We start from the raw sequence: 70,267 nt of genomic DNA, 5'->3' as shown, positions 1-70,267 counted from the left end.
GACATTTTTATAGGACTGTTTGACTGTAGAGGTGAAGGTGGGAGTGGGACAGTTTAAAAGGGAAATGGAGGAGGGAAAGGAAAAGCAGCGAGGAGGCTGTTGCAGTTGTCTAGTTAGGACGTGATGGTAACTGTTGACTGGGAGGTGGCTGTGGAGGTAGAGAGAGAGATCTGAGATATATTTTGACTTATAAATAATAAGATTCAATGAAGAATTGGGTGGGTAGAAAGGAAAATGGTGGTGAGGTAAAGGAAGGAATCAACAACTCCCAGGTTTCTGGGTGGAGAGTTGTGCTGTTTACTGAGAAGGGGAAGGCTGGAGAGGAACATTTTAAATTTTTTCTCTACAGGATGCTAGTGGTAGAGAGAATATAGAGTTCCACTTGAGGAATGTTAAGTTTGAGATGCCCATGAGATATTATAATATATTCAACTCTCTGTATAGGTTTCACATCCATGGATTCAACCAACTGTGGATCAAAAATAAACAAACAAACAAACAAACAAACAAACAAATAAATAAATAAATCCTGTAAAGTTCCAAAAAGAAAACCTGAATTTGTCACATGCTGAGCACTTTGCTGAATCCATGTGAATGAAGTAATATGTAGACATACCCTGTGGTAGCCTCTACACAAATACTATATCATTTTACATAAAGGACTTGAGCATCATTGGATTTTGGTATCTGCGGGGTCCTGGAACCAATCTCTAGTGGTTAATGAGGAACGACTACAGTTAACATTTATTGAGTGCTTAACATGCATTGTTCTGAGTGTTTTATACACATTAACTTATATCCATTGTATCCATTAATTCATTTAATCCTCATAATGGCTGTGAAAGGGTTCATGTATTATTTATGATCCCTCCTTTATAGCTGAGAAAAATGAGTCACAGAGATGTTAATTAATTGCTTAGGATCACACAGCTTGGAAGCTACAGGGCCAGGATCCAATCCCAAGTGATTGGGCTCTTGGGGCCCTGTGTTCACTGCTGCCCTCCACTACCTCTGGGGTATCCAAGGACAAAGCTGGACGCTTGAAAAGGGAGCTTGGAGAGGTGCAAGAGCCAGAGGATGTTTAAGCTGTGGAAATGGACAAGACAATCAAAGGGGACAACAGTGCATTAGAGGAAGAGGGCCCAGGAGAGAGGATCTTTGGAGTTAAGTAGAGGAGGACCCAGGAAGGGAGACAGAAGAGTAGGCATACAGAGAGGAGGAAGGCTAGGTAAGAGTAGTGCCACACCTTTGTGTAAGTTAAGTATAAATAAGTGATGTTCCTGAAGAAGAGGGAGCAGTCAATGATGTCAAAAATTGCTGCAAGTTGTGAATAAGCTCCAGACAGAAAAGTGACCATTGGCCATAGCAACGTGGAAGCCACTGGGAACCTTGCCAGGAGCAGCTTGAAGTCCTGAAGGAATGGGGGCAGGAGCAGACTAGCGTGGCTGATTGGTGTGTGGGCAGGGAAGAAGCAAAATTGGAGGTGAGATGACTCGAGAAGGTGAGCAGAGAAATGGAGTGTCATCTGTTTGGAGACGTGAAGTTAAGGAAACTTTTTTTTAAAGAACAGAAATACCTGAATATGTTTGTATGTCAATGTGAAGGGCACAGTAGTGAGGAGGTGGTTTATAGTGTGAGTGTAAGAAAGTATTTTTGAGTTATATTTTTCTGTCAGTACAAATGTACCTTTTCTTTTTTGACTTTTTAGTATGAAAAATTTTAAACGTATATAAGAAGAGATAGAATGGGAACCGCCATGTATCTACCACCTAGCTTCAACGATTATCAACTCAAGGACAATTTTTAAAAATTAAATTCATTAGGGTGACATTGGTTAATACATTATATAAGTTTCAAGTGTACGATTCTATAATACATCATCTATATACTGCACTGTGTGTTCACCATCCAAAGTCTAGTCTCCTTTCGTCACCATATTTTTAACCCTCTTTGCCCTCTTCATTGTCCCTCCATCTTCCTTCCCCTCTGGTAAACACCATACTGTTGTCTGTGAGTTTCTATGTTTTTTGTTTGTTTGTTACTTTTGGTTTTATATCCCACATATGAATGAAATCATATGGTTCTTGTTCTTTTCTGTCTGAGTTATTTTGCTTAGAATAATACTTTTAAGATCCATCCATGTTTTCACAAATTGCAGTATTTCATCTTTTCTTATGACTGAGTAGTATTTCATTGTATATATGTACCACAGCTTCTTTATCCAATCTATTGAAGGACAGTTAGGTTGTTTCCATGTCTTGGCTACCATGAATAATGCTAGCTGCCATAAACCTAGGAGTACACATATCTTTACAAATACATTTTTCGAAATTTTTAGGTAGCTACCCAAAAGAGGGCTTTCTTGGTCATATGATAGCTCTATTCTTAATTTTTTTGAGGATCCTCCATACTGTTTTCCATAGTGGTTGTACCAGTTTATATTCCCAACAGGATGAGGGTTTCTTTTTCTCCACATCCTCTCCAGTTTTTGTTATTTCTTGTCTTATAATAATAGCCATTCTATCAGGGGTGAGGTGGTATCTCATTTTGGTTTTGTTTTGCATTTCCCTTATAGCTAGTGAAGTTGAGCATCTTTTCATATATCTGTTGCCTTTGTATGTCTTCTTGGGTAAAGTGTCTGTTCAGGTTCTCTGCTCATTTTTTTTAACTGGATTATTTGTTTTTCGGTTAAGTTGTATGAGTTCTTTATATATTTTGGATATTAGCCCCTTATTGGAGATATTGTTAGCAAATATCTTCTCCCATTGGGTTGGTTGCCTTTTTGTTTTGTTGATGGTTTCTTTTGCTGTGCAAAGCTTTTTAGTTTGATTTAGTTCTATTTATTATTATTATTATTATTATTAGTAGTAGTAGTAGTAGTAGTAGTAGTAGTAGTAGTAGTAGTAGTAGTAGTAGTATTTTACTTCCCTTGCCTTTGGGATCAGCCTCAGAAAAGCCTTACTGAGACCAAGGTCTATAAGTTCTGTATCTATGGTATTTTTTTCCCTATTTGTTTTATTGTTTCAGAACTTACATATAAGTCTTTAATCCATTTTGAGTTAATTTTTGTGTATGGTGTCAAATAGAAGTCTTGTTTTATGCTTTTGCATGTGACTTTCCAATTTTCCCAACACCACTTATCAAACAGCCTTTCCCTTCTCCATTGTGTGTTTTTGGCTCCTTTATCAAAAATTGGTGACCACATATGAGGGGCTTATTTCTTAGCTCTCAGTTTCACTTTGTTGGTCTGTGTGTCTTTTTTTTTTTTTTTTCTGATCTCACACAATTTTAATTACTGTAGCTTTGTAGTATATTTTGAAGTCATGGATATGATACTTCTGACTTTGTTCTTTTTTTTTCTCAGTATTGCTTTAGCTGTTTGGGATCTTTTGTGGTTCCATACAAATTTGATAATTTTTGCTCTATTTCTTTGAAAAATGCCATTGGGATTCTGATGTGGATTGCATTAAATCTGTATATTGCTTTAAGTAATAGGACCATTTTAAATATATTGAATCTTTCAATCCATGAGCATCGAATTTCTTTCCATTTCTTTGTGTCTTCTTCAATTTCTTTCAAAAATGTCTTATAGTTTTCAGTGTATAGGTCCATCACTTCCTTCGTTGAATTTATTCCTAGGTATTTTGCCTTTTATGGTTACAATTGCAAATAGAATTGTTTTCTTCATTTCTTTTTCTGATATTGTATTGTAAATATATGAGAATACAATGGAGTTTTGTACATTGATTTTATATCCTGCAACTTTACTGAATTTGTTTGTTTCTAATAGTCTTTTGGTGGACTCTTTGGGGTTTTCTGTATATAGAATCCTGTCATCTGAAAAAAGTGACAATTTTGCTTCTCTATTCCCAATTTAGATGCCCCTTATTTCTTTCTCTTGCTTGCTCTGGCTTAGACTTCTAGTACTATGTTGAATAACAATGATGAGAGTGGGCATAGTTGTCTTGTTCCTAATCTTAGAGGAAAAGCTTTCAGTTTTTCACTATTGAATATGATATTAACTGAAAGTTTGTCCTATATGCCCTTTACTACATTAAGGGTATTTTCTTTCTATACTCATTTTATTAAAATGTTTTAATCATAAATAGATGCTATATCTTGTCAGTTGCTTTTGCTGCATCAATTGATATGATCATATGAATTATATCCTTGATTTTCTTAAAGTGGTGTATCATATTGATTGATTTGCATATGTTAAACCATCCTTGTGTCTCTGGATTGAACTCCACTCGATCATGATGTATTATCTTTTAAATGTATTGTTGTATTCAATTTGCTAGTATTTTGTTTAGAATTTTTGCATCTATAGTCATCAGAAATATTGGCTTATAATTTTCTTTTTTTGTGTTGTCTTTTCCAGGTTTTCATATCAGGGTACAGTGGCTATACCATTTTATATTCCCACTAGTAATTCACCAGGTTTCAAATTTCTCCACATCCTTGCCAACAGTTGTTATTTTCTGTTTTTGTTTTTTTGTTTTTTTTTTGACAGTAGCTGTTTTAATGGGTATGAAGTGGAATCTCATTGTGGTTTTTATTTTCATTTCCATCATGATTAGTAATGTTGAGCATCTTTTCAGGACATTTGTATATATTCTTTAGAGAAACATCTATTTGAGTCATTTGCCCATTTTTGCATCAGTGTGTGTGTGTGTGTGTGTGTGTGTTGAGTTTTAGGAATTCCCCATCTATTCTTGATATTAACCGTTTATCAGATATATGATTTACAAATATATTCTAAAACCATTTTGTGGGTTGCCTTTTCATTCTTTCATAGTGTCCTTTGATGCACAAAATTTAAATTTTCGCGAAGGCCAATTTGTCTGACTTTTCTTTTGTTTCTTGTGCTGTTAGTGTCATATCCAAGAAATTGTTGCCAAGTCCAATGTCATGAAGTTTTTGCTTTGTTTTCTTCTAAGAGTTTTATCATTTTAGCTCTTATGTTTAGGTCTTTGATCTAGTTCGAGTTAATTTTTGTATATGGTGTTAGGCAAGAACCCAACTTCATTGTTTTGCATGTGGCTATCCAGTTTCCTCAACATTATTTGTTGAAATGACGGCCCTTTCCTCATTGTGTGTTTGTGGCATCTTTGCTGAAAACCATTTGACTGTATGTGACCATATATGAGAGTTTAATTCTGGATTCTCTATTCTATTTCTTTGGTCTATTTGTCTGTCTTTATGCTAATACCACACTGTTTTGAATAGTATAGCTTTGTAGTATGTTTTGAAATCTAGAAGTGTGGGTCCTCCAACTTTGTTGTTCTTTTAGATTATTTGGGTCTTTTGAGATTCCATATGAATTTCAGGATGAATTTTTCTTTTTCTACAAAACATTACATTAGTTTTTGATAGGAGTTTCATTCAATCTGTAGATTACTTGGGTAGTATGACTATCTTAACAATTTTAAATCTTCCAATCCATTTATTTGTGTTTTCTTTAATTTCTCTCAGTAATGTTTTGTAGTTTTCAGAGTACAGATCTTTCACCTCCTTGTTTAGATTTCTTCCCAAGTATTTTATCCATTTCAATGCTCTTGTAAATGGAATTGTTTTCTTAAGTTCTTTTTTATTTAATTTTGAAATTTTAACTAATTATTTATTTTATTTTATTTTTTTACACAAGGCAACCCTTGATTGACCTCACATATTGCAAGGACCATGTCAGCTTATAATCCCTTATTTTTTTAATTTACGCTTACAGCACCTGGCCTTCCTAGGTGGTCTCCCATCCAAGTACTAACCAGGCCCAGCTGCTTAGCTTCCGAGACCAGACAGGATAGGGCTTGTTCAGGGTAGCATGGCCTTAGACTTAAGTTCTTTTTAAATTGTTCGTTATTTTATAATTTTTATGCAATCAAATCTGATCATCTTTGCTTTGACTCTCTTGAGTTTGTGTCTTGTTTAGGGAAGTTTTCATCATTTCAAACTTATGAAATATTTTTCTGTATTGTCTTATAGTTCTTTTATAGTTATGGTTTTTTTTTTCTTCTTTTTTTTTGTTAGACCTTTAATCTATCTAGATTCCTAATGAATTGCCAATTCCCTAGTAATAACTGCAACTTGGATAGAAGGGAAGATAGAAAGACAAGGATAGTGAAAGGTGCAGAGGCTGGAACACAGGTTATGCTTAGGGGAACAGCTCTGGCTCCAGCGTTGGGTCTGGAAGGAGGCAAGGAAGGGCCTGGAATACCAGGCAGAGAAATTTGGATTGAGTTGTAACCCATGTCCCTACTCAATTTTTTCAACCTTTTCTCTTATTCTATGTACAAATTTTCTACTTCAACTAGGTCAGCCTTCTGGTCACACCCATTTGTATTATTTTTGTGTCTGCCTCCTTGTCATTGCCCAATCAGTGACTCCTGCCTGGAAAGCCTCCTCTTCTTATCTCTGCCCATTCAAGACCCAGTTCAGGGAATCCACCACAAAGGTTTCTCAGACTGTTATAGATATTTGTGACCTCTGAATGCTTCTAGAACGAACATGATATTCCTTGATTGCACATAAGACACGGTCATTTTATTCTCCAAATTGCACCATGGGCATGGGCCTTGTCTCTCCTTTATTGAACATCAGCTCTGTGCTGGATATTCTGTTAGACTGGGGACATCCAAAGGTGAACAGGTTACATAGCGCCCCTCCCCCAAAGAGCTAATGGTCTAAGGGCAGGAGAAAGACAAGTTAAGAGGTGATTCTGGTGCAGACTGATGAATGCCATGGTGTAGTCCTGGATGTACAAGACTCTATGGGAACGGGCTGGGTATTAGGGAAGCTTCCTTCAGCTGCGACATGAAGTGACTTCTAAGTTTGCCAAGTGGGTGTGGTGAAGGTAAGAAAACTGCTCCAAGAAGAGAGAACGACTTGTGCTGAGGGTCCGGAGAATGCAAGGGTTTTGATGAAATGAAGGATGTCTAGTGGGGTTGGGCTTTGGTGGCAGCGGGGCAATATGGAGAATGCAAGCAAAAACTGAGAAACAAGCATGTCTCTACTCTTGCAGGGCCTCTTAAAGCATGCCATGGAGTCTAGGTGGGATTCTAAGAGACATTTGGGAGTAGGGGACTGGAAGGATTTTAAGTAGGGGAGTGACATGGTCAGGTTCAGGCCTGTGTCACTCCAATAGTCACTAGGCTATTCTGAGGCGAATGGCTTGGAAAGGGGCATAGATGCATTGGGGCTGTGGGAGGGGAGCCTGAAGCCAGGAGATCCTCTCAAGGCTATTGCAGAGAGATGGTGGTGGCCTGGTTGGAATCATGGCAGTGCAAGTGGGGAAGAAGAGAGGTAGACACAGAAATACCAACAAGGTTGACAGGTGAGGAGCTGGTAATTAATCAGAGGTGGCAGGGCCTGAATCCCAGTCTCATCAGCTTATGAGTCTTGGTGGCTTCACTGCATAATGCCTGTCTTGCAGGGTTCTTATGGGGATCAAACAGAACAGAGACAGTGTCACATCTCTTACAGATGTGAGAGGTGGCCAGTGACTTGTCCAAGTTCCCTCAGCCAGCACCAGAGCCAGTGCTCTCACTCTCTACCTGCTCTGCACAGCATACGTATCTTGGCCCACATGGCCTTTAATGGAGCCCTGGAAGGGGAGGAAGAAGGAAGGTACTGTCTGTTCTTCCAAACCTACCGCAGACCTTGAGGGAGCCGCAATAAATACTGTGTTTGTTTGATAAAGCGCTTAGCGCTTGGCTTTTGGTTTCCATAGCAGGAAGAGCTGGAACAGGTGTGGCAAGACGGGGGAGGGCTGCATCCCACAACCTGGCAGGAGGCTTCAGGACTGTGGATTTTGAAGAAATCCTGGGACCTTCTCCCGACCCAACCATCCCTCTCATGTTCCCAGGCTCCTGCCTGGCTGAATACACCAAAATATCAACAATATTTATATTAATTAAGGTCCTACCATGTGCTGGGTGCTTTTCATATACACCTATATCTTCATTCCGCAAGCTGGTGCTGGCCTGCAGTTGGTGCTGCAGAGAGAAACTCAGCATAGTGCCCCTGACCTTGGGAGATGTCCTTCGGGTGGGGAAATCTGACAAGAAATGAAACAACATAATGTAGTATGTGCTGTAATGGAGTGAGAATAGGCTGTATGGGAACCCAGAGGATAACTCAGATAATCCTCAACACAGCCCAATGCTATTTTCATACCCATTTTGTAGATGAGGAAACTGAGGATTGGAAAAGTGAACTGCCCTGTTTTCCTGGTCAGTTTGGTTCTGACTAATTTTCTTCTGCAGGGGGTGATAAGAATCATCTGGTCCAACCCCCTTGTTGAAACAATGGGGAAACAGACCTGGAAGGGGATGGAATTGCTCAGAGTAGCACAGGAAAAGGAACAGATCTAGAAACCAGTTGACTCCCAGTGCAGTTTTCCTTGACACCAAATATCTTTCTTTTCTCCAGCTGTCTGAGGATTTCCTGAGACCCCCTCATGTGGAACCCTCCGTGGCTCATGGTCTATATGTTGAAAGTTCTACCACCCCTGTTTAGACCCTAAACTCCAGAAAGGATAAGAAGAGGTTGTTAGGGCAGACCTTGAAGCCAAGTAAGGGTGTGTGTGCCTGTTAGGGGATTGCAGGATAGAGCAGGAGATATCATTACCTGCCCCCTCCTCCCCCCAAGAGGCCCCAGCCGAGTCTGGGCTTGGAAGAGACCAGAGAGCTAGGGGATGGTCCAAGGCCCAGAGCCCTTCCCACTTCACCAGAGGACTGGGTCTGGCTTGGAGGTGCTGGGGTAGGCCAGCTGGCTCTGGGCCTCAGATTGCAGCTAGCTCTGCCTGTCCAGCCTGCTCTCTTGAAGTTGGTGGTAAATGAGTAATCTTCCTCCTGCCTGCAGGGCTCTCTGGGACAAAGAAGCCACTTGGTACCCCTCTGTTCTGGCTTGGCCCAGTCTAGCACCCTGGCTTCTCTGGCCAGAAACTATAGGGGTAAAGCCATATGCACCCCCTTGGCCCTCTGTCCACCCCACAAATCCCATCCCAGGCAGTTCTAGAAAACATTTCTCCTCTCAATTCCCTCCCGTGACCTCACCTACTGCTAAGCCTCCTCCTTCTCTGACCCTTCCTCTCACTGAGCCTCCTTCCCTTCCCCTGAGTCCCCTCCCTTTCACTGGGTCTCCTCCCCTCACTGACCTTACCCCCTGTGCTCCCTTCACCAGACTGAGGCCCCTCCCCACTGAGCCCCTCTGCCTTTTCTGAGCCCATATCCCTCTCTGAGCCCATACTCCCTCTCTAGCTCTTCCTAGAACCCATCTTCATCAATCATTCCCCTCACCTTCATATGCAGTCACTCTCCCTGTTTCCTTCCCTGCAGGCTAGAAGAGTTGGAGAAAGTGGAATGGCAATCCCAAATTCTTTCCTAAATCTCACAGAGAATGACCTAAAGCTAGGGTATTCTTACTACTCATAGTAATCTACTTCCTCTTTGGATGGTCATACAAGGTGACATACAGGGTTCCTTAACTGGAAGAGAATTTTTGGGGAGCTAAATGGAACATTCTACTAAAAAATCTGGTTGCCACTGGAACCTTTTGCTTTAGCTTTGCTTTAGGCAAAGAAGTTTGAGATACAATAACTTTGAAATAATTTCAAGTCTCTCTCATCCCAAATACCTGTCCCATGACCCCCACTCCCTGTCAAGTTGCTAAGCAAACCTCTTGGATGCAGGGTCTACATGTTCTATTTCTGCTTCTCATCTTGCACTCACTTTTCTGTCCACTGTGTCTGCCCCCACACCTCTTGCTAAGGCCACCAGTGACTACACTGCTTTTAATCCCACAGCTACCCCTCAGGCCTCATCTTGCCTGACCATTTCTGTAGCCTTGGACACCGTGGCCAGTGCCCGCCTTCCTGAAACTCTTTTTTTCTCTTTGGTTTCTAGACTGACCTCATCTACTTCCCTGGTTTCGTTTTACCACTCCTGACTTCCAGATTTCCGTACATACCCGACCACTTCGTGGACATCTCTGCCTAGAGGTCCCATAGGCTTGCCAAGCTCTGTACACTCAAAACTGAGCCCATCATCTTCCCCCAGCAACCTGGTCTCCTATTTTGGTAAATGGCACCATTATCCAATCAGTGGCCTAGCGTGAAAAATTGGTGTTCTCCTAGTTCTTTCCTCTCTTTCACCCCACATATCCAAATGATTCCCAAGTCCTGCTCATCTTGCTTAAAAGCCCCCATCAGGCCCTGCTTCCAGCCCTGCTGTCCCTGCCTTATTTCTGGCTTGCATCATCTCACACTCGGATGATTATATAATTTCTTAGATGGTCTTGCACCTTCATCAGCCTCCTTGAATCCCAGCTGCGAAGGGGCTGCTGGAGAGGTTATTTTATAATATAACTCTGACCAGGTAATCCCTTCTATGACCCCTATAACACTAGAGAAAGGTTCAAAGTCTGTCATTCTACCCGCAAGACTCTTCATGACTGGGCCCCTGGGCCTCATCACCACTTCCTCTCTCACCTTGTTATCCATCCAGTAATGTTGAATCTCTTTCCTGGCCCTGGGCACAGGCCCCCTTTCCTACTGCCTGAACCTCCTGCACCTTCTCCAAGACACCAGTGCTTCCAAACCTTGTTTACCTCTAGCACTAGCGTGTCATCAGAGGGTTCTGAGTCCTCCCTCTTTCCCTCCCTCGAGGGTCCTAGGAAGAAAATGAGGCCTCCCTCTCATCTCTCCTCTAGGTGAGAAGATTCTGCCCAGCTTTACTTTTGGTAAAAAACAATAGTCCTCTTTGTTCTTTTCCAAATATGAAATCATAGCATTGAATGTGCTCTTTCACTGGCACAGGGAAGATTCAGGTGTGCAGTTGCCCTGTAGAAATCCGATGCTCCAAGCACAAACCCAAAGGGCACACAGCCTGGAGAAGAGAGTCCCTGACACCCCCCCTCACCACACACACACACACACACACACACACACACACACACTCTCTCTCTCTCTCTCTCTCTCTCTCTCTCTCTCTCTCTCTCTCTCTCTCTCTCTCTCTCTCCATGACTCTCTGGGCCACAACATGCTGGAAGTGCCCACTCCTGACTCTCTAGATTGGGCCTTAATCTTCTGAATCCCCAGTGAATATACCAAATGACCACACCTAGAGAACACTTAGCTGAGTTTACAGCTCCTCTTTCTCGGCTACCCAACTTCTGTCCCTCTATGCTTCATCCCTAGCATAATCCAGCCAAGGCCAACACTTTTGGGGAGGGGGAGACTTGGCGGCGCTCAGGACAAAGAGGCGCCGGCAACTGCAAAATGAAAGGCTTTTATTGAAGAATGTCAAGTGGCTTTTTTCAAGGCTGCAGGTCCCTTGCCCAACGCGGGCTTTGGGGCCGCGGCCCGAGGGGGAGGGCAAGTAGGCGGCCACCCTACCCCAAGTTCCAGAGGAGGTTTTATAGTCTATGCGGGCTGGTTCCCGGCCAGGGTCCGCTGTCCTTCTCCCTGCCCGCGAAGGGGTGGCAGCTGGGGAAGGGGTTACCAGGCTGGCCCTTCCTAGTCCAGTGCGAGGGCTGCCTGACATCTGGGGCATGCTGGTCTCCGATGCAAGGCGGCACGCTGGACTAGTGGGCCCTTCTGCACGTAGGGGTGGTGGGGTCCACGCGCTGTTGCGGCTCAGACATAGTCCTTGCGGTCGTAGGCTGTGCCGGTGCCCGAGCCGGGCCCAGCAGAGCGCGGAGCGGAGTAAAGGATCTTGGCGGGCGCATATTTCTTCTGCGGCGGGCACGAGCAGCAGAGCAGCGCGCCCCCCAGCAGCTGCAGCGCCGCAGCCGCCCAGCCTACGTACAGGCCGGCACCTATCTCGCGCTTCTGGGCATCTGGCACCAGCGGGTTGTAGAAGTCCTGGACGATGGTGTTGGCCGACCAGGACACCGGCACGAGGGTGAGCAAGGCGGCCAGCAGGAAGAGCACGCCCGCTACGATGGTGATCTTGGCCTTAGCAGTTTCGTCCTGCACGCAGTTGGTGCACTGGGCGCCCACGAGTGCCACGAGGAGCCCAAAGGCAGCCAGCAGGATGGCAACGATGATGAGGGCACGGGCCGCCTGCAGGTCCTGCGGCAGCGCCAGCAGCGAATCGTACATCTTGCATTGCATCTGGCCAGTGCTCTGCACCACACAGTTCATCCACAGGCCTTCCCAGGTGGTCTGTGCCGTGATGATACTGCTGCCAATGAAGGCCGTCACACGCCACATGGGCAGCGAGCAGCACAGGATAGTGCCCAGCCAGCCCAGCACCGCCAGCGAGGTGCCCGCGATCTCCAGACCCATGGACATGGCTGCCGCGCCAAAGCCGGCTCTGCCGGGCGCCTCTGGGTGCGCGGAGGATGAGGGGCCGCGGCCGCTGGGCCTGGGCGGGAGCTGTGGCGCGCGGACGGATGGACGCCGGGACCGAAAAATGGACGCACCGCGCTTCCTAACGGCTCAGCTCTGTCAGCTCGCGCGGCAGCTGCGTCTGCACCTGCCTGTGGCTTTGTGGGCGGGCGGCGGGGACTGAGCTAGCCCTGGGTTGGGGCCGGTTGGTCTTAGATCCGTACTCAGCGCTCCCGCAGGGGCGGGAGGGGCGGAGCCGCGTTCTCCCTGGCCTGGGGACAGTGACGTGGCCCCTCTTCCCACCTTTACCGAGCGCCCTGGAAGGAAGAAGTCCGCCAGGCGTGGCGCACAGCACAGGGGTGGGGTGGGGATGCTGAACGAGGGCGGGGCCTGGGTCAAGTCACCAACCCCTCGCTACTAGTCCACCACGGTTCAGAAACTAATTCCCCGGGGCCGGTGGGGGATGGGGGTGCCAGTCGCAATCTGTTCGATGGTCCTCGCAACCCCTGCATTTCCGGCACTTTTGGCACGGGAGGCGTGGGGAAAGGGACACTACCAGCTGTTGGGTATCGGGGGTAACAGGAAGAATCAGGGTGGGCGTGGCCGGGGTTGTTTGCTAGGCGACTGCCCCAGGACCTGCACACCTGCTCCTCAGTCCCTCGGCTTCTCAGGCAACACTTACTGCGCTGGATCCTGGCCTGATTCAGGCTCATGGGATTGTCAGCCTGGGAGGTCTGGCCTCTGCAGCCAGGGACCACCCGCAAAGGCACCAAGAAGATGCCCCTGACCCGGTGATGAACTCAAATTCTCCTCTAGGCCCGCTGCAGCTTCCTCAGCAATTATCCCTCGCAGTGACTCTGTGTCCTTTTAGCTGAGCTGCTTTCCCATCCCAGAAGTCTCCCTCCTCCTTCTGAGTACCTTCCTCTCAGAGCCCTGTTTTCCCTCCTTCTGGGCCCTGAGTCAGTGATGGGATCTACCTTAATGAAATGGCGGTGAAAGAGATTTGACCCAGGCAAAAGTCAGAGACGTTCTCTGCTCCCACACCTGGGCTATCCCTTACCCGGCTTAGAGACCTTCAGGGTTGGTCTTGGAGGTTCTGCCTGTTCTGTTCGGAACCCCCCTCCTCTACCTCCTTTCTTTGTCTCCCTCTAGGGCTTGGATCTCTTGGCTATTCCTCCAGTATGCATGTGCCCCCACCTCATGTCCCCTGTGTTTGCATAATGGGACACTTGCAGATATCCACGTGGCTCACTCCTACCTTTCAGGTTTTTGCTCCCAGCAAAGCCTTCCCTGACTACACTTTAAAATTACAACTACTCACCCCACAGTGCCCTGTCTTCTTTTCCTACTTTACATTCTCCTTAGCATTTAACACCACCTGTCACATTCTATATATTTCTCTTATTTATTTTTAATTTTCTCTCTCTCTGGTCCAGTATGTCATCTCCACTGGGACAGCCAGAATATCTCCAAATGGACAAGGATTTCTGATGATTTTTATTCGCTGCGTTGTCTTCAGTGCCTAGAACAGTGCTGAGTACTCAAGAGAAAGTTGGTTTCACGACTTGAATGAAGGAAGGGCATCACTTTCTTGTGTTCTTGCAACCCTGCCTATCTGGGCCCTCCTCCCAGCACAAATGACTGTTAATGGGACAATACTTTGTTACTTGAATCAGAGGGCTTTGTAATCTAGTGGGAACCAAGGGCGCTTCTAAGCTAGATAAGAGACCTCATAGAGCAGGACCTAGGGGTTTTACTAATTTTTGCCACATGTCTCAGATCACAGGCATGTAGCCTGCGTCCTTTGTCATAAGTATCCAAGCCCTGGGGTGATAGAAGAGTAAGGTAAACAAGGCCGGAGGTCCATGGAAACCATGGTCCTACTTCTTGCAGGGGCAAAGGTCTTGGGTGGGGCTTGTTGGGGCTAGGCTGGGCAGGGCTGGGAGTGCCTGGCCAGAGGGCCCAGCTGGTGCTGGGTGGGGGCTGCTTGAAGGAAGTTTGTGGAGCCCAGGTCCATTTCAGTGGACTGCTGGATGCTAGTTTCCTGATTAGTGGCTTTGGGCTAGAAGGTAGACAGAACCTCTAGGCAGTGAGGCTGGGCTTAGTAAGGGACTGAGGTCAGGTCCTATTGGGAGTGGGCCCCCTGCTAGTTGTGCCTGGGTGGGTTGCTGTGAGCTCTATCTTTTGCTAGCTATGAGGCTGGGGAAAGTCATATCACCTCTCTTAGTTCAGTTTCCACTGTAAAATGAGGAAACTGGTGTCTACATGACCCATCTCACAGGGTCGTGATGAGAATGTAGGTAATGTAAACGTATTGTAAACCAGAAGACAACCAGGGCAGGTCGTGAAAATGTGCAGAGAAATCGTGTGGAGAAAGTGTGAGGTTTAGTTAGACAGACCTGAATTTGAGCCTGTCTCTATTCACCACCAGTCATGTAACTTTAAGCAAGTTCTTTTCCACCTTGAGCCTCAGTTTTCTTACCTGTGCAGAGGGCTTTGTTTTGATTTGCTCAGGTCAGGGAGGTGGGCAGGAAGAGGTGCCTTGCTCCCCAGCCTGAGTGAGGTGGGCCTTCTGGGTAGGGCTGTGAGGAGATGAGAATGGATAGCTTCATGACCAGGGGCCAAACTTCAGGGACTCTGCAAATAGAACTTTGGCTCTGGGCAAAACAGCTCCTATCAGCTTTTTGCTTATATCTACCATGGTTCTTACAACCCTATAATAAAAAGACAAATAATCTAATTAGAAAACTGTGAGAGGATCTGAATAGATATTCAGAATAGGCAAAAGAGATATACAAATAGCCAAAAAGCACATGAAAAAGGGTTCAACACTATTAGTCATTAGGGAAATGCAAAGCAAAACCACAGAGATACCATTTCTCACCCATGAGGATAAGAATCAAAAAGAGAATATGGAGAAATTGGAATCCTCTTATGATGCTGGTGGGAATGTAAAATGTTGCAACTGCTTTTGAAAACAGTCTGGTCTACGGCCATGCCACCCTGAATGTGCCCGATCTCGTCTGATCTCTGAAGCTAACTAAGCAGGGTCAGGCCTGGTTAGTACTTGGAATATTATTTAGCCATAGAAAGGAATAAACTTCTGATACACATAACAACATTGATGAACCTCAAAATATTATGGTTTTGGGCAGCCCTCCCGAGAGAAGATTTCAATACTGAGGCCCAGAGAGAAGAGATGTGACTGAGATCACAGGACTAGTTAGCCTCTGAAGCAATACTGACCCTTTTGACACCTAATCCAAGATCTTTTCAACTACTCCAGACTGCCTTCCATTATTCAGCTGCTGCTGAGCTCTTCAGACACTTTTAAAACAGCAATGTTTGAAATACCTTCAAAATGGCCTCCCACAACACAATCCTCAAAGGGGGAAGCAAGGTTCTGCATCTTAAACCTTCCTTAGTTTCTTAGGTTCCAAAGTTGTTTATTTTGGTTACTAAGCAACCACCTCAATATAATTCCATGTCTACTCATAGAAACTGGGGGTTCAATCAGGGTATCTTCAACTACTTATTAAATTTCTTCCTTTGTAAGTTGAGCTTTGGGAAATTGCACTAAATGGATTTCTTAGTCATTCCTTGAAAAATAAACCTCCAAGTCTATGCAACTCCCTCCCCCACAAAATATTATGGTTAGGGAGAGAGACCAGTTGCAAAGGATGACACATTGTATGATTCCATTTATAAAAACTATACATAGTAGGAAAATCTCAGTTATTTTGGGAGATTTTTTTAGATTCTTCAGGATTTTCTACATAAACAATCATGTTATCTGCAAATAGGGATAGATTTATTACTTCCTTTTGGATCTGTATACCTTCTATTTCCTTTTTTTTTTTTTTTTTGTCTTATTGCATTGGCTAGAAATTCTAGCACTAGTTGAATAAGAGTGATGAGAGCAGCCATCCTCGCTTTGTTCCTGATCTCAGAGCACATTTCACCATTGAGTATAATGTTATCAGTTGAGTATAATGTCACAACTTAAATAATTATGAGATTTTTCTTTTTTAGCTTGTTCATGAGGTGGATCACTTTAATTTATTTTTGAATATTGAGCCAGTCTTGCCTGGAATAAACTCCACTTTGTCATGGTGTATAATTCTTATTTATATATTGTTGAATTCTATTTGCTAATATTTTGTTAAGAATTTCTGAGTTTATATTCATGAGAGATATTGGTCTGAAATTTTCTATTTTTATATTGTATTTGTCTAGTTTCAGTATTAGGGTAATATTAAACCAAATAAATTGAGAAATGTTCCTTCCTCTTCTATTTTCTGGAAGAGATTGTATAAAAATGGTATTAATTCTTGTTTAAAATTTAGTAGATGTGATAGTTAATTTTATGCGTCAACTTAACTCAGCCCAGATAGCAAGTAAATATTATTTCTGGGAATGTCTGTAAGGGTGTTTCTGGAAGAGATTAGTATTTGAATTGGTGATTGAGTAAAAAGATTTCTCACTAATGGGCATCATCCAATTTATTGGTGACCTGAATGGAACTAAAAGACAATGGAAGGGCAAATTGTCCCTCTCCCTTCTTGAGCTGACATCCATCTTTTCCTGCCCTGGGACATTCATGCTCCTGGTTCTCAGACCTTTAGATTCAAACTGAATTATACCACCAGCTTTCCTTTTTCTCTAACTTGCAGAGAGCAGACTGTGGGACTTCCCTGCCTCCATAACCGTGTGAGCCAATTCTTATATCTATATCTATATCTATATCTATATCTATATCTATCATCTATATATCCTATTAGTTCTGTTTTTCTGGAGAACCCTATTTTTGAGTGCATAACTTTGTATAGCAATTTAAGTTGTTCTGGATATTACATTATATGTATATAACTTATCACAATCTATTGGAGTCATCTTCCAACTGTTCCAGTGAAGTATAGAAACCTTACCTCCCTATATGTTTTTTACCCTCTCCCACTTATAATCTGTCTTAAATATTTCCTCTCTGTATATTTGGAATCACATCAGACAGCAATTTTTTAAAGTTATCATTTTTGCTTTAGAAAACTCAAGAGAAGAAAACCTATTGTGTAATATATATTTATATATGTTTATTAATATATATAAATGTATCATTTATATTTTTTAATTAGTTGAGTTTGGCTATTATTTAAGTATAAAAACAATACCTATAGATCTGGGAAAATCAAAATGGAAAAGAACATTAGGAAAATTATAATCCTATCCGTTTAAAAATACCATTTTTGACATCTGGTTGTATAAGTCCCAAGACACTTTTCTAGTTATTTCTATTCAAAAGCGTGATCCCCTAGAATGTAAACTTGAATACCCTAGGGACATTGTCCTACTGCTCTACTACTTTATTTTTAGTACTAGAATACCGTAGTGCCTAGGAGAGAGTAAGCACTCAGTAAGTACTCGTTGAATGAATAAATGAATGAGGTTCTATAGTACTACTGCCTTATAACATATTGTAATTATTTTTTTTAATTAAAAAAGTTTTACTTTTTTGTGGCAAAATGCACATAACATAAAATTTACCGTCTTAGCCATTTTTAAGAGCCTTGTTCAGTAGTATTAAATACATTCAAATTGCGCAATCATCACTGTGCTGGCTGGGAAATTATTGCTTAGCTATCACCATAGGCTATTACCTATGGGAATATAACATTCTAACAATAAACTTTCTGCTTCTGTACCCTTGCTTGCATACTCGACCTGTGTGTTGACAGGTAATGAATAGAAGAAAAATAGACCTTTATGTTTAGATAGAATGAAGAATAGGATTTGAGGCTTAAAAACCCTGTACCTCCACGTTTCAGGGCTGCTTAATTTGGGGTCTGCATACCCTTGGCAGACCCAGCTGGGTGAATAAAGAGTGTGTTCCCTATAACTCACTGAGTTCTGGTGGTCTGTGTGTCTTTTGAAGGCTGGCGGCTACAACATTCGAGGCCCCAGTGAGATCTCAGGGAGTGGACCTGGGATCTAAGACAGGACTGGCCTCCGAAGCGGTTGCTGTCCCTGTTATGAATTCAAAGGGGCGATCAACCTAGGTTGTAGGTGGTGGACTTCTCTGGGTCCACCTACACCTCAGTAATTGTTCTCATCTGAGTGTCTGTTTTGTGTTTTCTGTGCAACTGATGGGGGGAAGCCCAAGTTCACAGAAGACACCCTTGGAGTATCTCCTGCAACATTTCAAAGAAGGGTTTGTAGAGGGAGCTGACTATGGCATAAAGTTTTCTCCAGGCAGACTAAGAACATATATGAAGTTGAGTGACTGTCTTTTGATGTAAACTGGCCTCTAGAGGGTTCTTTTGACAGCGGTTTGAGGAATGTTTGGAAGCTTGTCATGGGAGACCCACGACATCCTGATCAGTTTCCCTACATTGATCAATGGTTAAGCCTTGTTCAGAACCCCCCTCCTTGGCTCCATTGGTGTGCCCTTTCTCTAGGAGCACGAGTCTTAGTTGTGGGCATCCTGAAACATGCAGCAACTGAATCTCCAACACAGCCCAGTCCCTCAGTCCTCCAATCTCCACTGGAGGACAGTGACCTTCCTCCACCCTATAATCCAGGACAATAGAGGCCAGATAGCACCACCTCACCTCCTCGGACGTGGGCAGGTAACCTCTGTAGGCCTCCTGCTCCAGGGAGAGCACCAGCCGATACCACCACTCTGGCCATCCTCCTCTTGCAAGAAGCACCACCCTAGGGGCATCACATAGACAGGCTCTTTATGGTTTATGTGCCTTTCTCAACTAGTGACCTGTACAACGGGAAGGCACAGAATCTGCCTATCTCTGAGAAACCCCAGGCATTAATGAGACTCTTAGAAAGTGTCTTTCAGACTCACTGCCTCACCTGGGATGATTGCCAACAGCTTTTAATTACCCCCTTGACCTCAGAAGAATGCAGATGCACTGGGACTGAAACAGAAAAGATAGCTGTAGGGGCGGGGGCGGGGGAGAGTTGAGGAAGCAGGGTGAACAGATCGAGGAGGAGGAATTTCCCTCTGCTCACCCAGACTGGGGACACAATTCTCAGGCAGGGAGAGTGGCATTAGATCGGTACCACCAGATTCTAATAGGGGGAATTAGGATGGCTGCTTGTCAGCCAACTAACCTTTCTAAGGTAACTGAAGTTATACAGGGAGGAACCTCAGGAATCCCTTGGAGTGTTTCTTGAACAAGGCGTACTGGGTATACACCCCCATTGATCCCGAGGCCCCTGAGAACCAGCAGGTGATTAATATAGCCTTTGCTACTCAGGCAGCCCCTGATATCCAGTGTAAATTACAAACAATTAGAAGGTTTTGCAGGAATGAACCTGTCCCAACTTGTTGAGATAGCCCAGAAGGTGTTCAACAACAGGGAGGCACCGGATAACCACAAACATATGGCTAAAATCCAAAGCTATTGTCATCAACCCAGCCAATCTATTGCCAGACGCAGATCCCAGGACCCCCGTTCATGACTGCATAAATTTCACTGATATTGTGTGTTTCTCACGGCCCGACCTCAAAGACTCCCCTCTGCCTGAGGCCGATGAAGTTCTGTTCACAGACAGGAGCAGCTTCATGCAGGAAGGAAGGAGGTATGCTGGGGCAGGGGTCGTAACTCAAACTGGCACCATCTGGTCACAAGCTCTTCCCCATAGGACTTCTGCTCAAAAGGCAGAACTCATCGCCCTTACTGAGGCACTAAGATGGGGAAAGGATAAGGCAGTCACAATATACACTGACAGCCGATACGCCTTTGCCACTGCACATGTACACTTAGCCATCTACAAGGAAAGAGGGCTTCTGACTTCAGCTGGGAAGGACATTAAAAACAAGGAGGAGATCTTAGCCTTACTTGAAGCCATATAGATGCCTAAGGCTCTTGCTATTGTTCTTTGTAAAGGGCATCAAAAAGGGAATACTCCTGAGGCTGAGGGAAAGCAGCGAGCCAATGCAGAGGCAAGAGCAGCTCCCACAAGGCCAGTGGGGCCCCCACCACATCTACTATCTGTTGTCCCTTACCCAGAACTGCCTCTGTCTCCAACCTATATGGCAGAAGAGAACATATATTTTCCAGACAAGGAAGACACTAGTAACCAGCAAGGATGGTGGATGACCCCGGATGGAAAAATCGGGCTCTCACAGGCCCTTGGACGGACTCTCCTCCACCAGCTACACTAGACCACACACCTAGGGCAGACTAAGATGCTCCAGAAGGGAGAAGAACCACAGAGGGGATTGCCTCACGATGCCCGGCTTGTGCCCAAGTTAATCCAAAGAAGGCGAAGATAGAAGAACCTACGCATAGAGAAAGAGGAACTTATCTGGGGGGCCACTGGGAAGTCGATTTCACTGAAGTAACTCCAAATGTGGGGGGCTTCAAATAGTTACTTGTTTTTATAGATACCTTTTCAGAATAGATAGAGGCCTTCCCTACCAGGAAAGGGACTGCCTTAGTAGTTACTAAGAAACTACTACAAGAAATCCTCCCTCGATTTCGTCTCCCTGGAACTTTAGGGTTGGATAATGGGCCAGCCTTCATAGCAAAGATATCATAACAATTGGCTAGCTACCTAAATTTGCGATGGAAACTCCACTGTGCCTACCAGCCCCAAAGTTCGGGCCAAGTAGAGCGAATGAATTGGACCCTAAAAGAGACATTACTCAATTTAGGGTTAAAAACTGGTGGGACCTGGGTAAAACTTCTCCCCTTTGCTCTTCTCCGAGCCAGGTATACTCCGTATATTAGTGTATTCACCCCATTTGAAATTTTCTTGGGAAAACCCCCACCTTTAGTACCTAGAATGGAAGATGAGAAAAAGGCAGAACTATGTAACCTTGTCTTACTTAAGTCTTTATAGGCCCTTCAAAGTGTACAGAAGGAGATTTGGTCCCAGGTTCGCGCTGCCCACTCAGCCCCAGGGGACGAACTTCCCCATCGGTTTCAGCCTAGGGACTCTGTGTAGATCTGGAAGTTCACTTCCAAGGGACTAGAACCCAAATGGAAAGGACCCTTCACTGTCTACCTGATGACGCCCACTGCAGTTAAAATAGACGGCATCTCATCATGAATTCATTACTCCCACGTGAAGGCAGCATGAGAATGGACAGCTCAGGAAGACAGGGCCTTAAGACTAAGACTCAAGTGTACATAAGTATAACCCTCTGTTTCTTCCTTTTTTCTTCTTTAGCCCAGGCATTTGACCAGCCACAACCAGAACCAGAAGGAACATTAATAACTTTGCTAACGACAATACACAAGGTCTTAAATAAGACCACCTCAGACATAGGACAAGATTGCTGGTTGTGCCTAAACCCAAAACCCCCTTACTATGTCAGGGTAGGAACTCCCCTAAATTTAACTGAGCTCAGCAGGCTAGAACTTCAAGTCGATTCACTAGCAAAAGTAGTCTTCCAAAATAGAAGAGGTTTAGATTTATTATTTTTAGAACAAGACGGATTATGTATGGCTCTAGGTGAAACCTGTTGCTTCTGTGCCAATAACTCTGGAATAATTAGAGAAAGCTTACTACTAGTACAGAGAAATTTAGATGTTAGGGAAAAACAAAAACTAGAATCAAATAACTGTTTCGTAGTATGTTCAGTTGGTCACCATGGCTAACAACTCTTCTATCTGCTGTAGCTGGACCTTTAATCCTCCCCCTCCTCTTGTTAACTTATGGCCCATGTTTCCTCAATTTCTTATTTGCATATATAAGGAAGAGAATTAATTCTATTAAACTTTTAGTATTACAAAATAGAGGCTATGAACAAATTCCAACAGGTAATGAATAGAAGAAAAATAGACCTCTATGTTTAGCCAGAATGAAGAATAGGATTTTGGACTTAAAAACCCTGTACCTCTACATTTCGAGGCTGCTTAATTTGGAGTCTGCATACCCCTGGCAGACCTAGCTGGCTGAATAAAGAGTGTGTTTCTTATAATTCACCGAGTTCTTGTGGTCTGTGTGTCTTTCAGGGGCTGGCGGCTACAACATCACCACCATCCATCTCCAAAACCCTTTTCATCTTGCAAATCTGAAACTCTATACTCATTAACACTAACTCCTAACTCCCTCTCTCCTCCTTCTGTTTCTATGAATGTGACTATTCTAGATGGCTCATATAATGGGATCATACAGTATCCAGTTTTTTGTAACTGGCTTATTTCACTTAGCATAATGTCTTCAAGTTTCATCTGTTGTAGCACATGTCAGGATTTCATTCATTTTTATATGTATATATCACATTTTTGCTTATCTATTCATCTGTTGATGGATACTTGGATTGCTTCCACATTTTAGCTACTGTGCATAATGCTGCTATGAACATGGGTGTACAATATCTCTTTGAGAATTTGCTCTCTCAATTAATTTTGTATATGGCATTAGGTAAGGGTCCAACTTCATTCTCTTGCATATGGATAACCAGTTTTCTCAACATCATTTGTTGAAAAGACTTCCCTTTCCTATTGAGTGTTCTTGGCTCCCCTGTTGAAAGTCATTTTAACATACATGTGAGAATTTATTTCTAGGCTCAGTTTTGTTCCAATGGTCTATTTGTCTGTCTTTATGCCAGTACCATAGTGTTTTGATTACTGTAAGTTTGTAGTAAGTTTTGAAATCAGGAAACGTGAATCCTCCAACTTTGTTCTTTTTCAAGATTGTATTGCCTATTTGTGTATAACCCATAATTTTGCTTACCATTTTTCTTTTTCTTTTCTTATGTTCTATGGATTGTTTTTCTATCATTTCCCTTCTGTTTAGAAAACTTCCTTTAGTTATTCTTTTGGAGTTGGTCTGCTTGTGACAAATTCTCTTAATTTTCCTTCATCTGCAAATGCCTTCATTGTTTTCTTCATTCCTGAAGGATATCTTCACTGACAATGGGATTACAGGTTCTTTTCTTTCAGTACTTGAAAAATATTGTGCCACCACCTTCTGATCTCCACGGTTTCTGATAAGATATTTACTGTCCTTCTAATTGTTTACCCTTACAGGTAAGATGTTATTTTTTTTTTCTGGCTGTTTTTAAGATTTTTCTTCCCCTCGGTCTTTTGTTTTCTGAAGTTTAAGTATGATATTCCTTGGTGTGCAGTTCTTTGGGCTTATTGTGTTTGAGATTTGCTTAGCTTCTTGAATCTGTAGGTTTATGTCTCTTGCCAAGTTTGGAGAGTTTTCAACCATTATTTCTTAAAGTAATTTTCTATCTCGACCCTCTTTTTCCTCTCCATCTGGGGCTCTAAAGACACAAATGTTAGATCTTGTGTTATGGTCTGACAGATGCCTGAGGCTCTGTTCATTTTTTCCTGTTTATTTTCTCTTTTTTTTGTTCAGATTGGGTAATTTCTTTTATTCTATCTTCTAGCTCACTGATTCTTTCCTTTGTCCCTTCCCTTCCATTCTTGAGCCCATCCAGAGTTTTTAAATTGCAATTATTGTACTTCAGTTCTAAACTTTCCATATGACTCTGTATATGTTCTACTTCTTTGCTGACATTTTCTATTTTTCATTTATTTTAAGTGCATTTATAATTACTCCTGTAATCATTTTTATCATGGCTGATTTTAAATGATCTTTGTCAGGGAATTCTAACAACTGTTTCATCTCCATGTTTGCATCTATTGATTGTCTTTTTTCATTCAATTTGAGAACTTCCTGGTTCTTAGTATGATGAATAATTTTTAGTTGAATCTGGGGCATTTTTGTATTATGTTCCAAGATCTTATTTAAACTCTCTGTTTTGTCTACAGCCATGCCACCCTGAACACACCCAATCTCTTCTGATCTCAGAAGCTAAGCAAGGTGGGCCTGGTTAGTGCTTGGATAGGAGACCATTTAGGAAGACCAGGTGCCATAGGCATAAATAATAATAATTATTATAATTATAATTATAAATAATAAACCCTCTGTTTTGACATTGCTGGAGAAGGTTGAGGGCCTTCCTCATATTATCAGGTAGAAGAGGAAGTCCAGGTTCTCCATTTGGCCTTGATCAACACCTGGGGCAGGGGAAGAAGGTGGCTCCTTGTTACTGTTGAACAGGTGTGGGAGTGCCAACTGCCCAAATGGTTTCTGCTGATGGCACAATAGGGGTAGCTTTCTCTGACACCAACCCAGTGGAGAGTGGGTGTGGTGCCTTTTTCTACCTGGCGGGTATAAAGGCTAGACTCCCCATGTTGTCTCTACTGACACTGCAGGGGGCAGGGGTTGTGACACCACCTTGATGGGGGTATGAGGTGCTTTGTTACAGATTCTTGAGGACGGAAGTCTAGGCTCTCTACCTGGCCTTTGCGGTGTGGGCGGGGTAGAACTACAGTTTTTTCTCTGGTATTTGGCTAAAGTGGTGTTGTCTAAAAACTTTCTCTCTTTCTAGACTGGCCCTTTCCTGGTTCCTTGACTAGAGAAAGCAGGATTTTACTGAGCCTTTCTTTTGTCTGTGCCCATTGGTGTCTCTCAATTATCTGCTTCTTCAGTTCTATACCTGGGATATGTGAGGGGAAAAAGAAGACCCAGGGCATTCACCATGTGCCAAGAGGAGTCCGAAGGCAGCCAGCAGGATGGTGATGACGATGAGGGTGCCACACATCCTTGGGTCCAGAGGTCCCTTGGCTGGCCTGCCTTCTTTCCACCTTTCAAATTGTCTTGTTTGTTTTATCTATAAAGCCCAGGGATTTTTGTTGTACCTGGCAGAAAAAATAGGAAAATATATGTCTACTCCATTTTCTTGGAGGTGAAAGTCCCCTGCCTGCTCTCTTTCACTTGGCTCTGTATATGCATTTTTGTTCCCATTTGGTCCCTGTAACCACTTGAGTTTAAAACCCCTGGCTTAACCTTTATAGTTCAATGCTTTGGTTCTGGTTCTGAGACAGAGGAAAAAGAAAAGAAAGAAACCCAAAGGAACCTCAGTTGAGATTGACTGGGGCTGAGGGTACTGCAGGAGGGAGGGGAAGGTGAGATCTCCCGTGGAGTCTTGTATCCTCATCTCACTAAGCCTTCCTTTCAGGAAATGGAAGGTAACAGACTCTGCTGACTTCTAAGTTTATTTAAACCTTGGGAACCTTATCATATCTTCATCCAAACAGCACAAAGTTAAACAAAGCAGCTTTTGAGTTCCAAGGAAAAAAAGTTGATTTAAGATAGTGCTTTATCAGAGGTTACTCAATGCTTAGTGCCTCCTGCCTTATTGCTGACAAGAGGCCACGTTCCCCTGTCAGGGCAGTCCCGTGGCACTATGTGCTTTGACTCTGAGCTCCAACCCAAAGGAGAGTCTTGCTGCTGGAGGAGCTCAGATAGTTTAGTGGACTGATAAACAGCCCTGTGGGCGTCGTCTTCCCTAGCTAGCCTAGTGCCTGCTTGATGGACTCATGACCACAGCAGCCACTATGGCAGGAAAAGAGGCCATGCAAAGCTTTTAGCATCAAGGCTGACCCAAATGCCCACTTGGGTCAGCAAAATAGCCCCAATCCTGAATCTGATATGGCATCTTTCTTCCTTAATGACCAGCCAGGCTACTGTGATCCTACCACTCCAGACTCCTGTTGTGAGATCATTAGCAATTAGTCTATACCTTAATTGATGCTTATTTGGGATTTGAATTTACTTTACTTATATGTATCATGCTTTTGACAGTACCACCATTCATGAACTTACTAATGCTTCATATGCTGTTCTGGTGAATCGTGCAATATTGCTTCTGATCTAAAAGCTGCTTTGCAGAAAGGGAAGTATGGGGTGATGTCCTAGGAGTCCTGCTCTGATCATAATCTCCACCATTTAAAAACATCTGGTAAGGTGGAAGATGTGTATATCCTATGATCCAGCAATTCCACTTCTAGAGCTCCAAAAGTGTCCTACTGATTGACATCTCCCTCTAGCATGTTGGAGAGATCCTGTTGCTACACATCTCTGCCAACACTTGGTAGCATCAGACATTTTATTATTTTTGTCATTCTGTGGGTGTCAAGTGGCATCTCATTATTGTTTTAATTTGCATTTCTCTGATTATTAATGATATCGAACATCTTTCCATCTGTTTATTATTTATTTCAATGTTCTCTTCATGAGCTATTTCTTGATGGCGTTTGCCTGGTTTTCTATTGGGATGTTTGTCCTTTTCTTATTGATTTATAGAATTCCTTTGTATGTTCTAAATATCAATCATTTGTTGATAATATGGGTTGCAAATATTTTCTACCAGACTATGGCTTATCTTTTACCATTTTTATGATATCTAAAATGGTTTCTTTTTTTAAAGCATAAAATACATTCAGTGGAGTCCTTAAAATGCACAAATCTCAGTATACATATGACATTATTATTGAATTGTACACTTGAAACCTATATAATTTTATTAACCAATGTTACCCCAATAAATTTAATAAAATAAAAAAAGGCACAAATCTTAAAGATACAGTATGATGAAATTTTTACATTTGTATTCTCCATGTGACCCAAATCTAGATTCGGAGCATTTTCATAATCCCAGAAGGTATCCTGGTGTCCCTTCCCCATTTCTCTCACCAGAGGTGGCCACCATCTAATGCCTATCTCCATTGATTGCTTTTGCTTGTTTTTCATTTATGCAAATGGTGTCACAGTGTATATTCATCTGTATCTGGCTTCTTAAACTCAACATAATGTGTATGAGGTCCATTTATGTCGTGTGTGCCAGTAGTTTATTCTTTTTTCATTGCTGCATAGTATTTCATTGTGTGACTAAGTCATAATTCCTATTCATTCTTCTCTTGATGGATATTTGGATTGTTTCCAATTGTTTTGCTATTACAAATAAGATGTGATACACATCCTTGCGCTCCAGGTACACATGCCTGAGAGTTTCTCTAGAAGTGGGAATGCTGGGTCATAGGGTATACACAGTACCCACCTTGTCAGGTATTACCAAAGATTTTCTAAAATTATTGTACCAGTGTACATTCCTTCCAGCATGTCAGAGAATTTCTGTTACTATACATCTCTGTCAACACTTGGTAGCGTCAGACTCTTTACTTTTGTTCTTTTGTGGATGTGAAATGGCAACTCATTGTTGTAATTTGCATTTCTCTGATCACTAGTGAAGCTGAACACCTTTCATATATTTATTGGTCATTCCAGTTTTTTTTTCTACAGGAGCCAATTCATAGCTTTTGTCTATCTTTATTAGGTTATCTTCTTCATATAGATTTATTGAAGTTCTTTATATAGTATGATTACTAACCATTTGTTGGCTATATGGGTTGCATATAGATTACTTTTAAACTTTTTAATTGTTTTTATCAAGCCATCTTTGAATGTATCCAAATTTATCAATTATTTTCTCTTTTTCATATATCTTTTATATCTTGTTTAAGAAATGTCTCCCTAGCCCCAAGAAATAGGGATATTTTCCTCTATTTTCTTCAAAAATTTTATAGTTCTTTTTATCTAGATGTTTAGTTTATTTCTAGTATATATATTAGACTTTATGTATATTTAATACATATGTAAATACACCATGCTGATCTCCAAGCTGTACCTGTTTGTGCCTTTTCTGGAATTTGGTAATTAATTAACTCTTATTTTGTTCAATGAGAAACATTAATATGCATTCTACCCGCCCCTCCAATTCCCATACTTTTTTTTTTTTTTACTTTAATTAAACATTGTCAGTTTTTGTTGCTTTCAATAAAAATAATCACATCTAGTACACCTGCTCTATTCAACACAGAGGCCATGATCTGATTGGAGAGACATGGCCTTGCCTTTGGGTAAGCCTTTCTGAGGGAACAGAGGCCCTGCCTTGGGAAGCCTTAGCCTGGGGCAGAAAAGAGTGGAAGAATCACATGTACCAAAAGCTGCCAAACAAATCAGCAGATGCTACATCCTGGGAGCTCCGGCCCTGTACACTGGTGTTGCGTGACACTGACAGAAATGGCCAATGTGGTTGAGTGTTGTTCGTTCCAGGGATTGCTTCGAGAGGCAATTTTGCTGCCAGCTTTTATTACATTGACATCTGTGCTGGGACATCAAGCTTTATGTGTATTCTGAGACCCGGTCAATAGTAGGTAAAATGTTGGGAGCAGGAGGCCTTGAAGGCAAGGCAGGAGCACCTTAGGTTCTTGTGGTGATAAAGTGCCTGACCCTAGGTTAAAACCCAATCTGTGCTTCCCTTCCTCACAGTGAGGCCACTGGACTATGCCCCACTCCTATTTGGCAACCCCTCTACCTCTGCTGCTTGGTCTTCTTCCCTCTCTTTCCCTAAGGAACCTCTTAAACTGACCAACTAAGAAGCAAAGCTGGTTCTGGAGCCAGTGAACACAAAAACCTGTCTTACTGTGCCTGGGAATAGGTCTTTGTGTTCACTGGAATTCTCTTTGTGGTGGGCTTCTTGGGGGACTGTCCTCTGTGATCTGAGCTGGGGAGACTGTGTGCAAGTGCCTGCAAGTGTCTGTGGGTGGTGGGTGTTTATTTCTGGGTGTGGAGGTGCTTGTGTTTGCATTTAGCATATGGATGTGTGTCTGTGTGGGTTTGTGCTTGTGTGAGAGTGTTTGTGTTCTCATTGAGGGTGTCCACAGTTCCAGGTGTGGTCTGTTCCTCCCTGTGGGTGATGGTGGGAGGTGCGAGATGAGAATGGCCAGGGCAGGGTGGAGCTGTTTTCTCTCTAACTGGCCTGATTGGCTGCTTTTGGGTAATTCCCAGGCTCTGAGGTGTCACCGAGCCTGGAAGAGAGGAATGAATCATCCTCCCTCCCTACCAGCTTACAGAAACTTCTTCCCTGTCCCCAGGGCCAGGTTTCACCAGAAGTCATAAAGAAGCCCTGCCCAGACTCCTTTCATTTTCAGTCAGGAGGCTGAAACTGAGCCTTGGGGGCTGCCTCAAAGCTGTGGCAAGGGTGCTGCCTGAGACCATCCCCCCAGGGCTTTCCCTGGTTTAGACTGGTCTGAGTCCTGAGCCCTCTGCCCTGGATGAGGGCTTCCCTCTCTGAGAGTCTCTCTGTCCCCAGAGTCCCCCTTCACTGAGTTCCCTTCCACTCTCTGTGCCTTGTCTCTTCACTAAGCTCTCTTTTTTCCAGGGTGGGAAGGAAATAGGAGGGCGTGGGTGGGATCAGAAGCAGGGGCTTGGTGAGAGGGGCTGTTTCTGAGAGCTAAAGGGGCTCAGGGCAGGGTCTGGGAGATAGCCAGCTTGTTTTCAGCCTGACTGGCTCTCCATTCCGTTATGAACTCGTAGGCCAGGGTTTCACCATCTTCCCAGGCCCAGGTGGAGCTGGCTGTGACTGAGGGGGATACTGGAGTGGGGGAAGAGTAGGAGGTTGCAACTCTGGAATTGCCACTATCCCAGGGGCTCCTAGACAGCTCCTGCCTTGCCTCCTCTTCCTTCTCTCTGAATACCCTCACCTACCAGCCTTTCCGGCGCCCCCCATGGAGGGCCCAGGAGAAGTTCTTTCACTTGTTCCCAGGCAGTCAGCCCTCAGGTCCCAGCCCTTGGTCTAGACACCCCTACCCCCATCCCTCCCAACAGCCCCAAGACTGGGTGCCAGGGCTTTCTTCCAGGTGAATTGGCCGGGGAGCACTTCCCTGCTCTTGGGCCACCCTATTGCACGTGAGCTACCTTGCACAGTCTGCCTTGGATAGCCACTTCCTCGACCTCTGCCTCAGGGCCTCAGCCACACTTGCTGAGCCCTTCGCAGGCCCCCAAGGGACCCCACCACAAGCCTGTCCAGCTGCACGCTTTCTGGGGAGGGTAGACCTCTACCATGCACATGACGTTGGTCAGCTTTTATTTTTCATCATGATGAAACATCTGTGAACCGCATCTATGGGTCACAATTTACACTGAACTTCCATCCCTTCACCGAACTCCAGGTGACGGGTACTTTGGGTTGCCCCATCGCATTTCTGTCAGAACTCCTCACTCCTCCACCCGCCGCCACAGCGCAAGAGTGATTTTCAAAATTCCGGTGAGCGGGCGGGTTACACCTCAAGGGCTGCAGTTCCCAGCAGCAAACACCAGGGGACGACTCCGGCAAGAGTCGCCGTGGGCCAGGAGTCGGGAGGGGTAGATGGACACCCAGCATCTGTCCTCTGTGGTGCGGCGCCACTGCCAGAGGCTCTGTCTCCTTGCTGTGCATCCCTGCTTATGATGGACAAGGGGTTATGGTTGGGGTGGGAGTGGGGGAACCCTGAATTTCCACTACCCTGATATGTCCTGGCATCCTTTACCGCACCCCCACACCATCTCAGGCAGGTCTGACCTGCTCGTGAACGTCCACGGCAGCCCCTAAGCACAGGGCCGGCGGGTTGGTTTCTGAGTTCCTCCCCAGCTCCAGCGAGTTTGGGGCTCAGTAACGTCTTGAAAACAAACTTGAGGAGATCTGAGGCTTATTATGGTGGTCACACACACTGGCTTTGGTTTCGGGCAGTTTTAGATTCAAATCCTGCCTCCACAAGCTGTGTGACCCTGGGGAAATAACTTAAATGCTCCAAGCTTCAATTTCTTCATTGGTAGAATGGGCTGATATTATCGATCACGGTGTCCTGTGGGTGAACAGAGGCTGTGTCAGGCCTGCCTGGCACCTGATAGACATTTGGGAAGTGCTAATTGTTATTATTTTTAAAGCAGCTTTATTGAGATGTAATTCACATGCCATGTGAGTCACCCATTTAAAGTGTGTAATTCAATGGTCTTAGTGCATTCACAGAGTTATGCAACCATTACCACAGTTTTAGAACATTTTCATGTTTCCCTCCATCCCTAAGCCACTAATCCACTTTCTGTCTCGATGAATTTGCCTATTCTAGACATTACATGTAAACAGAATCATACAATATGTGGTCTTTCATGTCTGGCTTTGTCTATTTAGCACAATGTTTTCAAGATTCATCCTATTGTAACCTGTATCTGTGCTTCATTTCTTTTATGGCTTCATTTCTTTTATAGTGTATGGATATAGCACATTTTGTTGATCGATTCATCAACTGATTGCCGCTTGGGTTGCATCCATGTTTTGGCTATTCTAATAGTGCTGCTATGAACATTCAGGTAGTTACTGTTATCAATGCTACTGGCCTTATCCTCCAAGATAACAAGGCCTGAGCTCCCTGGCCTGGCCAGAGCACAGAGAGGGGACAGAGCTTAGAGGGTTCCTTGGTACCAGACTCAACCTAAAGGGAGGCCTGGGGTGGCAGAGTTAGGTGGGACAGGGGAGCCACTTCCACACCAACAGGGAAGCTTAGAATACACGGTGCTGGGTCAGGAGCTGGGGAGAGACCAGGGCATCAGTGATCATGGGTTTGGGGACACAGGAGCCAGGAGAGCCCTTCTATGTGTGTTTCTGGGGAGGGGGTGACCAGTACTCACGTGATCTAGCTGGTTCTGGGGCCCTGGCAGGGACTGGGTGGCTTGCAGGATAGTGGAATGGGCTAGATGAGGAGGCCAGGCCTGAGGAGCTCCCTCCGTGCCCCACTGACTGCCTGTGGGCGGCTGCCATCCCCATACAGGCTCAGCTGTACCTCAGCTTTTCGCCTTGGCCTGCCAGGCCTCACCCACCCTCCACCTCTCACCTTACTCTCCTCTCTCTCTGCCCTTCTAGGCCTCGGGTCCCTACCGCCTCTCCCATGCCTCACCCCCTGTACTCATGTCATTTCTTCACCTAGAAGGTGGATTCCCCCAACACACTCATCTGACTGATCCCTTCTTAATTTTTCTCTCAACTGTTTTTTTTTTTTTGAAAAAATTAAAAACCTACAGAAAAAAGTTACCAGAATAGTGCAATGAACATTTATATACCTTTCACCCAGGTTCACCAACGGTTAACATTTTGCCACATTCGTATACTTTCCCTCCCCTTCCTATACACTTTTTTCTGAACCATTTGAGAGTTACATGAATATAGCATTGCAGCTGACTGCTGGGCACTTCAGCATGCATCTCTTAAGAACAGGACATTCCTCAAAAGAAGTTCTAGAACATGAGCAGGGCTGAGTACTGTGTCCTGCCTGCTGGCAACCTCAAGGCCCCTTCACTGCATAAGCATGAACCAGGAAGGCTCCCCGGGGGAGGGGAAGGTTAGGCTCAGTTAGCTTTATTTCTTTTTTTCTTTCCTTCCTTTTAAAAATACACTTTATTTTTTAGAGCAGTTTTAGATTTACAGAAAAATTGAGAAGATAGTACAGAGAGATCTCATATTGATGTAGGAAAGAGGCATGAGAACTAAATGTTAAATCAAGTTGTTTTCAGAGCCTGCAATGTGCTGCCAGATACCTACAGAACAAAGGAAGATTCCCGCTGGGGTTACTAACAAACTATTTACCTGTACTACAAAGGGAAAACAGAATTTTCAAGTCATACCCTACACACAATAAATCCAACCACCCATTCCCGGTGGACAGACCATAGGAAACCTACAGAACAAAGGCTAGGATTGCTAATATGCCTTTCGCGCTACATTTCTATGCTTTGCATGCTGCATACCCATACCATCAAAGGAAAAAAAGTAAACAAAGTCTTTAAACTTTATTCATAGAAACCAAGAATGATATGTAAATTGAATTCCCCCAACACTCGAGATTCCTCTCCATCCTTCTCAGCTTTTCTCAGCTCTCTGTCTCTGAGAGGAGACCATGCTCAGTCTAAGGGGCATTATTCCTTCTCTAATAGACTTTCTTTATGACTCTAACTCTGATGTGCGCTTGAATTCTTTCCTGAGCACAGTTAAGGACCTCTCAGTGCAGGACTTGAATCCCCACTGAAGGGATTCTTTCTGTCCTGCATCAACACAACCCTCACACCCAATTTTCCTATTGGTAACTTATTAGTATGGCACATTTGCTTCAATTAATGAGCCAATACTGATATATTATTAACTAAAGTCCATACTTTATATTAATTTCCAGGTTTTACCTAATGGCCTTTTTCTGTTCCAGAGCCCCATCCAAAATACCATGGTACGTTTAGTCATTAAGTCTCCTTAGGCTCCTCTTGGCTGTGACAGTCCCTCAGACTTTCCTCGTCTTTAATGACCTTGATGATTTTGGAAAGTCTGGTAGGATATGCTGCAGGATGCCCCTCTACTGGAGTTCATCTGATGTTCTTTTTATGATTAGACTGGGTTTGCGAGGTTTGGGGAGGGAGAGCACAGAGGTAAAGTGCCATTTTCTTCACATTATATCAAAGGTGCATGCTGTCAACAGGATTCATGACTGTTGAAGTTGACTTGGATCACCTGGCTGAAATTGTCAGTTTTCTCCAGTGTAAAGTTACTCTTCTTTCCTCCTCTCCATACTATCTTCTTTGAAGGGAAGTCACTATGCAGCCCACACTTAAGGAGTAGAGTTATGGTACTCCTTCATGAGGGAGGAGTGTCTACATGCATTTTTTGGAACTTTTCTGCATGGGAGATTTGCCTCTTCTCCATTTATTTATTCTTTCAATCATTTATTTATATCAATATCTGGTTTCTTTTCTTATTTTTGTTCAGTAATAATAATAATTCAGTAGCTTGTCACTGATGCGTGTTCTGACACACACAGCTGTTCACACGAACAGAGAAGAAATTGCAGTCCCTGACCTCTAGGAACTCCCAGCCCCGCTGGAGGCAGGGGAGGCCTGAGGCCTCTGCCATATACACACACGGTGTGGCAAGTACTCTGAAGGGGGCTGCCACACTCATTTGGGGGAGCCCAGAGGCATTCCCTGAACAGTTTTGGAGCTGGGGTCTGAAGGATGAAATGGGGTTTGCCATGTGGCAAAGTGATGAATGGGCAGAGGCTTCTGTGTGCAAAGGCCTCAGAGTGTGCAAAGGCTAGTGGGCCTGAGAGGGACACTGTGTGCTCAAAGCTTGGTGAGGCGCCAGTGGCTGGTGGGCGTGGCAGCCAGGCAGGATACCAGGATGTCAGGATATGAATCAGGAGAGGAAGGCTGGGCCAGACTATGGCAAACTTTAGTATCCACGCTTGGGGCCAGACTTCATCTTGTTCACTCAGGGAGCACTGGGAAGACTTCTGTGGATGAGCGGGGAGGACGAGTATGTGCTGAAAGGCCGCTGTGGCCTCTGTGTGGAGAGTGAGTCTGGCAGGAGGCTGAGGAAACAATGGCTAGTGTGGGGGCAGGTATTGCCCTATTGGTTTGTGTTTGTTCTCTCCCCTTCCCCATTTCCAGCAACGATTGGCCAGGCTTTGGACAGGGGCGGGGTGGAAACAGAGGCAGGGCTGAGGCAGAAGCTCTCCCTGAGCTTGACCCAGAGTCCAGGTTTAGTGTTTCCGGAGTGGGGACAGAGAGGTAGGAGGGGGGAGAATTTCCTTCATTAGCAGAGAAGGACTTGGGGGCTGTGAGTCACTCTAGAGGGTGTCATATGGGGAAAGCCCCCACAAACAGCCAGGCACCATTTACAGGAAGAAAAGGTAAGACCTTTTAGTTGGTGGCTTAATGGCTCCTGGCCAATGAATTCTGATTGGCTACTAAGCCCTAGGCCCCGAAGGGTTCCCATAGATTGGAGCCTGGAGCTTCCCATGGCAGCCAGGGTTTGGCAATTGCTGAACAAGGAGGACTTGCTGATGTCCTGGGGCCTGGAATATCCCTCGGCAGAGAAGGCGCTTCTGGAAAGACTGAGGTTGAGAGTCCTGCTAGCCTGCTGAGATGGCAAAGAATTGGAATGGCATCGATTATAATGATAATAACAAACTGGAGTTGATTATAATAAAAATAATAAAACATGGGTGCCCATCTTGTGGGTGACTGGATAAAGAAGATGTAATATATATATACAATGAAATACTACTCAGCAATAAAAAAGAATGAAATCTTGCCTTTTGCAGCAATAGGGACAGACCTAGAGTATATTACATTAAGTGAAATAAGTCAGACAGAGAAAGACAAATACCATATGATTTTGGTTATATGTGGAATCTAAAAACCAAAACCAAAAAAAAAAAATAATAATAAAACAAAAGAAATAGAAATAGACCCAGAGATACAGAGAGCAAACTGATGGTTGCCAGAGGGGAGATGGGGCCGGCGGGGCGGGGTGGGGGTGCGGGGTTGGGTAGAATAAGTAAAGGGGAATAAGAGGTACAAACTTCCAGTTATGAAATAAATAAGTCACAGAGATGTAGTGTACAGTACAGGTACAATTTCGATAATATCATAATAACTATGTATGGTGACAGGTGGTTATTAGACTTATCGTGGTGATCACATTGTAAGGTATACAAATGTCAAATCACTATATTGTACACCTGAAACTAATATAATATTGTACGTCAACTATACTTTGATTAAAATAAAAGAAACACAGGACCCTTGTTGCACACTCAAGTCTATGGTGGGAGCTTCATAGGGCCTGTGGACGGGGAGGCCTGGCCTGGGTGAACTGTGGAGGCGAACAGCCATGAAGTGATGCTGAGGGGTAGCCAGTGTCAGCGGGTCAGGCCTCTGGCATCTGCAGCACCCCCGGCCCAGTTGGAGAGAAGCAGGGAGTGCATGGAGGGAGGGAGGGAACGAGGGCATGGTTGAGTGCTGGGGATGAGTACTCAGGCATACGTCAAAAGTTCGAACATGTAGGTTAAGTCCTGTTACAAAAAGAACATTAAAAATAAAAAAGTTCAAACCTGACCACAAGCGTGGCTGCTTCTGGCTTGGCCCCACCTCCTACTCCCCAGCAAGTGGGGTGGGTGTGCCCTTCCTTGAGCTTAGCCTGATCTGGAGCTGGGTGTCAGCTGGGAAGGAGGGCTGCTGGCCAGGCTGGGGCATCGGGTGCATCTGGCAGTAAGGTGAAGACCTGACTTCTGGGCCCCTAGAAAGCAAAAGGTCAGGGTCTGTGTGTGTCAGGAATGAGCGGGAGGCATGGGGCAGGTGATTGTCTGGAGGAGGCCCAGAAGGCCAGGCCTGGGGGCCTCCGCACTGGGAAGGAGTAGTCTAACCTCTGAGTCATCCAGGGCTGGGGCACCGATGATCCCTAGACTTCTGGGTTTTGTCCCTGGCGTGTCACCACTGACTCACTGGCTACCTGGTCGGCCTGCTGGTTTCTCTTGCCCTCTCAGTGTGTTATGGAAGTAGTGATGACTTCCTTGTAAGCTGTTGTCATCAGGTGTATGCCCTGCCCAGGGTTTTTCGCAGGAAAAGGTGCTGGGTTCCAGGATTCTCTGAGGCCATTTCCTGTGGGGCAGAGAGGAAGCAGTGGGGAGCAAGCACCCCCCGTCCCCTGGTTCTATCCACTAGAGACCAGGCCTGCTCTAACTCTGGGGCCAGTGGCTGCTCTTGGGCTCTGAGATGGTCCTGGGTCAAGATGTCCCCTCAGTGAAGCCCCTCATCTTCTGCCCTAAGGCTCCATCTTCCATCCAAAAGCAGGGCAGCCCTCCTGTCTCTTCCCCTCCAATCAACCTGCCACACTGGTTCCAGTACACCCCCACGAGTCACAGCTGGCCAGGCCTGTCCTTGTTCGAAGCCTGTCCATAGCTCCCCTGTGCCCCCAAGCTCCTGACCTGGGCACTTGCGACCTTTCCTAATATGGTCAACTTGCTTTCCAGTTCGGCTGCATCACGTGCCCTGCTCCAGACTCTGCAAGTCCACCCTACCCCCACCCCCAGCAAGGGGGTATGGCCCTTGTCTCTTTCCCTTGCCACTCTCCTTTTCAGAGAACTCTCTCTTCATAAACTTTTCAGCTTTTACTTACCCTTCAGGTCTCCTCCCCACATGCCACTTCCCCCAGGGAGCCTGCTTGGGGCCTCAGGTGAAGCTGACCATTTCCTCTTCAGAGTTCACGCAGAGCTGGCTTCTTGGGTGCCGAGAGTTGTCTGTTTAGATGGGGTGGGGTGTGCTTGAAGACAGGCACTGGCCAGATTCCCTGCTGAGTTTCATGCTCAGCTCTGGCCCAGTGTAGGTACTTAGTATATCTTTCGTGAAAGGATAAATGAAGGAACAATTGAAGAGTAATAAATGAGAGGGGTGGATAAGCCCCTAGAGTCAGACAAGGTTGGGTGTGAATTCTGGACTTGTCTTTATTCTGGTGCCTCTGGAATGTCATGTTAGCAATCAGAGTTTTAGTGTTTTCATCTGTAAAATGGGAATGTTAATACTCTGCATTGTTTTGTAGTAAGATAAAACAAATTGTCTTAATATTAAGGCACCTGGCCAAGGGTCTGGCCCATAGTAGGTGCTCAAAAAATATTTGCTAACCAGCTGACTGAGAGAGATTGGAAGGAGGCTTATCTAACTGGGAAGGGGTGGGGCTGGGCAGGATTGACTACTCCAACAGATTAGAGGGGCCTCAGGGATCCCCTGGCCTGTAGAGGCTCTCCTTCCGCTGCTTCTGGACAGTTGAAGACACACCAGACAAGAGGGCGGCCCTGAAGTGAGGTAAGGGGAGCAGGAGGGAGGGGCAGGGTGGGTGGGAAGGAGGTCTCATGTCTGGGGTTTGGGATGAACCTCTCTGAGAAGCAGGGAAGTAGCCTGGGAAGGACTGGACAGCTGAGTGGGATGGTAAGGAAGGCCAAGGTCACACATGAATATGGGACTTTTGAAATAATCAAGTAAGCCGGAATCGGATGTGCTAATTTATTGGAAAGTAATTAAAAAACTCAGCCCCATCCTCTCATGAAGCTTCCTCTCCTTCCCCCCATTCGATTCCATCCCTCTAAGCCCATTCACTGAGCCTCATCCCTTCACTCAGTCGCTCTCTAGGAACCCAACTGCCATCCTTCCATCCTGTCTCTAGACTTGCCCTCTGTGCCTGGACTATGGGACTCCAGCAGCGTGGCCTTGCTTTTCTTCCTTGGAGACTCCGCAGAGTCCCTCCCCCACTGCCACCTTCTCCCTCAGCCCACGTGGGGCCCTGCTTGGGGGCAGCACCTGCTCAGCCAGTCTGGCCAGCTGGGCAGCCAGGCCTTCTGTGCAATCAGGTCTGTCATTACCCTGTCCCCAGCCAAATGAGAGAATGGCCACTGGTGCGAGCTGTTGGGCTGAGGCCTGGGAGCTAACAGCTCAGCCTGGGGCCGGGCCCCCACTTCTGAGCCCAAAGCTTGTGGTTTTCTAGGGCTTGTGCTGGGGCCCTGTCAGGGCGGCCAGAAGAATCTCAGGGGGCCAAGTGGGCCAGGTTCTGAGGCTTTTACTTCATTTCGTCACTGAGCCTCCCAGTGCCTGGGCAGTAGGTATTGTCCTCCTCCTTAACCAGATGAGGAAAGTAATTGAGAGACTTTAATTCTATTGCCCAATATCACAGAACTGGTAGTGGCAGAGCTGGGACTAGACCCACTGAGGGCTGGGGTCATTTCAGATGAGAGCCACAAAGGGGCCACCACATCTTCCCATAGATTCTGAAAGTCCCAGTCCAGGGCTCAGCCCTCCCAGCTGGTGCTGGGTCCGCCCTGGAGAAATCCCCATGGCTGCCAGAGCCATGCAGGGTGTAGCTGGTCCACGCTGGCCCAGGTCTGGGACTGTCCGCTTGTTTCCTGTTACGATTCCAGGAGATCTTCCTTCTGGAACAATCTAGGAATATGGCTCTGAAGTGAAATGGAGACACAATCTTTATACTTACAGAAGATTATGATATCCCGTTGCAGATTAGTTTCTAAAATTCAAAAATTGTGTAATATAATGACGTCATCTCTGGTTAAAAATGAACAGGATCTTAGCTTGTCTGTGGGCCGAGAAGTTAGTGAACTGCAAAAATAGTTTTCAGCCAACATCCAGCTAGACTATTTTTTGAGCTGAGAGTGAGACTGTTTTTTTTTCCCTCATTTTTATAATGATATTTATTATATCCTTAAATATATTTATAATATTTTATTCTGATTTTGTAAGGATCAAAATGTTATATTTAGTGGGGAGGAGTAACTTTAAGTTGGCACCAGCTCCCCTGGGTTGAGTCTGAGAAGTCCTAGTTCCCTCCTGGTGTACCCAATATGAGCAGGACCAGAGCCAAGGGGGAGCTGCTTTGTGCCATGAACTCCTCACTCCTCATGGTACTGACTTTTTCAGCTCAAAGCATTTTCACATCCTAGCCTCATTTCGTATCTGTCTTAAAAAGGGGAGGGATGGTCACATCCTCATTTTACAGAGGGAAGTTGAGGCTGAGATGAAACCAGCCTCCCCATGGTCACAGGGCTAGTAGGATGCTTATGAGATAGGAAGGGCTGGGCGCGCTGGTCCGGTTGGGGAGAGGGCTGTTCTTCATAAAACCCAGCATATATAATATAATTTTATATACATCAGATTATACAGTGTATATTGGGATAAGAAAAAGAAGTAAATGCTAACCCTGCCCTCTCTGCTTCTCCCAAAAAAGAGATGAACGGCAGACACATTATAAAGTGTCGCAGTAAAAGGCTGTCTGAGCTGTTGGGAGGGCCAGGCTCAGGGAGCCAGAGAAGGTACAGGAAAAGTGCCTTGGCTTCACTGGTATTTTTCCTACAGCAGGTGGATGTGACTCAGCCAGTGGTTTCTGGGATAAATCCAGCATCAACAAATATCTCTCCAGCTCCACTCAAGTGCAGAGCTGCTCACAGATCCCCCAAGATCCCTCTCCTGCTCCTCCTCCACACCTGAGCTCCCTGAACACTTCCCCTGTCCCAGTCCTGCCCTTTGCCTGGGCCCCTCCTGCACCTGCCCTCCCCCATCTCTGCTGTACTTGGCTGGGCTGGGAAGGACAGCTTCTTAGTCATTTCTGTTGGGTCACTGATGGAAAGTTCTAGGGCCTGTGTACTCTTTCCCCCTCCCCCCACTTCTGCTTCTCCAAGCGCCATTTTGCTGTGTTCCAGGAGAACAAGGACAGGAAGTGGGCAGGGTTGGGGGTTGGGGGAAGAGTGGGGGTAGGGAGCCGGCCACCTAGCTAACTCACTTCTGTATTCAGAAAGCTTGCTGAAAGGCAGGGACATGGGTAAAGGGCACCTGGGTAAGGAGGCCCCAGTGATGGAGTGCCCACCCAGTCCTGGGCAAGCTCTCATCTTCCCTGGGCCTCAGATTACCCATTTGTGCAAAGGCAGTAAGAGTCCCTGCTCTGATACTGACAGGCTGTGATGAAGTCATTGAAGGAAAGCACTTACTGTCAGTCTCAAAGGGTAGTTATCTCTGCTATTCAGCCCACAGTCCTCCCTGAGTGCTGTTCCTCTTAGCCTTGTAAGGTAAATTCCAGGGAGGTGTGGTCCAGGCAGAAACCATCCCTGTTTGCATTGGTGTGTGTGCCTGCGGCAGGGCAAGGCGTGGAGGAGTAAGGGAGGCCACAGGAAACCTGGAGAATGCCTCCTGTGTTATTTGGGCCCCTTGAGCATTAATTGAGCACCTACTATGCGTCAACCCCTGCATGGAGTTCTGAGGTTGAATCAGACATTGTTTCTGTCTTCCAGGAGCCCCACCCTAGCAGAGGAGACAGATACGTTTACTGTCAGCCACAATAGAAGACCTCGACTTCTCCAGTATGCTAGAGTGTCCCAGCCAGCCCATGCTTCATTAGGCAGTCAACGCACCTGTCTCAAACACCTCTCACGTGCTAAGGGCTCACAGATGGCGTCAACCCAAATCACAAATGCTTGATGGTTCTCTTGCAGGAAGTTCACGTCTTGGTTGGAATCAGACACCCAGCCACCCCATGGTGCTAAGGGCAGTGCTGACAAAGGCTAGGGGCTCAGGAACTTTTTGGAGTCCTGGCCCCTGAGTACCCCTTCTCTCCATGGTAGCGGGGAAAGAGACGCTGAGTGGCTATATGGAGGGTAAGGAGTTCCCTTGATGCAGCTGGGATGAGCTCCAGCCACTTCCTCTCACCCCTAGAATGCCCCTTTCCTCTAGGTCCCCTTAGCTCCCTGCCCTGAACCAGGTCCTTCTAGATTCTGGAACCCCTGCCCTGCTTTCACTTCCACCCTGGTTCCAGTGGCACCTTTCTAAATGGTGTGTGGACACCTTTCAGCCTCGCGTCCAGTGCCCTTGCTCATCCCAGTGCCTCTGAGCACAGCCCCAGGCTTGGGTTCTGCGACGACGGGCACAGAAATTTCTGGCCCTGTCACTCCAGCCCCTCCCCGACTTCCACAGTCTCTCGTCAGACTGGATTCCTCTGGTTCCGAGAGAGCTGCATTTCCCCATCTTGAGGTACCTTTGCCCTCAATGTTCTCTCTCCTCGGATATCTTCCTTCTCCCAGTCCTGCTACCTTGCACAACTTCAGGAGGACCCATCATGGAGATTTCTGTCATCAGTGCTCTCTGCAGTATAACCCGAGAATGCAGTGTCTCTTCCCTGTCAAGCCCCCTATCCGGCACTCCTCCACCCCCCAGTCTGAGTTCTTTTGTCCCTTTGAAGTCTCATGGGACTTTGCGCCCATCCTGGCTTTATTGACTCCCTCTCTGTGTGTCTTCACAGAGTAAACACCTATTTGCTGGGCTGATGTCCTCAGGGACTGGCCCATGGCTTGCTCTTGTTGACCTCCCCCACCTAGTTCTGGCCAAGCAGGCTCAGTCCTGGTAGGAACAGGGCAGGAACGAGGCCCACCGGCTGAAACTCCCATGATGGAGGACAGGCTTCCTTTTTTGTTTGGCTAGAAGGGCATCACCTCCAAGGCCCTCTCCTCTGGCAGGGCTGGAAATTGGTGGTGGTGAGAGATGGGGAGGGCAGGTGAGGGACCCAGGACTCCCAGCTCCTTGCTCCTTGTTCCCCCAAACTGGACCTCATCAAGCTAATGCCAATACTGCTGGTAAGGCAAATGTATGGATGATGAGAATCTTAATAGTAGTGATTGGGCCAGTGATGAGGGTGATAAAAACGCAACAACAGTAATTAAGGTGGGGCTACTCTTTAACTTTCCCAGGACTTCATCCTGAGACTGTCTTTCTGAGAATCCCCACCCCTGTCCACCCACCCAAGCCTGGAATGAGGGAGCCTTAGGGTGTAGGGACCCTGGTTTTCAGGCCCTGAAGCTGGCCGGGCCTGGCCGTCCACCTGCCCTATGTACGTCCATGTGCCTTGGGCTGTGACTAAGTGTCTGTCTCCCGGCTGACCTCAGCATGGGCCTGGGGGCAGGGGGAGAGGGCAGTTTCCTTTGAGATTGTGACTCAGGGGCCCAGGGCTGGGGACTTAAAGTGTCTTTGTTGGCCTGGGCTCAGGAATCCAGAGAAACTAGTCAGAGGCAGGCCCCAGGGACTGAAACACCTCCCTCTGCTCCCGCCCCTCTGAAGAGACATATAACCGCCCCAAGCTCTCGTTTGAGAGCAAGTGGTAGCTGTCGTCAGGAAGGAAAAGGTCTAGTCACACTCACTGGGCTTGTGCTTCTGATCGTCGGGAGAGACAGTGGCTGTTCCAATTGGCTTTGCCTCCGGACTCACAGTGAAAGGCCTCCCTGTGGACACTGAGTGTCCATCCTCAGCACTCGGATTTCTATAGCCCCCAGGGTCGGATCTCCACAGACTTCCAGGTTCTAGACCCCAGCAGACGCTGAGCCATGGCCTCCATGGGGCTACAGGTGATGGGCATTGCTCTGGCGGTGCTGGGCTGGCTGGGAGCCATACTGAGCTGTGCGCTGCCCATGTGGCGGGTGACAGCCTTCATCGGCAGCAACATCGTCACATCCCAGACCATCTGGGAGGGCCTGTGGATGAATTGTGTGGTACAGAGCACTGGCCAGATGCAGTGCAAGGTGTATGACTCGATGCTGGCGCTGCCACAGGACCTGCAGGCGGCCCGTGCCCTCATTGTCGTCTCCATCATCTTGGCTGTGCTGGGTGTGCTGCTGTCTGTGGTGGGTGGCAAGTGCACCAACTGCGTGGAGGATGAGAGCGCCAAAGCCAAGACCATGATTGTGGCGGGCGTGGTGTTCCTGCTGGCTGGCTTGCTGGTGATGGTGCCCGTGTCCTGGACGGCCAACACCATAATCCGCGACTTCTACAACCCGCTGGTGGCCTCTGGCCAGAAGAGGGAGATGGGCGCCTCGCTCTATGTGGGCTGGGCAGCCGCGGGCCTGATGATGCTCGGTGGTGCCCTGCTCTGCTGCAACTGCCCACCCCGCACTGACAAGCCCTACTCGGCCAAGTACTCTGCTGCTCGCTCGGCCCCCGCCAGCAACTACGTGTAAGGTGCCGCCCTTCAACTGTCCCTGCCGGCTTTGTTTTTCCTGGGACTGAGCTCAGCTCAGCCTGTGACCACAGGATGGCCCTGCCACGGGCTGCTGGGGCTGGGCAAGCAGGAACTGAGCCAGGCAGTTGGCCGGCAGCCCTTAGCCCTTACTGGCCCTCTCGGACACCTTCCCAAGGCCTCCTCTACACCAGCAAGGAGGAACTGAAAGAGACTTCCGAGCCACCCTCCTCTGAATGGCTGGGGGATACAGGCCTGTGGCAGTGGAGTGGGAAGCTGGCTCTTGCTGGCCAGGACAGCTCAGCCCTCACTCTGCTTGGGCTCTGCCTCCGAGTGGATGCCCAGCCCATACTCGTGTTGGTCACTGTTCCCTTCTTTGATCTTCCCCACCCCCTTTGCCTGGATCCTGCGGAAACCTGTGGCCATGGGAAAGGCTGGGGCTGCTCTCATCCACCTGCCTGTGGAGCACAGAGTTGACACAGAGTTGACAGACAGGTTTAGAAGGGAGGGTGAAGTTGCTACAAACTGGTTTGGGTAGTTGTGGGGGAGGCGCCATAGAGGTGGCCTTGGCTACTTGTACCCCTTCCCAGTGCTCTGAGACAGAGGCCTCAGCAGAAGTACCCTGGGCCCCTCAGGGCCGCTTCTGAATCTGCTGTCCCTTTGAAGGTCATTGGTCAGCCTGAGGCAAGCAGGGGGGATGGTCTTTCTCTGGCCTTCATCCCTGGGGCTTTTTCCTGCGAACTCTGCTGTTTCTGTTTTGTAATTTAAGATCTATTTGTCACAGTAATTACTGTTTTATTTTCTACAATAAATGGGACTTGTGCACAGGAAGACTGTATGTTTCTGATTTCCACTTTGGAGGTGGGCAGGGCAGGGCTAGAGACCTGGGCAGCGCGTCGGTGAGGGGCAGGACCACTGTGTTGTGGCAGGAACAGGAACACTTTAAAAACTGGTTTCAGGAAATTATGAAAAAATTAGAACTGACCTACCCTTTGGAAACACCTTGTTCAAGCCTTTCATTTGTTAGAGGCTGAAGCCTGTACACAGGAAACAGTGTGTGCCCAGAACCCTGGTGAAGTGTTGGGGATTCCAGGAGGGAGGACAGATGAGAACACCCAGCCCCGGGGAGGGGGCCACACCTGCCGCTTCCTTCCCCCTCTTTGTCCCAGCTTTGTCTGGGCGGCCAGGTTGGTTTGCTCACCTTTCAGGTCCCACCTCCTGTCCTTTGCTTAGGCTATGCCTGCCCTTGGCTTGGAATGCCCTTTTTCCATTCTCCACCCCTCTGAATCCTGTTTATCCTGAAGGCCCAGCTCCGAACCTCCTCCTCCATGAAGACTTCTTCCCATGGCCCCATCTGGAGGAATTATCGCCACCTCTGTCCATGGGCAGCCTCCAACCTACACCCTGAGCTCTGTGTTTCGATCCTTTTAGAGATGAGAACACCGCGTCCTGGACATGTCGGTATTTGGCCATGGCCCAGATTTGGAAATGTGAGTCTTCTGATAGGTAAGTTAGAGGTGAGAGGGCCACTACCTTGAGAGAAGGCATAAGGTCACATCTGTAGCTCTATTATGCCTAGCTCAGGGACAACTCAGAGTGCCCCGGGGCCCTCTCTGTCCTGTTTCTTCTTATTTCTGCCCTCCACAGGGACAATGTCATTCTTTCCTTGGGTGAGAGAACTGCAGAGCCAAAGTCCTGTCACCCCTTCTGGGACTCATTTAATAGGCGGAGCTCTCCTGAGGGGCAGGGTTGGCACATTTTACAGATGAAGTGTAGAAGGCCTTAGGACAGGCCCGGCTGAGGCCACATGGAGGGTCGGAGGCCAGTCAGGGGCTGAACAATGGGCCCCACTCCCTCAACCTGGGCCGCCTCCTACTTTCAGTACAGGTAGATGATGCTGGAGATGAAGCCATCACTGTCAGAAGTACCAGGTACCGCCTCGAGCTTGGAGGTAGCCAGTTCCCACCGGTCCGCCGGCCAAGCCACCAGGTGTTCCCACTCCCTGGACTGCTCCAACCTGTCTGGGGCGGCCTCCAGTGCCTCCTTGTATTGAAGGTTGGATAGATTGGTCCTGGTGGTAAGACATACCAGCCTACCTGGGGAGGGTAAGGAGAGAGAAAGTAGAGTGGGGGAGGGGTGGGAGCCCGAGTTTCAGGTTCCAGGCCCACCCCTGCCTGGGAAGGTAGCCTTCTTCCCTTCAGGCTCATGTCCAAAGTTCTCCCAGCTTTGTTCTCAGGCCTGCCTTTTCCTGTCTTTAAGCCTTTTGTGCTCACTGCTCCTGCCCCCAGGAATACCTTCTGCTTTCCCAGCTTGAGGGCCTGCTGTGTACTGTTTATGGCTCAAGTATTCTTTATGCTAGGAATTCTTATTTCCCTGGGCAGAGGGGGCTCCCTCCTCACTGCTCGCCCAGCCCCTCTGCTGGAGAATGTGGCTGTGTCTGGATGTGCAGGAAAAACCTGGGCTTTGACTTTGAACAAGGTCTCAGCTTTCCAACTTGCACAGTGGGGTCAATTATTTATCTTGTCTCACAGGAAGGCCAGCACAGTCAGTAACGTGCTGGCTTGAATGAATGAATGATCTCGTCTCTTCAAGTCTTCTCCAGGCACCAATAGTATGCACAGAACAGGTTCAGATACACTTAGGAGAGACAGCTCTCTGGAAGGCTTCTTGGAGAAAAGGGTGAGGAGAAGCAGGGCCCTGCTGGTGGAGAAGCTTTGTGAAAGACTCTGGTAAGCACAGGCTGGGCTAGGAGACCTGGTCCTTACTGGTTCAGGGGATTGGAATTTCCTGTCCTGAGCCTAATCACTACCGTCTGATCCCTGCAATGTCTCTGCATCTGTCAACCTCCATCGAACAACCAAAGTGACTCCATCTTAGGTATAAGACTCCATCCTAAGCACAGGCCGGTTCCCGGAAAAGCCGCAGATAGCGAGACGATCACCCCACCCTAGACTCAGCCAATCAGAGCAACTGTGGAAAGTAACTCTCCAAATTCCCCACCTTGTTCCTTGGCGCCATCACCCAGCCAATCCTGCTAAGTGACAAGCTCGTTGTACCAATCCTGTAACGCCAAGACATCGCTCCCCATGCTTACTATTCTTCCCTTCAAATACCCCTGAAGCCCCATGTTTGGGACCGCCTCCTACTCACTGCTGCGTCGGTGTGTGGACTGTGGTCCGGACTCCAGTCTGAAATAAACTCCCTCTTGCTCTTGCATTGGTGTCGGCTTCTTGGTGGTTCGTGGAGATATGAGTTGGGGCATAACAGCATGATTCGAAAGTCTGCCTGTCCAGACCTGCCCAGGCTCAGCCACAGCCCCTGCTGGGCCCAGTGGGGGTGAGGGGTAAAGGGAGAAGACATGATCTTACTGGGATAGGGGCAACTTCGGGGCTTCCTGATTTTATCCTCTAGCTAGGTCAGTGCCTCATGATCCTCAGGCTCCACCACTCTCCTTTCTGCCTGTGACTTCACTTAGGCTGTGACCCTGTGTGCACTGCCCTCACTGCCCATCCCAGCCCCGGGAAATGACTCTCTTATCTGAAATATTGGAGCACTGAGCACTCACAGCCCTCGTGGACCCACCTTGGGCCAGTCTTTTTCATCTGGTCCCTTCCTGGGTTGTGGTGGGCTTGTGATTGAGAGCCCAGCAAGCAGAGCGTGTACTTTCTCCCCAGAGCAGAGGCAGGGACATGCAAGGCTCACAGTAGGAGTTCAATAATCAATCCCATTTCACAGATGAGAAAATCAAGACCAGGAAAAAGAAAGAGACTCACCTATAGCCATCCATAAATTTGTGAGGAAGCTAGAGGATAGGGCAACTGAACTGAGCCCCTACTATGTGCTAAGACTAAGAGACATTAGAGAACTTAGAGACATTATTTCACCCAATTCTCACTGCAATCCTATTCAGAAGGGACTATGTCATTCTGCTTACGGGTGTGGAACAGAGGCCAGAGAGAGTGGAGTTGCTTCAGGTTGCTTAACAGATAACAGGCAAGTGGGCCACCTGTCTGCCCTTCCTGTTTGCCTGGGTCAGCAGCTGGTGGCTGGGATGCTAGGGTAGGCTATGTGACCCTGGGCAGGACCCTGCCCCTTGCTTGTACTCAGGGGTTCTGAGGCTTGTGTCTGTAGGTTTGGAGAAGGGAAGGTGTGTGTGGGGTTGGACGGGCTGCTTCTCACCTGACTTGGTAACTGGAAGGGGCTCAGGTATCACACTTCAGGGCACCTGGTCATCACTGAGAGCACCCACCATTAGCACCTCATCGAAGGTCCCTGTGTGGGGTATGTGGATGTGATGTGGTAGTTTGTCTCCAGTGTGGCCTCAGACCACCATGGAGGACAGTGCCCATGGTGGGCCCTGAGGAGGGTCAAGGCTAGCCACTAGTGTCTGCAGCACCCGGATCCCGTGGGGGATGTGGCAGGTGTGACCTTGTCCACGACTGAGGTCAGATCATGGGATAGAGGGCTCACAGAGGTATTGGGATGCTCGGAAGGGAATGGAGGCTCAGTGTAGGAGGGAACTTATGGAGGGATTAGCAAGGGAGATGGAGACTTGGCAAGACAAAGGGGCTCCGTCCAGGTGCACTTGGATAGAGGGTGGGCCTTAGGGTGTCGAGGTGGGAGGGGAAGTGCCTTTGGGGCTGGGTAGAGGCTCCTGGCCCAGAGTGCAGAGGCTGAGGTGCTGGTAGAGGCCACGGCCCTGGGCCTGTTCCAGCATCCCTGGGCTCCCATCCACCCCATGCAGCTGGAGGAAGCCCCGAGCCTGCAGCTGGGGTGGAGGATGCAGTCACAGTTCACACCTGCCACCTCCCAGCTGGGTTCCTGCACCTCAGGGAGGGCAGTGAGACCTGCAGTGGATATACCCCAAGTATTTGGAACTAGTGAGTCTGAGGGGAGAGGCAGATTTCTAGGGCCAGGAGTGGCAGGAAATTTGAGCAAGGGGACTGAAGAGAGGGCAGGGGATCTGGACAGGCCTCACCTCCGCAGCCACCAGGCCAGTGCCACGGGCCGCGTCCAGGATCAGGGCGGTTTGGGGTGGGCCTGAAAGGGCTTGTGCAAGGCAGTCTACTGCAAGGCGAGGGGCACGGTACTGCAGGACAGCCACATCCTAGGGACAGAGTGCTAAGCCAACCGCTACCCAGTGTCCCAGCGTTTGGGGGATCTCCATTGTGGGTGGCTTAGGAGTCAGTCAGGCCAAGCTATGTGTGTATGCGTGGGAGTTGGCAGTCTGGGACCTGCTGAGACTATAGTGAAAGGAGACCCAGATATGGGGTGCTGTCCTCTGCCAAGGGGCCAAGGACTGGAGAGTCAGCCGACAGCCAGCTGCTAGGATATGCTCTGCTGGCCAAGGCAGGGCTCTCTGCTTAGTCCATAGTAACCCCTCAATGGCACCTCCTCCAGACAGCCCTTCTGTGTGGAATGCAGTCCCAGAGTGGGGGAGGTCTTGGCGCCTGATCTCTAGGGGCTTCCACTGTGGAGAGATGAGGCTGGTCAGAGGGCAGGGCCGCTGTGGGTAGGCAGAAGAGGAGCTAGTCTCAGAGGAGTCAGGACTGCAAGGTTGTGCCCAGGCTTCACTTCATTCTCCGAAGCTGCCCTAGGATACAAGGCTATCTATTTCCATGGCACAGATAAGAAAATTGAGGCTGGGCAGGCAAGGAAGGCAGAGGCGGGCACTCCAGCAGGTTTACCTTGTCACAGTCTGGAGCCCAGCACTCATAGAAGTGCTGCTTGTGGGCAAGCTCGGTGATGCCATGTGAGGCTCCGACCCTCGCCCGCACCTCAGACAGGCTCCCGCCCTCCTCCTGAGCCATCATCCAGCGGTAACAGGCCTCCTTGTCCTGAAACTCGTTTTAATCTCCATTCCATGCCTCCCCCCTACCTGCCATGCCCAGCACAGGCTGTCAGGATGCGGCCTCTCTAGGCCACCCGCGGAATCCCATTTCACCGGCAGAGATACTTGGCACAAAAAGGGAGAGACTGGACACCTGGGGTTCAGGCGTGGGGAAGGGGTGTTCCTGCGGCGGGGGCGAGGGTGGGGGAGTCCCGACTTCCTCATCCCCAGCTGCGGTGATCGGGATTCCCGATAGGAAAGATCTCTACTGCGGTGGGGAGGAGGCGAGGGAAGGGTGGGGGTGGTGGTGTCAGAACTCACCGCCAATGTGAGCCAGGGGGTGGGGGATGGGGAGGGGTGTGGGGTCGGGGGTGGGCGCTGGAACTCGGAGCGGGGCCTGTACGGAGATGGCACCGCCTCCACCACTCTCGTTGATTGGCTTTCTCTTAAAAAAAATAAAAAAGACACCCAATCGAAGGAAAGCCTTGGCAGTCTACCCCTCCACCGCCAGCCGCTGAACCTCAAAATCCTTGGCCCTCCTCTTCCTGGGCTCTTTGGAGCTGTTTTCATATAGCATCCAAGTGTATAAAAGTCCCTGTTCCCTCCCGGCCACCGACGTCCTTTATGCTACCTAAAAGGGCTTTTGGGAGCTTCTGCATTATTATGGGCAAGAGAGGGAGATAGGCTCAGCCTTCATTTTTAGAACGCTCACCAAAGTCTAGGAGGCAGCGCTGTCCAGTAGAACTTTCCGAGGTAATAAAAATGTTTTCTAATGTGTGCACTTCAGTATGGTAGCCACTAGCCACGTGTGGTTGTTGAGCGTTCGAAATGTGGCTAATGCTACTAAGGAACTGAACTTCAGATTTGATTTTGTTTTAATAACTTAAATAGCCATCTATGTCTAGTGGCTTCCGATTTGGACGGCTCTGGGAGCCTTGCTACTCAAGTATGGTCCACAGACTTGCAGCATCTGGTCAAAAAGCTTAGTTTGGATTGCTCCAGGGGAATCTCTTAGGGGAGCTTTTAGAAATACAAATTAGTGATCCCCACCCTAGACTTACTGAATCAGTCAGATTTCCGGGAGTGGGGGTGGGGGGCAGAAATCTGCATTTTAACAAACTCTCCCAAGTGCTTTCTATGCAACTAAACTTTCAGAAGCACTAGCCTTTGATCCCTGGTAGGGGATCAAGGTTTGGGCAGGCAGTTTGGGAGGCCGTTGCAGTAGTTCAAGCAAGAGGTGATGGTAGTGTTAATGTAAAAACAAAAGGCCAAAGCCAGAGGCACTAAGTGTCTATTTCAGATCCAAAAGGGATAGCTATTTGGGAAGCGCAGATTCTGGCAGAAACCCAAATAGTGTTCTGATTAGGAGGTGAAGACACAGGGTATTTATGAGAAAGGAAAGGGGAATAATTACATGAACAGAGGGGAGGAATTTCTATAGGTACAAAGAAGCTAATGCAGTGATGCTAATTCTAAAGAACATCTTCAATTTTCATTCTGGTAGTCATAATGTCTGCTTTCCTGTTAGCTTTGCAAACAGTTGTTTGGTTTGCAATGCTGCTTTAGATCCAGTACAAAGGTTATTTTGCCCAGTTTTAACATTCCAAAGGTTTGAGGCATAAGAAGTGCAAAGCATTTCCTTTGGGATGACAGCTTCAACTCCATTTTGAAGTGGCCCTATTTATAGCTATGCGCCACATAATGACATTTTCATCAACAATGGACCCCTTATACTACTGTGGTATACCATATAGACTAGGTGTGTAGTAAGCTATATCATCTAGGTTTGTATAAGTACACTCTGTGATATTTACACAATGACAAAATTGGCTGAGGACACATTTCTCAGAGCATATCCTTGTCATTAAGTGGTGCATGACTATATTATTTTCACAGCATGAACTGGGGTAGAAGTCATGGCCATGGAGAAGAGTCGATGAAGTTCAGAGATGTTTAGGTGGTAGAAGTAGCAGGGCTGTGATGACTGAAGTAGTGTGGCAGGGGGAAGCAAGACGTCAGGAGCGGTGCCAGGCTTCTACTTGTGCCACTGGGTTGATGGTGCCACTCACAGCAGGGGAACCCAGGAGGAAGAGCAGGTTTGGGGCTAAGAGGATATTAACAGTTTGGGGGTGTTGAGTTTGAGGTATCTACATGAAGATGTCCAGGAGGCTGTTTGATAATCCACTCTTTTAACTTCTTAGTTCCATCTTCTTTTTGTCTACAAAAATTTCCCCTTGTGTACAGCTCCTCAAAGTGCTCCTTTAGTTGCTAGATGGAATGCTGCCCATTCATGAATCACTTAAAAAAAAAAAAAAACCAATTAGATCTTCAAATTTACTTGGTCAAATGTTGTTTTTTAAAAGGGGTGAAGTGCTCCATTTCCAGACCTGGACCATAAACACCTCCTGTACGACCTCTGTGGAGTGGGATCCAGGCACCCAGAGGACAGTGGGACTACAAGATGAAGGAGTCTGGGACCCTAAATGATTGTGTGGAGCCGTGCCCTTACCCACCAACCTGCATTGGACTGTAACATTGTGAAAACTAATATACGTGGAGCTACTTTTTGAAGTTGGACCTGCCATCTCAGAGAAATTGCCTTGCGTGTCTTAGTTCTCAAACTTTTGGAATGTTAAAACTAGGCAAAATAACCTTTGTACTGGGCCTAAAGCAACATTGCATTCCAAACAACTGTTTGCAGAACTAACAGCAAAGCAGACATTATGACTACTGGGTTGATAATTAAAGACATTCTTTAGAATTAACATTATTAAGTTAGCTTATCTACACCTATAAAAGTTCCTTCCTTCTGTTCATATAATTATTCCCTTTTGCTTTCTCATAAATACACCTTGCCTTTACTTCCTATTTGAAACACTGAATGTCTGTCTAAATCAGCGCATAATAGCTTTGTGGACATAAAAAAAAAAGGGGAGTTTCTATGGAAAGTAACCTCACAAAGTGATCTGAGCATAAATTTCTAACTGGGCTGGCAGGTAGTCACACCCCAGGCATATAAATTTTTCAGTAAAAGGCTTACCTTTGCCTTAAGCAAGCTCTCTTCATGGTTTCTGTGCATGTTGGTAGGTTAACATACCTTTGAAATGCCCCCTTTCATATTCCTCCTTCTAAAGTGTGACCACCCTCAAGAGGGCATGTAATCTTAACTAACCTTTAATTCAGTCCTCACTCGTCTTGCTTTCTCTCACCTAAATGTAATCTGCCTTAGTTCCCCCCTTAATCTCAAGTGCATTAAAACCCCTGCAAATTGCCATTTTGGGAATCATTTGAGATCTTGCTCCCTGGCATATATTATCAGTTTGAATCAAATGCACTCAAAAAATTTTTTTGTAGGTTTGGATGTTTCATATAGTGACAGCTTCTTGAATAGCTATTCTTTTGGATTTCAAGTGCTTGTTGCTTCTCACTTTGGCCTTTTCTTTTTAGGTTAACAACATGAAAAAGAGAAACTTTCATTGTGTTAAGCCACTGTGATTTCAGAATTTGTCTGTGTCGTAATAGCTTTGTCATTTCCCTTAATATAATGACGTTGGCAAGAGCAGTTTTGAGGGAGTGGAGGAGACCTAGATTTCAGCTGTCACCAGCCAAGATCTAAACCCAAATCTGTCTTAGTCCAAAGATGTATGGAAAACATGTGTGAACCTGTTGTATTCAGCTGCAAATAATACCTGCATAGTAGTGACTAAGAGAGACTTACTGGTTTAATAAAGGAAGCTGAAACTGGTCAGTATGGTCTGGGGCTCAGTTATGCCATCAAAGATCCCAGGTTCTAGTCATCTTCCCTCTCTGTCACCTTTTGCATGGAGGCCTTTGTCCTCATGGCTATCACCTTGTCATAGATGGTACACCTCTGGACAGGACTAAGGGGAAAGGGCAAAAAGCTTAGGGAGTCCATTCGTCATCACAAAAGCTCTATTCGAAGCCCTGACCCATGACTTCTTTTTCATCCTATTGACCAGAATGGGTCACTCCTGAGTCATCACTGGAAGGTGAGTGGGCAGAGAAAGACTGGGGATGGTGACCAGATCAGCCAGCTGACTGCGTAGGCCCCATCTCTGCAGTCTCATATTCCATTTAGGCCAGTAAATATTTTATTGTGCATTTACTGTTTGCCAGGACCTGGGTTGGGCATTGGAGTCACAGAGATGAGTCAGAAACAGCCCCCACTTTGACCTGTGCTAATAGCGGAGGTTAAGGAAGGGTGTGTTCTCTTGTTTAGGCTCTGTTCACTAGCTCTTCAATATCCATGTGCAGGCTTTGTGTTTTAAGCCACCATCCCTCCCCTGGGTGTCCAGGACCACTCTTTTGTTTGGGGTAGGCCTGAGTGGCTGCTGTGGAGATGTTCACAGTGAGGAATAACCCTTCAGATAAGGTGGATAGCCCTGTTGAACTATCGGAAAGTGGCTTGGGTTACACCAGGAGAGGACCTGGTGGGGGTCCTTGGGGCCCTGCATATCTGCCCTCAGTGATGTCCAGCTCAGTGACAGGGGCTATATACACAGTTTGTGGGCACCACCGTGGCTCCTACAGTGATGGCTCCTGGGCCTTGTGGAGGATGAGACTTGCTGGAGGAACACTAGTGGGGGCTGGTGGCCTCCTGTGCTACGCTCCTCTTCTCTTTCCACAGCCCACTCTATTCCTTTCCTTCCCGAGCCCAGGAACCTGTGCTAGCCTTGGGGCAAGAAGCTTTTCTCTGACTCATCAAGTGTTTTTGTTTCCTCTAATCCTCAGTCCACTCAAGTCCTAAGCTTTGGAACTCAAAAGCTTTTCTATGTTTTTTTTACTGAAAATGATTCTCCCCTGGGGCAGTGGATACCACCCAGTCAAGCTGTTGCCAAAATAGGGGAAAGATTGGGTAACAGAAAATAGTTTTGGAGTGAGGAGTGGCAGCAAAAGCATCAGTTCATGTTTCAAAGCTATTGTCTCTTACAGTCTCACAGACATCCAAGCCAAGGCCCAAGGGCTGTGCGTGGCTGAGGAGAGGCGTATGCTTATGTCCAGGTGGATACTTCTGAGTGCAAGAATGGAAAACCCACCCCAGGTGGCTTAAGTAGTAGGGGTTTGCCATTTGTTCTTACAAGAAATCCAGTGGTTGGCCACTGGAAGTACCAAGGCTGGCCCACTGCCCCACTGATTTTACCAAGGACCCAAGTTCCATTCTCTCATGTGCCGTGCTGTGTTTGCTCTGTCAGTAACTTCTGGTTACAAGATGGTGGCAGCCCCTCAAGCATTTGTGTGTGCTCCGCATACAAAGCCCAAAGCAGGCTAGGGATGGGCCCTGTTTCCTAGTCTCTCCCTTTTTATTGGGGGCGGGGGAGGGAGGGTGGTGGTGGTGGTATTTTTCCAGAAGCCCCAGAGACTGGGAAAGTGTGGTCTGGTACTTTCAGGCTCCTGTGTGGAAAGGGAAGGCTGCCTTAAGGAAGGGGGGAGGGGAAAGGCTATTGGTGCAAGCCACAGCTCCTGCTCCTCGGTATATGTGAATGGTGTGCCTGTCTTATACACAGGTGTAGCTTCTGATGTGTGCTGGATCCAGGCCACAAGGAGTGTGGTCACTAGGCTTGGACTTGGTTTCTAACACTGAATGAACCATGAGGAGTTACGGCATCTGATCTGCATTTTATGAAGATGGCTCCAGAAGACGGTGTGAAGAGTGGACAGACTGCAAGTTCCAAGGCTGTTGCAATTAGGGTTGCCATGAAAGGGCTGCCTTGGGTTGATAAGTTGTGGGATTTTAGGGGATAAGAGGGCACAAGAGAGACCGAAACTTCCTTTTCTTCTGGTTCTGTCTGCTCCTCTCCTCGCCTCACCTCTCTTCGCCTCGCCTCGCCTCACCTCTCCTCTCCTCTCCTTCCAGGTAGGAGATCCATCAGTCTCAGTCCTGGGCCCTTTCTTCTCTCTATCAACACCCACTTTCTAGGTGATCTCATCTAGTCCTGTGGTTTTAAATACTATTTATATACCAGTCATTCCTAAAGAAGTGACTCCTAGCCCTGACTCTCCTCTGAACTCTGGACTTATGCACCTGACATCTCCCCTTGGCAGCCACAGGTCTTTGGCGATATGCCGAAACCCAGCTCCCTTTCCCCACATTCCCAAATCCATTGGCCTCCCATCTAGGCAGATACCTCTGAGCCACTGTGCACCTGGGAGCTCAGCCTAAACCATTTTTTTCCTTTCCCACATTCTGTCTATCAGCAAAACTTGTGGCCTCTTTCCTCCGCCTCTGCCACTCTGGTCCCACTCACTTTTTCCTCTCACCCCGAAGCAGCCTTCTTATTGGCCTCCCTGCCTCCCTGTTTGCCCCCACCCACAGCCCATTTTCCTCACAGAAGTCAGAGGTAGTGTTGATAACTATTTTCAAAGTCTTTTTGGAAAATTTCAAACACACTCAAAAGAAGAGATTAATACAATAACACTCCCCATGTATTTGTTCATCACTCAGCTCCAATAGTTAATAAAATGTGCCCAACAGGAATGATGTTTTACAGTCTAAATTTGATAAACTTGTTACCAGCAATGAAGTGTCTGCATTGTAGGGGTCACGGGCTCAATCCTTGGATCCCCCACGAAATATTTATGTGGAGGTCTGACGCTTGGAGGAGAAAGACAGCAGGCAAAGAGTAGCAAGTAGAACCAGATGCTATTTTATTAAGTAAAGCAAGCAAGCAGGGTAGACTTGGGAGAAGTCCAAGCAGGCACCTCAGTAGAGGATTGAGGGCCCTGAGAAGCTGAGGGTCAGAGTTTATATTGTGGTAGCTGCCAGCCCCCGTTAGACACACGGACCACTAAAAATCAGTGAGTTATAGGAAACACTCTTTATTCAGCCAGCTGGGTCTGCCAGGGGTACACAGACCACAAATTAAGCAGCACTGAAATGTGGAGATACAGGGTTTTTAAGCCCTAAACCCATTTTTCATTCTGTTTGAACACACAAGTCTATTTTTCTTCTTTTTACTAACTGTCAACCCACAGGTCGGTTGTGCAGCGGGGTGGGGGGTGGGTACAGAAGCAGAAAGCTTATTGTTATGATAGCCTATGTTCCCATGGGCGATAGCCTATGTCCCGTCCCCATGGGCGATAGCTGAGCAGTATTTTTCCAGCCAGCACAATACGGGCCATAGGGTTCTTCTTTTAACCTTCTGTCTTCCAACCTCAAATGGCATGAATTTTCTGCCCCTCCCTTAGACCCTTCTACTTCAAGCTGGGGCCTTCGCCCTGAAAATTTTGAGGGTAGGTGCATTCCCAGTTAACTAATTTTGCCTATATCAGTTGAGTGCCCCCAGAGTACAGTCATATAATGGTCATTTGCAGTTAACTGACCAGGAGAAGTGAGGAACAGTGGGGGGGGATGAGGGAGGTACTAGGCACAAGGATGTTTTTGTTTGTTTGCCTGTCTGTCTGGCTTCTGACCTTGGGGGAATGAGGGAGGCTTCACAAGCCTGCTGGTACCATTTGCACACATAGACATCACCCCCTTTAGGGGTCATTACTTTCTTATAATGGTGGAAGTCCAGGTAGTTCTGCCAGCAGTTCCTGGCTGGGACAGCGGCTGTCCAAAGGAGCGGTCTGGTAGTTCGTGATTTGGGTCTTGATGTCTCCTGCTGTGTTGCTTACTCCTAAAGACACCCCTGAAGCAGCTCACAGCTCAATGTGACCCTCAGCAAAGACCTGAAAATTTTGAAATAATTTTACAATAGCAATGACTTTTGTTTATACTTGGCAGTGATTTTTTTTTTTTTTTAATTCCAAAATCTAGTCTTAGACTCCCAGTGAATTGCCCGAAAGTAACTTGGTTGAAATAAATATTTCTACTTATTGGTTTATGAATTAATAAAATTTGCACATCCTGGAAGTGATTCCTTTGTACAAATTTGCACATATTTGAAGTAACTTTGTCCCACTTGTAGTTAATTTTGCTTTTAAACATTCTTGAGTTCCTTTTCAGCCACAGATACTGACTTCACTTACCCATCAGCCACCAAGCACTGGTGTGGCTCAGGGCACTGTTCAAAGCACCTCACTGTTCAGCTCCCCACAACCTCACCTGGTAGGTTCTGTGAAGTATATCCCAGTTTTACAAATAAGGAAACTAAGGACAGGAGCCCTGACTTATAATTAAGCTGCAGAGGTCCTCTGTCCCCTTAACTAGGATTGTCTCTCATGCTTTCATCAGTTTTTAATCATTCTTGCATTTAAATTGGCCTTGATAAAGCCATCTTTAGAAAGAAAAAATACAGATTCCAATAAGTACGAAGTTTTGCTTATTATTCTTGTGTACTTCGGGGTTGGGCGGGGGGGGGGGGCGGGTGGCGGAATGAAGATTTGAAATGAAGTTTTAACATCAGAACGTGAAAGAAGGGAAAACACCTGTCCTGATCATTTCTCGATGGTTTCGCCCTCAGCAACCCAGCCATGATGGGACCTGCACCGGGCGAGCTCCCTAGATGACACACGTTGTTGTCACAGGCAAACCGACCTTGCAGGCGGAAAAGGACAAATTAGAAACCTAAAACTTTCCACCAATTTGCTCAGCGCTTCCAGATGCTACAGACCCCGTGTCCCCAGTGTCTTTTGTCCCCTTGCGGCTGTGCCGCGGTCCTGCACCCGCAGAGGAGCCCACCTGAGAGCTTATAAGCCCTGGATGTAGGAGGAGTCCGAGGCGGGCTTCCTGCCACTCCTGTCGCCCTTGGTCCCGGGCAGGGGAGGGGAAACTCCGCGGTGCGGGTCAGGGACGGGGGAATGGCTCCCCCTGGCGTCGGGCGAGGCAGCGGCACTTGGTAAGTGTTATCCCACCTGGTCCTACCTGTTACCTTGCAAGGTGAAGACAGGGTCAGGAGGAGAGATATTGTCCAAGGCCACACAGCTCAATAGTGTTGGTATGGCCTTGAACCTGGGTATTGAGTTGGAAAGAGAAGCGGGTGGAGGACTCCCCGATGAAGGATTCAAGTTGCAGGACCTCCACCATAGCGGCTTCTGCTGGCGCTGAGACTGAGACTTGGCCCTGGCATCCCAATGGGACTTGATAGAGGTACCCCGAGGAGCAGCCCTGGGGGCAGTGGGGCAGAGTGTGGTCTCTTCGACTCCAGCTCCTGCCAGGGTCACATAGTCCAGGAAATTTGGTCAATATGAGGTTGAGTACCATCAACTCAAAGCCTTAGTGACAAATTCTGGGTATGGTGATGCCAGGTGCTGGTGGGGGGCAAGCCAAAGAGGGGAGGAGAAACAAGTTGCAAATCCTAGTTTCAGGCCCCACCACTGACTCTCAGCAACCTTTCAGGCTCTCCCCCAAACTCCCTTCTCGATGCTCACCTTGTGCGGCACCACCATCCACCTTCATACAGCCTTCTGAGGGGGATCCTGACCCCTGCCTTGAATTACCTCTCTTCCTATTCAGTTCTCTGTTGGGAGGCAGTTTTTCTGTAGGCCTTTCATGTTTCTTCCAAGCAACCTATTGCTCTTTGTTCTTTATCATCTTTTCCAGGATGTCTGTGTAGCAAACAACTTGGACTATATGGTGTCTCCTTCTGGAATGAAGAACAGGCATTCTTCAGCATGAGCATGATGATACCTCTCTCAGGAGCAAGGGACAGGCTTGCTTTCTGTTTATTATAAAAAACTTGGATTCTCTAAGCTCAAGGTTTCCCTTCAGTAATATACCAGCTGGGTGTTCAGGTATCATCTGGTTCTGTTCATGTCACCCTGTGGGATTTGAGACTCAAAGAACCAATGCAAAATAATACTCCCAGTTTACTGCTAGTGCTGCAAGTAATTGTCCTCTTCTCTGAACCAGTTTTGTGCCTTCTGCTAGCATCCAGGAAACTCTGGCAGGCTGATTGGTTAGCTTGCCAGTAGGGTAGCGGCTCCCAACCTTTTTGGCAACAGAAACTGGTGCTCCTATGAGAATCTAATGCCTGATGATCTGAGTTGGAGCTGAGGCGGTGATGCCAGCACTGGGGGGCAGCTGCAAATAAAGGTGAAGATTTGCTCACTCACTTGCCACTCTTCCTGCTGTGCGGCCTGGTTCCTAATAGGCCACTGACCAGTACTGGTCCGTGGCCCAGGGATTGGGTACCCCTGAAGTAGGGTACAATCTTGGACCTTTCACCATTCTTGATAGCTTCCAACCCTGTCAGTTTCATCTACATATTTCCGGCATCTGTTCACTTCTCTCCATTCCCAGCGCCACAACCCTAGTCCAGGCTTCTATCGTCTTGTGCCTGGAGGGTTCATTGTTGTGGATTTCAATTTGATCCCCCTTACCCTTTGTCACCCCTAATCTAGCCTCCTCTTGCCCACAGTGATCTCCAGTTGCCTTGCTGCCTCAGCTCTTCAAAGACTCCTATCGTTTGATAGAATAACCACTACCCATGTGGCCCTTGCTGACCTTACTGCGTAGCTTGTGCTTCTCCCCACGTCCTACTTTATGCTCTAGTAAGGATGAATTGTTTGAATCATGCTGTTCCCTCTGCCTAGACCATCCTTCATACTCTCTCCTCTGGAAAACTCATACTTACCCTTCAAAACTTAGCTAAATGAGGTCTTTCTGAAGCCCCAGTGACCTCTCAGTGCTATAGCGTTGGAGACACAGGGGGTGGATTAGGGAGGGGCAAGGACAGAAGACACAGTGGAGAGACTTTGCACACTCCACCCTCACCTATAGGGGAGGAAACAAGTGAGTGAACAGGACTGCCTGGGCAAAGGTCATCATTGACATTCTAGGGACTCATTATGGCAGGCTACCAGGTACAGTTGGCCAAATTGTGACCTGCACAAGGGTGCCTGGTCCTACCGAGGGAGTAAGGACTGAAATCACCGTGGTGCAAGCACTAGGTGGCACCCACTCTTCCAGTCTGTACAGAAGAGCTCTCTTCTCACAGAGCCCTGCACTCACAGTGGCCTGGGCACTGGAAGGGTGTTTTAAAAAATTTCTAAAAGGTGTAAGAACCTCGTCCTATAGCCTCCTGGCGCATTTGCCAGGTCGCAACAGGGAAGCAATGTGAGAAATGTGATAATCAAGGTTCTGGATTCTCACAGAATTCTAAGCCTTTGATCATAATTCATGGCTCCAGCAATTTCTCCAAGATGCTCCAGGCAGCTCGTGGTCTCCTGTTGCCTCTCCTATCCCTGAGGGGGCTTGCTCAGCAGATTGTCCTCTTTTCTTCAGGACCTGCCCCTCTCCAGGACACTCTGAGGCACATTTTCTCTTATTTGCCCTGCTCTAACCTTGTCTCAGAACCTACTGAGCTGTCGCTCATATCTGAGAATAAATATCAGAACCTTATTCCTCTGCTTTGTGACTGGGACCAACCTTTAGTAAAATGCGAGAATGAAGTGGGGGAAGGGGCTTAAGTAGGGACCTTAAGGTTTGGGTCACTGAGGCTTCCCTTGGCCTCCAAACATTTTGTCACCTGTGGCTCTGGGGATAAAGATTTTTATTTGCCGGGCTGTGGATACTTGGGGAGTTGAAAGGATGTGGGGAAGCGCAGCCTGTTTTTGTTTGCACTGACTGCTCCAGCTGCCTGTTGTAGGCCCTGCGGATTTTCTCTGGTGCTGGTGCTTGGCAGGCCAGGGGTTTGTGGAGTTGATGTCCCTAGGGGTAGTTTCCAACCAGGAGGTGGACAGGATGTGGAAGGCAAACATCCCAATTTTCATGCAGTGAAGGGGTGAGGGGCAGGTAAAGGGAAGTCTCTTGTGACAACTGGGTCTCCGCGGTAACTCAGCCCCTACCCTGTGGTAACTGTGAGGTCACCCTGCCTCTCCAAGCTGGATGAGGGGTAGGAGGTCAGACATGGAGGCTGTCCCTCCGGTCAGGACTAGCCTCTTGGGGATTCCGCTGCTGGTAATGAAACTCTCAGTGCTGGTGAGTGGGGATGGAGGGCAGAGAGGCGGGGGCCACAAACTCAGCCCTTCACAGCTGCCTTATAGTTGCTGGACCTGGAAACCTGACCTCACCAGTAGAATTAGCTGACTGCCTGCCTCCTGACGTAATCTGACAGCTTCTGGTAGCCCCGCCTCAGGCCACAGTCTGGAATTTTCTCTATAGTGGATCACTCATGTGGGTTAAGTATTGCCCCTTCCCACCCATGTTTTTAAAACATGCAGGCTGATGCCTGGGGCCACATCTCTGAACCACTGTTCCTCAGTGGGCCGAGTTATCAGAACTGGGTTTGCTGCTGTGCATAGAAAGGGGAGATTGCATGGTGCAGTAGAAAGACAGACAATTGGATTCATACTTCAGCTGTTCCACTTTTTAGCTATGTGGCTTTGGGCAAATTACTCCACCTCTCTGATAGAATAGGCTGTTTGCCTCCTTGGTCTCAACACTGTGAGCTGGGGGTGGGGGACAGCTGTCATTTTCTATCTTCATATTAATTCCTCCCCTAGCCGTATCCCTGAATTCCCTTCCTTTCCCATCAATAGCTCCAACTGATGCCCCCTGTCGTGGGCACACAGCCAATCCCAGATGGCTGCCTCCGGTGTGGTCCTTTAGGGCTCCAGATGGTCCTGTGGACAGGGACACATGGGGTCCAGATTGGTGGGCTGCTGTTACTCCAGGAGCTGGGGGCTTTAAGGGTCTGAGGAGGGGCTATTCAACTCCAGGACTCAAAAGAAGCTTTCTTATTTACAGACTCTTTCCCCACCCAACCCCACTCTTCCTCCCAGTGAATGGGAGACATCATATCCACCCTGTTACCCAGGACAGAAATCTGGACATCTTCTTGGGCCCCTCCTTCTCCTTCACCCCTTTCAGTAGGTCAGTCATTAATTTTGTCAACGCCCCCCATGCCTCACATCTCTCTACCCCTAATGACACTGCCCTTTGCTCCCAGCTGCCTTCATGACACCAAGAAGCAACTGATGCACAGGAAGGCCCAGGTGCTTGGGAGGAGACACTGACCTGGTTCAAATCCTGCAGTATTAGTGGGCTGGGGGTGGGGGGAAGGTCACTCCTTAGGTCATAATGATACTAATACTAATACTAATACTAATACTAATACTAATACTAATACTACTAATAATGTCGACTTCAGGCTGGAGTATTAAAAAGAATCATTTAAATCCAAAGGAAAGAAAACTAAATATGAGATACCTTCTATAGGTCTCTCCTGAGAATGGAGGTCCTTAGAAGTAAACAGATCATTCTTGTGTGTGGGAAAACTGAGGCCTCTCCAGGAGGAGGGCTGGACCCAAGGTGATCTGGCAGCTCCACTCCTACAATAAAACTTGGGACAGGTAGAGTGACAATGGGTGATGATTGTCTCTTCCTCTTCCTGTAGCTTGTCCAGAACCGAGTCCACCTCTACAATTTTCTGCTCCTTAAGATCACCTTCTTCAACCATTGGCTGTCAGGGCTGGTCCAAGAGGCTCAGGGGTCATGGGGCCAGCAGAACCACTCACCAGTTAGCCTTGCAGCCTGCCCCGTGGGCCGGGTTCTTTGGGCTGGGCTGTCACTGATTGAAGTCCATGTATGCTTGGTGCTAAGGGTGCCCAGGCTAGTGTGGGCGGGCATGCTGGGCTGTGCCCGGGCCTTGGGCCTGGCCCCGAAGCAGCTAGGTACCTGGGAGCAGCTGGGACTATCTGTGACCACCTGGACGGACCTGCTTCTGTCATGCCTGCACAGCCTGATGCTGGCAGCCTCACTACTGCTTCTGCTGACCTGGAGGCTGTGCTGGAAGGCCCATCGCTGCAGCTTGGGCTGGTTGCCCAACAAGGTGGGTAGGCAAGGCACAGGGCAGGCTATTGAGGGCAGGCCTGGGGCACTGGGCATGGCCCAGGCTGGGCTGAGGGGCTAGCAGCCAGACAGTGCAGCTAGTTGAGCTCGTAGTGGCCACCCGCCTAGCCTTTTGCTCCCTCCAGGCTCTGCTGGAGAACCGTGTGGTGCTGGAGCTACTGGCACTGCTGAAGCGTCTATACTGGTGGCTGGAGAGCACGACAGCACTCACTTCTTGGCACCTGGTCTATTTTGTCACTTGGACCACCTGCCTTGCTTCTCACCTGCTGCAGGCTGCCTTTGAGCACACAGCCCAGTTGGCCCAGGCCCAGGAGGCTGAGCCAAAGGAGACCACAGAGCCTTTGTCTGAGTCCTCACTCCTTGAGCCTTTGGCCCCTGAGGCTGTGCCAGTCTTGTCAGAGCATGGAGCTCCTGGAGAATAAACATCCCCATCTGCCATCTGCCTGGTCTGGCCTAGGGTTTCACTATCCCTCTTTCCTACTGTCCTGGAGCGATGTGTATATGTGTGTGTTTATGCATACATGTGTGTATGTATATGTGTGTATGTGTGTACATGAGGGCGTGTCTGAGAAGCTGCTTCTGGGAAGAAAATTACATTCTATGAGCATGTGATAACTGCCAGATAATCATCCCAGACACTCTAAACATGCAATTTTGTTTAAATCTCATAACAACATAGGCCTTAGGTTTGATTAGCTCCATTTCTAGATGGGAAAATTGAGTCTCAGAAGGTTGAACAATCCCAAGGTCCCAGAGTAAGTTAGGGGAAGAGCTAGCACTGGACCCAAGATTTTTGTTTCCCAGAACACTTAACTTTCTCTAGGTCCAGGCTCCTGGTTCTCAGGATTGTTTGTGTCCAGTACTTTAGAGGAGATGGGTAGTTAGAGACTCTGGCCTCTGGGGGGTGCCAGGCCCTCATATTTCAGAAGTTTAGAAAATTTCTTTAAGTAGTTACTCCTGAGCCAGTCTGTGGCTAGAGCATTCATTCATTTACATACTTAGCCACTCACTTTCCTGCTTATCTATCTACTCATCCATTTATCTACACATTGTATCCATCCATCCATCCATCCATCCATCCACTCACCCATTCACCCATCTACCTGTCCCTTAGCCTGTCTACTCGCCCACCCACCCATGCACAAATCTATCCACAAATCCATCCATCCACCATTCTCCTCCAGAGAGAGGAAAATACCCAATATCTCAGCATTCACCCCTAGCTGCCCAGTCCTGTTGAGGTGTGTTGATGTAGCTATTGTGGGTCAGATTCCCCCAGACACTGCCCTCAGGTGAGTGATACTACGAGTTGGGGGAAGGGATGGCTTCTTGCAGTCACCCTCCCTCCCCCCGCCCCCCGCCCTGCCATCCCACTCATTCCCAAGCCAGAGGGTGGTGTGAGACGATGTTCCAGAGGGCTCTGCCCTGTTTTTCCCTCTCCATTGTGGCTCCCAGGGAGTTTAGGGCCACATTCCTGCCCTGCCTTCCATATGGAACTGCAGATGGCCCAGGGAGGGTGTGGAGTAAACTTCTAGGCCCTTCCTCCAAGTTTGAAGAGCAGGCCAAGCCTGTCCCTTGGGGAGGCTTGTGAGAAAGGCTCCCATCTGGCCAGTGAGGCAGAACACCTGCTGGGAATGACCTTCAAGGCCCTAGCGAAGGGTACATGTTACTGGGATTCCGGAACGCACACCCAACCCACAGGGAAAGCTGAGTGCAGAAGTGTGTAAAGTTGGCCTACTGCTGAGGGTGAGACCTGGGGGATGGGAAGGAGGCCCAGAGCAGCGTGTGGAGCTGGAAGGGCCTTGAGCTGCAAGAGACCAAGCTGGTGCTTAACAAGGCTGGGGCCTGCGGGGCCTGCGGTACTGGAAGAGAGGGAAGGGTAGGTGGAGAGGGGCCTTAAAGGCCACGAGGGTAGATGAAGGGTGGTGACAAATGCCTGTGCATGGAGAGAGAGTGCTGGAGACAGGATGGAGCTGGGGGATGGACTAGAGGCCAGGACCAGTGGGGAGGCTCTGTGCAATGGCGTTAGAGGCCAGACTGTATATGTGATACTGGTGTCTTTTCCTTCCACTAAATTAACAAAAAATTGCCCGAAATAGGGATGTTAAGGTAAAAATGTTTTCTTCTCTAGATCTAAACTTGAGAGAAACAGAGTCAATTATGTGCTGTATATCTTAAGGAAAATATACATTATCTTTTGCATATATGCCAATCTGCATGCCTGTTCACATAATACATCTGTAGATTGCGCAGATGGAGATCCTATCATATCACACATATCTTTTAGGCAAATTGCTTTTTTGCATTTGACAATATACCACCCACCCATTTCCAAGTCAATGCACATGTATGTCTTATCCTTTGTAATGGCTGCATTGAGGCCCTCAGGTCAGCTTCCGGTTCAGCTTTTTCCCACAGTGTTGCTCTGAAGCACGGGAAGGGTTGGGCCTCAGAGGAACTGCTTGGGGAGGGGATGGAAGGGCACAGTTTGGAAGGTGGCCTTTACCCTGGGAGCTCCTCTCTGACTCTCCACATGCTATACTCCCACCCCTCCTGCCACATCCACTGAGGCCTGGAGCTGAGACCTCCCATGACTAGTGTGAACCTAAGCAGAAGGGGCTGGGGCAGGGGCTGGAAGCAAAGAGGCCACAGGCCCAGCCTGCTAGAGGGAGAGGGCTTAACCCGGACTCTGGATCTAAGGGGGTGGGGCAGAGCCAGGAGACCAGCCAGGGCTTAGGATCCTGCTGCCCTGTGCATGCTCACCTGTTCAACTTGCCTTTTTGGACAGTTGGCTCCCAAATTGCTGGCTGCTGGTGGCAATAAGACTGCATCTTGTAAAGGCCTAGCCCCTACCTTCCATACTGGGCTTGCAGAGAGCTCTCTAGTGTGGCTGTGTCTTGGACTAAGTGCCCACTTACCAGACACACCAGTCTTGAGGGCAGAGTAGAGCTGGGAGATGATAGGGAGCCTTTCCTTTGGGCTGGGGTGGCTAGGAAGGCTTCCTGAAAGAAGGGGCATTTGAACTGGGCCTGCAAGAGAAGAATGTACTGCAGCAAGAGGGCAAGACCTTGGTTGCCTAGATCTGCCCTTTGTTGCGTGAGCTTTGTCAGGCTTCTACCTTCTTTGGCCCTGGTTTCCGTAGCTGCTGCTGCTGATATATGCCCAGGGCAGGGCCCCAGGCTAGGTTCTGGGATGCAGGTTGACACCTGAGTTTGCCCTGGGAAGTGTGCACGCTGAGGAGCTGGGGCAGCACTGAGTAGGAGAGGTGAATGAGAACACAGCCCTTCTCACACTGAGCCCGAGGCCCAAAGACAAGGCTCGGGCTGGGGGCAGATGCTTGGGCTCCATGGGTCTGCCCTGTCTGTCTCCGTGACCTTAAATGAGACTCTCCCCACTCTGGGCTTCAGTTGCTATGTCTGTGCAATGTAGGGTGACCAGATGATCCCTGATGAGACAGACAGCATTTAGGGTACCATGATGTCCTGGACACCCCCCAGCTGGGAGGTGGTCTCAGGCTGGTGAGGAGCCAGGCCTGTGTGTGCAGATCTGTGGGACAAGGCCCTTACTTGAGCTGAGATCTGGCTCCACAAAACTTATTTCTCTGGGCCCTGAATATAAGTCCTCCCAGGCCTCTTAAGGGCCCTGGCATCCCGGGCCTGGCGCTTGGGAGAAAGGGAAGAGGGGCGAGAATTAGCCCTTGGCTACCCCTTCTCACAGTGGGAAGATCAGAGGCCTTGGTGTTAGAAAGCCACAGAGTTTGAATCCTGGACCTGAAACCTCCTGGCTGTGTGACCTTGGGCTGGTTCCTTAACCTTGTGAGCCTCAGTTGCCCCACCTGAAAACAGGCACAGTCATAGCACCTTGGGCCTCGTAGGGCTATTGCTGGGTCTGTGCATGAGCATTGCCTGCTCCAGGCCTGGTGCAGGAGGTGCTGGGAACCCCAGCTCCCTCTCTGGGGCCAGCTGCCTTCCTAGGAGCTATGGGGACCCTTTTCTGAGGTCAAGGGTGAAGGCATTCAATCTGTCTGTTTCAGGCCTGCATGTGTGGAGGGGCCTTGGCCTGCTGGGGGAAAACAAGATGGGGGGTGGTGGGGGCCTCAGGCAGGGTGGGGGGAACTGGCTGAAGGGCTGGCCAGCAGCTCCACGCAATCTGTCTGCTATGCAGTCCGGGGCCTGGCCTGTATTTATTTATGCTGAGCGTATATTTATATCAGCCCCTTTCTCATTAATAGGGCAGGAAATGGCTGGAATTGTTACATACCTGGCGGCCCAGGGGTCCTGCTGGGCCAAGACACACAGGGCCCTGGCCGCCCTGCCATGACTGCAAGGGGCCCCCTCCTCAGCTTCAGGCTTGAGACTCTGGCCTTTCACTGACTCCCCCCACCCCCTTTGCACAGAGGCCCCTCTAATTCCTTAAGCTCCTGTTCATCCCACAGCCCTGAGAGAGGGGCTCATTTTCAGGCCTCTTCCTGTCCCCCAGCTCCTGACCCTATCCCAACCCTAGGAGAGATAGCAGTTTTAGGGGCTGTCGCTGTGCAGCTTGCAGGATGGAGGGGTATTGGAAAGACCCTAGGCAGAGTAGTGAGAACACAGGGATAAGAAATCAGTCTCCTGACTTGAGGATGGGATCTTGGAGCCCCGGGGTGGGGGTCTGGACAGAGAAGGAAGTGAGAGGGGCCTCCTGAAGCTTAGGGGTGGTCCCTGGGGCTGTGCTCCCCACCAAGTCAAGCTTCATGTGGGCTTCCTCCCTGTAGGACTCCCCTAGCCCATGTGGGGAGGGGTCTCTGTGTTTACCACTCAACAGGGACCTGACAGGGGGGGTCCCTTCATCTCTACCTTCCTGGCCATTATGGCTAAATGAGGCTTCTCTGCTCTGGGCCCAGCAGCCTCCTCCCTGGCCCTCATGCTGCTCTCAGAACCAAGCCAGCATCTTTCTCCAGGCCCCAGCTCTTGGGCGCGGGACCCAGGTGGGGCTGCCAGAGCTGAGAGGCGCGGCCCCCTCCCCAGAGCACTCGCCTGACATAACCTATTAGTGCTTCTCGCCTCAGCTTGCTCCCCCAGCCAGCCTCCCCACCCAGGCTAGACTGTGCTAGTCCTGTTGTCCCTCGCCTGGGCTGCTTTGCCAGGACAGGGTTAGAAGGAGGCTGCGGGAGGCCCAATCACCTCAGGGGGTAACTGTGTCTGTTCACCCCTTCCCTCGGTGGGGGCCCAAGCCCTGCTATCCACCCAGAGATGTCTTCTAGGCTGGGCCTCCTGGCAGCTGCTCTGTGGTAAGGCTGATCTCCAACCTCTGCCCACTGCAACCACTAAGCCCTCCTGGCTCAGAGTCCAAAGCTGGGGTCACTATGCACACATGGCAACTGAAGCTTAGAGGACGAGGAGCTTTCCCTTTGCCCTCGTCCCTGACCCCTCAGCTGTATTTCTATGGTCTGGTGGAAGTGGGAGGGAATGGGGGTAGCTCTTGGCATTGAGGAGGGGGCTGCTGGGAGATTTCCAGTTCTCTGGGTGGAGGCCCCTGGTTGGTAAGAGAGGCTGCTGTAGTCTCAGGACTCTGCTGAGGGCTAACGCAGGGGTCTCTGGGCTTCTCTCATCTGTCTCACCTATGGGGCAGATGTGCTCTATGGGGGAGAAGAGGGCCAGTCCCCTGGGAGGGCACCTCCTCTGGGCTCCCTTATGAAGGGAAACCATGTTGAGTCACCAGCCTGTAGCGTCCCCAGACCAAGCCTGGGCTAGGGGAAGGTCCCTAGTGTTCTTCTTGTCCTGCCTGGTTCTGCCTGGCCTGGCCAGATGGCCTTAGATAGGCTGGATCCTCTGGGAGCTGTCCATCTATGAGATGGGGACACCACACCCCACACAGGAACCTGGTATATGAGGGGTGCCCAGTGAGTAGGATTGCCTCTTTTACTACCTCAGCTTGGCAGCTGAGTGCCTAGGGTCAGGGAGTCAGCGGCTAGTCCGGGTCCTCTGCTGAGCTGGGCTCTTGCCCCTCCACTTCCCAAGTGGAGCAACACTGTCTGTATTAGGGAGAGGTTGAGTGGCAGAGTCCCTAGGACAAAGCTGCATGCTCTGAGATCCTCTTGGGGCTGACCCCCACCCCTTGGGTCCTGCCTCCTCTATTGCTTGGCCAAAGAGGTCCAGGTCACCTGATTGTGTGGGGCAGAGAATGCCTGTGTGGGGCTGGGGACAGGCAGACATTTGCCCCAAAGTGTCCCAAAGCCCTGAAGCTGTCAGTTGTTTGAAGGACCTCAGATGCTCTGCTCCTGTTGGGGGTCCTCCCTGTCTCTGGCTATGTGACAACCCTGGGTAGGTCCCTGGGTTCTGTCCCTGCTCATGTAATGAAACATAAATCTTTGGGTACTGTGGTTCCTGAGTCAGTTTTTGTGAACCCTGAATCCCTCTTGGCCCTAGGGCCCATGGTTTGGGTCAGAGTGCTAGAAAGGGCATGAATGGGGAGGCCTCTTGGCCCAGCCCCCAAAGTCCCAAGCCCTAAGGGCCCAGGTGCTGCAGTTGAGCGCTGTAGCCACTCCTGCTCAGACTGCACACATCTGGAGCTGTGTCCCGCCCCCACCCCTAGCCCACATCTGGAGCCCAACGCTGGCGAGCTGACTAAACATGGAGCATCTGGGCCCTGAAGAGCCTGCTCCCAGGTTAATGCAGCCCATCTGGACCCCTGGCTGCTGCTCCAACTGTCTCTACAGCAGAATCCTGGCTGCACATCTGGATGGCTAGAGCTTTGTGGCCAACCTGCCTCACCCTGTGCCCGGCTGAGTTCAGAGCTGGTGCTGCTCAGAGTTCCCATCCTGAGGAGGGGCTCCTGGGTGTGGAGGGCCCACTCTTCCTTTCTGTCTGATAGAGCTCGTAGGGCTTCTCCTGGGAGCTGCTTTGGGAATAGCTTAGTTTTGACATAATGTAGACACATGTACCCTGCCAGGAGTGGTGACAGCTGCCACTCTGCACCAACTCACCTGGCAGCCCCTTGGCGTTACTTGAAAGAGCTGCTGGGGGCCCTCATTATCATCTGCCTTCCCACACCCTCCTGAGGTGTCTAGGGTGCTGCAGGCTGTGCTACCAGCTGTGGGGGGACTGTTCTGTGTCCCTGTCATGGAGACCAATTCACACAATGTGCCCAGCTGTCACTTCTCTTCTCCTGCCTTCTCTGTCAGTACTCATGCTTGGTATGATGGGGGCTAGCTGTCTCCCTTGAGGCCCTAGACTCAGAGAAGAGAACCTGGAAGAGCAGGATGCCCAACAGAACCGGGGCCAGACTGTGGGAAAGGCAACTTGGGGCAAGGGGCTATTGGAGTAGAGGCACAGCATGAGGCAGCTGGGGAAGGAGGCA

General features: G+C 48.0%; 4 protein-coding genes across 4 annotated transcripts; 2 read left to right on the top strand and 2 right to left on the bottom strand.

The window, feature by feature from the left end:
• Nucleotides 1–11,265: 11,265 nt before the first annotated feature.
• On the bottom strand, nucleotides 11,266–12,655 carry CLDN3 (claudin 3). Its single transcript, XM_016146487.2, has one exon. The coding sequence runs from the start codon at nucleotides 12,290–12,292 to the stop codon at nucleotides 11,633–11,635; it is 660 nt and encodes a 219-aa protein (XP_016001973.2). The 5' UTR covers nucleotides 12,293–12,655; the 3' UTR covers nucleotides 11,266–11,632.
• Nucleotides 12,656–42,476: 29,821 nt separating this feature from the next.
• CLDN4 (claudin 4) lies at nucleotides 42,477–44,177 on the top strand. Its single transcript, XM_016146587.2, has one exon. The coding sequence runs from the start codon at nucleotides 42,718–42,720 to the stop codon at nucleotides 43,345–43,347; it is 630 nt and encodes a 209-aa protein (XP_016002073.1). The 5' UTR covers nucleotides 42,477–42,717; the 3' UTR covers nucleotides 43,348–44,177.
• A 923-nt stretch (nucleotides 44,178–45,100) lies between these two features.
• Nucleotides 45,101–49,156, bottom strand: METTL27 (methyltransferase like 27). The gene is given in 6 exon segments (XM_016146586.2): nucleotides 45,101–45,311; nucleotides 45,313–45,442; nucleotides 47,526–47,618; nucleotides 47,979–48,114; nucleotides 48,325–48,453; nucleotides 49,034–49,156. Coding segments are annotated over 6 exon segments (750 nt in total). The 3' UTR covers nucleotides 45,101–45,172.
• Nucleotides 49,157–60,985: 11,829 nt separating this feature from the next.
• Nucleotides 60,986–63,351, top strand: TMEM270 (transmembrane protein 270). The gene is made up of 3 exons (XM_016146477.2): nucleotides 60,986–61,057; nucleotides 62,475–62,909; nucleotides 63,055–63,351. The coding sequence occupies exons 1-3, from the start codon at nucleotides 60,986–60,988 to the stop codon at nucleotides 63,349–63,351; spliced, it is 804 nt and encodes a 267-aa protein (XP_016001963.2).
• The last annotated feature ends 6,916 nt before the right edge of the window (nucleotides 63,352–70,267 follow it).

The sequence above is a fragment of the Rousettus aegyptiacus genome, unplaced genomic scaffold (genome assembly GCF_014176215.1).
Source record: "Rousettus aegyptiacus isolate mRouAeg1 unplaced genomic scaffold, mRouAeg1.p scaffold_m13_p_8, whole genome shotgun sequence".
Classification (NCBI taxonomy): Eukaryota; Metazoa; Chordata; class Mammalia; order Chiroptera; family Pteropodidae; genus Rousettus; species Rousettus aegyptiacus.
This window is presented reverse-complemented; position numbering and strand designations above follow the sequence as displayed.

Excerpts from the sequence above, each read along its gene's own strand:
- CLDN4 (XM_016146587.2), top strand. The coding sequence starts at position 42,718 with ATGGCCTCCATGGGGCTACAGGTGATGGGCATTGCTCTGGCGGTGCTG.
- TMEM270 (XM_016146477.2), top strand. The coding sequence starts at position 60,986 with ATGGAGGCTGTCCCTCCGGTCAGGACTAGCCTCTTGGGGATTCCGCTG. Across the intron at positions 61,058-62,474 it reads TAATGAAACTCTCAGTGCTG|CTTGTCCAGAACCGAGTCCA; the intron begins GTGAGTGGGGAT and ends CTCTTCCTGTAG. Across the intron at positions 62,910-63,054 it reads TGGGCTGGTTGCCCAACAAG|GCTCTGCTGGAGAACCGTGT; the intron begins GTGGGTAGGCAA and ends TGCTCCCTCCAG.
- CLDN3 (XM_016146487.2), bottom strand. The coding sequence starts at position 12,292 with ATGTCCATGGGTCTGGAGATCGCGGGCACCTCGCTGGCGGTGCTGGGC.